General features: G+C 41.9%; 3 protein-coding genes across 17 annotated transcripts; 1 reads left to right on the top strand and 2 right to left on the bottom strand.

Moving 5' to 3' along the window:
• Positions 1-6822: 6822 nt before the first annotated feature.
• On the bottom strand, positions 6823-11191 carry LOC101935424 (ubiquinol-cytochrome c reductase complex assembly factor 6). The gene is made up of 3 exons (XM_005310712.5): positions 11050-11191; positions 10498-10648; positions 6823-7169 (listed from the first exon to the last, which is right to left on the bottom strand). The coding sequence occupies exons 2-3, from the start codon at positions 10603-10605 to the stop codon at positions 7074-7076; spliced, it is 204 nt and encodes a 67-aa protein (XP_005310769.1). The 5' UTR covers positions 10606-10648; positions 11050-11191; the 3' UTR covers positions 6823-7073.
• On the top strand, positions 11181-32878 carry TDG (thymine DNA glycosylase). 13 transcript variants are annotated; one of them, XM_065565156.1, is made up of 12 exons: positions 13160-13306; positions 16003-16092; positions 16452-16516; positions 17399-17547; positions 22229-22446; positions 22974-23043; positions 26653-26788; positions 26875-26957; positions 27041-27135; positions 28289-28460; positions 28795-28923; positions 30548-32878. In XM_065565156.1, exons 4-12 carry the CDS (start codon positions 17454-17456, stop codon positions 30679-30681), a joined length of 1131 nt encoding a protein of 376 aa, XP_065421228.1. In that variant the 5' UTR covers positions 13160-13306; positions 16003-16092; positions 16452-16516; positions 17399-17453; the 3' UTR covers positions 30682-32878. The 13 variants fall into 13 exon arrangements, with proteins under 13 accessions (XP_005310770.1, XP_065421235.1, XP_065421214.1 ...); XM_065565148.1 differs by lacking the exon at positions 16003-16092 and having other exon boundaries at positions 13151-13306; XM_065565139.1 differs by lacking the exon at positions 16452-16516 and having other exon boundaries at positions 13186-13306.
• Positions 32879-33430: 552 nt separating this feature from the next.
• Positions 33431-53556, bottom strand: GLT8D2 (glycosyltransferase 8 domain containing 2). Of its 3 annotated transcripts, none has more exons than XM_005310711.4 (10): positions 53214-53556; positions 50581-50625; positions 47004-47099; positions 45461-45629; positions 44074-44191; positions 41428-41512; positions 39047-39159; positions 38165-38331; positions 36472-36584; positions 33431-33658 (listed from the first exon to the last, which is right to left on the bottom strand). In XM_005310711.4, the coding sequence occupies exons 2-10, from the start codon at positions 50597-50599 to the stop codon at positions 33486-33488; spliced, it is 1053 nt and encodes a 350-aa protein (XP_005310768.1). In that variant the 5' UTR covers positions 50600-50625; positions 53214-53556; the 3' UTR covers positions 33431-33485. The 3 variants fall into 3 exon arrangements, with proteins under 3 accessions (XP_005310768.1, XP_065421242.1, XP_065421245.1); XM_065565170.1 differs by lacking the exon at positions 53214-53556 and adding an exon at positions 48537-48640; XM_065565173.1 differs by lacking the exons at positions 50581-50625; positions 53214-53556 and adding an exon at positions 49986-50063.
• Positions 53557-54236: the final 680 nt, after the last annotated feature.

The raw sequence follows: 54236 nt of genomic DNA, 5'->3' as shown, positions 1-54236 counted from the left end.
GCATGCCAAAGACGGCACGCGAGCCGATTTTTAATGGCACGCTGGAGCCTGCTGGGACTCCAGCGTGCCATTAAAAATCCTGTCCAGCCCAGCCCGCTCTCCTCTGCCCTCCGCTCCCCCCGCGGGGGCAGGGAGCAGAAGCATAGCCATGTGCACGGGGTGGGCAAATGACCCCACTCTCCTGGCATGGCAAGCCGCAGGGTCCGCGCTCCTGGACCGGAGCGCAGCAAGCTGCTGGCCCCTCCTACACCTCCTCTCCCCTGGAGCTCTGCCGCTGCGCGCACAGCGCTCTGGGGGTAGGGGCTGTGCGCTCCCACGGGGCAGCTTATCAGGCTCTGCGTGAAGCCTCATGGTAAGGGGTTCGGGGCCGGGGGGGTTGGATAAGGGGTGGGCGTGGGAGCAGTCAGGGGACAGGGTGGGTTGGATGGGGGCAGGCAGGGAGCAGGGAGGGAGGGTTGGATGGGGCATGGGAGTCCCGGGGTCTGTCAGGAGGCAGGGGGTGGATAGGGGTCAGGGCAGTCAGGGGACAGGGAGCAAGGAGGGTCCTGGGGGGGGGGGCAGTTAGGGTGGGGGGGGTCTCTGGAGGGGGTGGTCAGGGGACAAGGAGTTGGGGGGTTGGGAGTTCTTAGGGGGGGCAGTCACCCAGCCCTTTCCCCTGAGCCCTGACCCCCCCCCATACACACACTCTGCCCTGAGCCCCGCACACACCCCAGACCCCTGCCCTGAGCCTTGTACCTCTCTCATACACACACAGCCCTCTGCTTGACTCCTTCATCCCACCCCCCACAACCCTAGCCCTGACTCTGGCACCCCCACACATCCCCAGCCCCCCCTCTGCCCTGACATCTGCACCGCCCCACATCCCCAGCCCCCCCACACCCCCACCCCCACCCAGAGCACCAAACGGGAGCTCCTGCCCCCCCCCCCCCACATTCCCATCTGCACCCCTCGCATCAAATGGGAGCTGCCCAGGTAAGTGCCCCACACCCGAACCTCCTGCCCCAACCCTGAGCCCCCTCCCTCATTTTAGCTCCTGGCCCGACCCTTCACCCCCAGCCCTGTGCTCAGTGCACTGCCACCCTCAGCTCAGTGCAGAGAGAGGAAGAGAATGGCCAGAACCAGGGAGAAGGTAGGTACCCATTGTATGTGGGGAGGGTCGGGACCCCAGACTGGCAGCGGGCTGAGTGGATCCGGCAGCCAGGATCCTGGCTGGCAGGAGCCGGCGGATGGAACCCCTGAGTGGCAGTGAGCTGAGCCACTCAGTCCATTGCTGGTCTGGGGTTCTGGCTGCCGGACCTTTGCCAGCTGGGGTCCTGGCTGCAGGCCTCGCTCAGCCCGCTGCCGGCCTAGGTGAACAGAACCCCAGACCAGCAGCGGGCTGAGCGGGCCAGTGGCGTAAGATCAACGTTTTAATTTCATTTTAAATGAAGCTTCTTAAACATTTTGAAAACCTTGTTTATTTTACAATACAACACTAGTTTAGTTATATAATATATAGACTTATAGAGAGAGACCTTCTAAAAAACATTAAAATGTATTACCGGCACGCGAAACCTTAAATTAGATTGAATAAATGAAGACTCGGCACACCGCTTCTGAAAGGTTGCCAACCCCTGTTCTAGGTCATATGGCTGCCTGTACCTATGCAGGGGCATATGCAGAAATTTAAATTTGACTGCTTTTGGTGGGTCAAGAACTGTCAGCTCCCACCAGGGCCAGAGGAGCTCACTCTCCCTGCTGTGGCCCCAGAGCTAGAGGAGCTGTTAGCTCTAGCCTTGGGGCCGCGGCAGAGGAGTTCTATGCTCATGCCAATTGCTGTGGGCGTGCCCCTTCCTCCCCACCCCCGTGCCTATGTGATACCTTTTGTGAGACTTCACCTCTGTTGCCTCCAGGCATGGCTGCAGACAGTCTACATCCCAAGCAGGCACACCCTGGACAAAACAAGTTTTGCTCCCTCAGAGTGTCCTCATGTCCCTCACTTGGTGGGAAAACAAAGACTGTCTATGTAGGGATTCCCTTCATCCCTCTACCATCCACAAAGATACTTATGGATACTTCCTTACTGGCCTAGGGAGACCTGGGTGACTATATAGCTAAGCGTGCTTGGACTCCATCAGAATCCAAACTGCACGTCGATCTTGAGCTTCAAGCACTTTGTGAAGCCTGCAAGAGGTTTTTACCCTTTTATCCAGGGCACACGTCCAAATCATGTCAGACAACATCATTATAGTACATTATATAAATAAGCAGGAAGGAGCAAAGTCTTCCCTACTCCACATGGTGCGATCAGACTCTGGAACTGGTGCATCTGGCATCAGATCACCCTCTCAACAGTTCACCTACCAAGAGTAGTGAACACCTTAACAGACAGCCTGAGGAGGCATTTCCATCAGGATCACGAATGGGAGCTCCCCTCTTTAGTGGCACGGCATTATCTGACAGTGGGGTTTCCCATCCTGCGACCTCTTTGTAACCCAAATAAGGAATGCCCAGACAACTTCTCCTGAGCCGCCCAGCGGCACAACTACAAAGGGGGACTATGCATTCTGGTACTATGGTCAGATCCACTCAGGTATGCCTTTCCTTCCATTCCTCTATTATTTTGCATCCTCAGAAATGTCAGGCAGGACAAGGCGAAAGTAATCCTGGTAGTACCTTTGTGGCTGAGACAATTCTGGTTCACCACCACCCTGCAGATAGCCTCTCACCCATGCATACATCTACAACCACTCCTGCAGCTACTATCTCAGAACAGGGGCAGAACTAACCATCCCAACCTGGCCTCTATCTGGCAGCCTGGTTTTTGGATGATCAACAGATTTAGAGATCATGCTCTGAGCAGGTCCAATCCATCCTCAACAAACAGCAGGAGACCCTCTACAAGAAAGTACTGTGTAGTCAAATGGAAGTTGTTCTACCTCTGGTGTCAACAGCATAACCTCTCTATAGAAGAGTCTGGGATCCCTTTTATTCTGGACTATGTTCTTTCCTTGAAGACATCAGGCTAACCTGTCAGTTTGCTGCATGTGCATCTGGCAGCTATCAATGCCTTCCTTCTCCAATGGAGAACTCCTCCATCTTTACCCATCCCACAACAATGTGAAGTTCCTGAAAGGCATCATCAGAGCCTTTCCACCAGTATTACAACCTGCACTGTGCCAGGGACATGAACTTGGTACTCTCAGCACTTTTGAACCCACCATTCGAGCCCCTGGCCTTTTTTGTACCTCTCTGTGAAAACAGCTTTTCTAATAACTATCACCTCTGCTAGAGGAGTGGGTGAGTTCGAGGCCCTCCTGGCGGATCCTCCCTACACCGTGTTTCACAGGGATAAAGTGTCCTTGAGATTGCATCCTGAGTTCATCTCGAAGGTTCCCTCTGAATTTCACCTGAATCAGACTGTTCAATTGCCCATTTTCTATTTAAAACCTCATAATAAACAGGGAGGACAAGAAGCTCCACTTTTCGGATGTCCACAGAGCTTCTACTTGCAGAGGACTAAGCCCTTTAGGAAGTCTCTGTTCTCAGCAATGGAAACAAATAGTCTTGAAGGAAGAAGCTTTCCCCATAGACTCTTGAGATGGATTTCAGGGTCTATTCTCTTTTGTGAGATTATGAAGCCCCTTCCCTTCCAGCTTCAAGGCACACACTACTAGAGCACAAGCTGTCTTGGTGGCTTCCCTGCAGGGAGTTGCCCTCTTTGAATTTTGTAGCATGACAACTTGGGGTTTTATTTGCATCATTACTAGGCATTACGCCCATGTTTAAACTTCATCTGGAATGCCTCCTTTGGTTCAGTGATCTTGCAATCTAAGATGCAGCTTCCTCACACCTTTCTCCACAATGAGTACTACTTGGGAGTCACCCACTTTGAATATCCATAGGGACCAGCACTCAAAGAAATGGAGGTTACTTACCTTATAGCAACTGGAGATCTTAGAGATGTGTAGTCCCCATGGGTACATTCCATGACGTGTCCTCCTTCCCTGTTGTTCAGACCATCTCCCAATTCACAGTGGAGCAGGAACTGGAGAGGCAGTCAGTCCACAGCACCCCTTATACCCTCAGTTCAGTGGAGGCACAGGTACAGACCAACAAACACTGCTATTGAAAAAGCATCCAATCTCAAGAACAGGGACCACATGTACACCCACAGTGAATACCCCTGAGATCGACACATCTCAAAGAACTCTAGTTACTATATGGTAAATAACCTCTATTTTCCAGCCATTGGATCTCATGTCTTTTTCTGCTAGATTAAAGAACTCTCTGCTATTAAAAATCTCTTTCCCATATAGGAACCTGTAGCCTGATCAGGTTACCTCTTAGCCATCTTTTGAATGAACAAAATAGATGGAAATTCTTAAACCTCTTGGTATAGAAGGCATGTTTTCCAGACCTCAACTCATTCTTGTAGCTCTTTGCTGAACCACTTCTAATTTTTCAACTTTTTAATTTTTTTAGTGTGGACCTCAGAACTGAACACAGTATTCCAAATAATGGTCTCACTATGCTTTATACAGCAGAAATATCACCTTCCTACTCCTACTTGATGTTCCCATTTACATATCCAAGAATCCCACTCTACTCCCTCTGACAGATGTCAGAAAGATTAGGTATTAAAACTGAGGTCACCATGTGCAACTGGAGCGTTAACTGAACCCAATAAGAAGCTGCACAATCCTAAGTGTGACCGACACTCAGACCAACCATGTGGAAAGGATCCTCCCCATCCCAAGGTTAAGAAGATAAGAAGAAATTGAAAAGAAATCTCACCAAAATTGTATTTCCACTTCTATTTCTTTAATATAGTAACTGTAGGTTTTCTTGCTAAGTCTACGCATTCTAGTGAGACCTCAAGTAACCATATTTTAGATTGCAACTCCTTTATAAATCCAAGCAAATTAACCTAAGAGAAATTGAAAATAATACCTTTAAGCAATTGTTTTTAATAGTCTAAAATTGTCCCTTTTGAACCAATTCATTCAAACAAGAGTAACCAAACTCTTAAAGTGCCTTAAAAACAAGTGCATCCTTGAAAGTGTGATAAATGAGTTAGATACTAAAGAATTACGAATTGATGATCATAAGTAAACATAGTAAGAAACCTTGATAATTTGCATTATTCCTTGACATAACTGTTGAGCCTCATGTCTGATAATTGCTTGCAAGACTGTATTGTGTATGTGTAGTACACACCTACATTAGTTTGGTTACACATGAGTGGTCAACTGTTGATTGTATACTAATGTGGTTCTGGGTGGATTAATAAATTATAGATTAGATAAGAATAAGCAAGAGTCCTGATTTGAGAATACTATTCAAGTTAAAAGTTGACCTGAAAAGAAACCCAGCATTAATATTAGTCAGCTAACACTCCCAGGACTCAGTAAAAAGGGGTTATTCTATTACATTCCATTCTATATTGGCTATAACACTTATTCAATTGACAAACATAGTTTGTTAGATTTAAGCAAATTTATAAAAATTGATCTCCTTTCTGCCAAATTATGTAAGCGTGAAAGGAGGACTAGTATACATTGTGATTCCTTATTAGCGGCCATCAGGGCCTAGTATTACTACCAACTTTAGGACAGTGTACACCCATTGATTCATTTACCTCCTGAAGGAATAGAAGTCAGTAGCAATAAGGGATTTTGCAGGGGGTCACACAGGTTTCAGGCATGATCTCTATGCTTCATAGGAAGTGTCAGATGGGGTTAAGAAATCACATCCATGATACCGTTTGTTATAATTAAATATATATGACTTATTAGTGTAAATTTGGCTAGAAGTGATGCTTGTTCTGGACGTTCACAACAGTAAGATGTACAACTTTTGGGGAGGTTTCAGAGTAGCAGCCGTGTTAGTCTGTATCCGCAAAAAGAACAGGAGTACTTGTGGCACCTTAGAGACTAACAAATTTATTAGAGCATAAGTTTTCGTGGACTACAGCCCACTTCAGAAGTGGGCTGTAGTCCACGAAAGCTTATGCTCTAATAAATTTGTTAGTCTCTAACTTTTGGGGAAACCTTCATTAAAGTAAGTTTTTCATTCTGTCTTTTATACTTATCATTAAATCTTCGTAGTGCTTTTATTTCTACTCTCTTCCCTTCTTTAAATTTTGTGATAGATTTCTTAAAGCAGTCCATACTGAGATGTTCCAATGTTCAGCCAAAAAAAAAAAAACCACCTCTCCCCCTCAGAACTGGAAGTTCATCTGCTCGTTTTAAAAACAAAAACAAAAACCAAGCACACACACACTAGCAGGACACTCAAATCCACCGTTTCTGCCTTTCCCCTCCATACAAGAACAGCAGCTACACTGAATTATACATATACATAAACAGTATTATGAAAAAAGATGGATTTGCTGACAAAATTTCTGATGAGAAATCTAGCATAACTGCTTATAAAAGCAATAGTAAGCAAAGTTCTATTTAACCTCGTCTGCAGATATCATGTATATATGCACGTACAACTAGAGAAAATATTTAAAGCATGACACTGTAGTATTAAATGTCCACTTATATAAAATTAAACTTTTTTAAAAAAAGGCTAATCAATTCAATGTGGTGGTGCTACAGAGAACGTCAAGCCACTACCTCTAGTGATCTGTACTAAAGAAGATGACTTCTGAGTCTGCAGAGCATTCTGTAATTATAATAATTTTTATTACATTAATCCTAATAAAATCTTGTTAATTTTCAAATTCCTAATAACATTTATTTAGACTAAGAGCCAATATGAATTATACTTTCAATAGATTTTAAAAATTGTTACAGAGTAATCAGGACAAAAAAATTATATTCTTCTGAAAACAAAAGTACAAGGAGTTTTAATGAACAACTGGCTGGATTTCTGATAAACAGGATCCTCAATTATTTCTTACATACATGTTTTTTTGTTTTAAATAAATAGAAATATAGATTTACAGGACTACAGCATTTCATACATGGACTTTGGGTACAATTTTCAGAAGTGCATAAGTCCCAATGACTTTGGTTCACGTAGGAAAATGAGACTTATGCACTTCTGAAAATGCTACCCTTCATGACTTCAATATTCTGTGGTCATTGTTGTGAAGTATGAACTTCGCTTGGTTTTTGTTTTAGACCCAAGAGTTCCGTTTTCAGTTCTCCAGGCTTAGGCGGAATTTCAGGTATAGTCTATAAAATAAATAAAACAAAGAGATGTCAGTGCTCAAAATCTGTGACTGAGATATAGAAAATGGAGCTAAACAAAACAGAAAATTAGACATCCCCTGAGAGGCAGAAAAGAACACTACATTCAAGTTACAATTTTGTCTCCCTCTTTCTTGAGATAATTATAAACTGATCTCTAGCATCAACCAAATTTCTTTCTAATTCAACTTCAATTTCTTGCACCTTTGGACCAACTTGATCTTGGGGGAGGCGGGGAATACCTTTTCTAAGGAACCCTTCCCACAGTACTAAATTCCATTCCAGGGATGGAGAAGAGCCACTGAAACCTGGTTATTTTATAGGACATTATAAATGTGGCTGGCATTTTAGTTACTAGAGATCTAGAGTGAACTGTTTTTCCACCATCTCTCTTAAGACTATAGCTCAAACTGATGTATCCTTCCCTTAATCATGTATTGCTACATGGTTTCCAGATAAGCAGCTGTCTCACTTCAGTTAAGTCATCCACCTTTGTAACTGCCATTCCAGTTAACCTGGTCAGGGTGCATGTGCATAAGGACTCCCAAAGATACAATTTGAAAATGGTGGGAGAATATGGTAAGTGCTTGGCCACAGGAACAAGAGCCTCTTCTACTCTTCAGAAGAGGAAAGTAGCTGTATTATGTGGCCAGTATACATTTAATTTGCCAAAGGGAGCTTCAGATTTCATGCCAAACAGGGGTGATAGTGGAAATTCACAGCCCTCACACTGGTCTTGAAGATGAAACACCTACACTGGGGGTGAAAACAAACCTTCACATTATTTAACCTTTGCTGCTTTTAAAGCTATAAGCTTTTAGAGTCTTCATTAGTTTCAATAACTACAGATGAGCATTTTGTACAGCTATACATTTTGTTTTGTCATGATATGTCAAAGAAACCATTTCATAAAATTACTATATACTTCCTAATTACTAATCTACTGGTAGGAAAAGTATCACTCTAAAACTGTGGGAAGATTCTTCAAGTATCTTTTTTCTTTTTAAAGAATTCCTATTTTGAAACTGGTCTTTTGTTTCCTCTACTAGAAGGCAGAGCTACCCCACCACTTTTTGAAATAAAGTTACACAAGTTTAAACAACAAAAGCTCTACAGACAGAGTGGGATGGCTTATAGGTTGCAGAAGCTGTAGGGCAGGCGTCGGCAACATTCACGCGGCTCGCCAGGGTAAGCACCCTGGCAGGCTGGGCCAGTTTTATTTACCTGCTGACGCGGCAGGTTTGGCCGATCGCGGCACCCACTGGCCGCGGTTTGCTGTCCCGGGCCAATGGGGGCGGCGAGAAGCGGCGTGGGCGAGCGATGTGCTGGCCGCAGCTTCTCGCCACCCCCATTGGCCCAGGACGGCGAACCGCGGCCAGTGGGGGCCGCGACTGGCCGAACCTGCCGCGTCAGCAGGTAAATAAAACTGGCCCGGCCTGCCAGGGTGCTTACCCTGGCGAGCCACGTGCCAAACGTTGCGGACCCCTGCTGTAGGGCATTAGTTCAAGTTTAAACCAGGTCACCAGTTACCATCTGATGGCTGTTGGATTAAGACAATCGGTTCAAATGAAACCACCCGGTACCTAGTAATTGCAATGTGGACACATCTACTATCACAGCAACTGGTACTTTTGTCAGCAGCCTTATGAGAGAAGCCAAAGATCTAATAGGCATGGAAACAGATCTAATAGGCATGGAAACCCTCGAAGGATTGCCTCCAGATCAGGGAGAAGGCATACTGGTGGGACACTGTGGAGTACCCTGTGCTGATATTGCCATAATATCATAATATGCCAGAACATCACTCTCCAGCACTGCAGATTTTAAGTATTAAATTCAGTTTCTTTTTAATGTATTTGCTTTGAACAGCAAAATGTTGATTCTATTTCCTCTCATTTTGTGGGAAAGATGGAAGACTAAATAGAAAGAGTGTGTGATACTACAGTGTGAGCATAAATAGATCCATCTGAAAAGATAATACAGGCTCGGTTACCACTGCGTGAATAAGACAGCAACTGTTTACATGGGAGCCACATAAGATACTTTACGCTTTATGCAGCCACACTTTGCACAGCTATGGTAATAGTAGATTATGCTAGTGTAAAAACAAGGCAACAAAGCCATGTTAATTTCAGCTCCATTTTTTGAAGCAAAGGAATATTGTGGGAAGAGGGAATGTTTTCCTAGTGTAAAAGGGACAAAGGAAAAAAAAGGTTGTAAGAGTGAAGAGCTTGGAAAAATATAGAAGGTAAAAAGCAAGCTGTAAGAATCAGATGTCAAACAATTGCAATACTTTTTCCAACATTTGATTTGCATAGATTTTTCACCTCTTGAATTTCTAGGCAAAGCAAACTACAAATCTCTACCAAAACTGTAGCATTTCACCTGGTTTAGAATTGAATTCACAAAAATTTCACATGCTTTCCACCCAAATCGTAAGTAGATCCAACTTTGCCCAAAAGTTCACTTCTGAGCTTTAGGTCTTAATAAAACAAGTTTACTTTTTCCTGGTTCTGTGTCTAATGCCTTTAAAAATGAAGGTTTATTATACACACCTCTACCCCGATATAACACGACCCGATATAACACGAATTCGGATATAATGTGGAAAAGCAGTGCTCCCGGGGGGCGGGGCTGCGCGCTCCGGCAGATCAAAGCAAGTTCGATATAACTCGGTTTCACCTATAAGCGGTAAGATTTTTTGGCTCCTGAGGACAGCGTTATATTGGGGTAGAGGTGTACTTTCAGGTCCTGGAAAAACTACTACCTCTGCATGTGGTGTCATGTTACTACTACAATCTGCTTCCCAACCAAGCTGTGAAAGCAACTAACTGCTGACTCGGATTTAAGCAAAAAAAAAAAAAAAAAAAAAATCTTGTAGGTATTACTGACTTGGGATTCTAGCTCTTCTAGTCTAGAGTGGAAAAGAATCTTATAACCCCATAGAAAAGGTAACTTTACTCTGACAAAAATATGCTAAGAAGAGTGCCAGTTTTCATTGCACATATGCAGAATGTTTTACATTCTGGGTAAACTAGATAATTTCTTTTAATGTCTGATGCACATTGCTCTTCAAAACTGAGGAAAAATCCTGAGACATGACTTTCTAGCAGCTTCACATATTTGCCTCTTTTTCCTTATTATTGGACTGACAAACAAGCATATTAACATTTTGAAAAAGAAGTGTTTTGGTATTTTTGCCACAGTGACCTTAACAATGTCCACTGAACAGCATTCCTATAGGAGAAATTTCCAAACACATATTACTTAGCCGTTATAAATTAAATGAAAATCAAAACTTTAAATCACTTACGAGATCAGGTCTGTAATATCTATGCACAACTTCTGCACCTGCAAACATAGCCAATGTACTTGCACTGAGCATTTTCAAGTAGCGAGACCAAGATACCCCTGCAGGCATGATGAAGAGCAGACAGCACTTGAGATTTGAGTACTCCAATTGACTGAGTGAAGAATTAGGAGGGGAAAAGTTGCAATAATTAGTATGCCAACTAGCCCATTCTGAAATACAATTCGCCCTATTAGAATTTGTTAACAAGAAACCGCGTTTGGTTAAAACACATCCACCTTCGGTAGGAAATAGAGATGGGGAGGGGAGGCCTTTTGCGATGGAGCCTCACTTAAAAAGTTTAAAAGCAGATAAAGAAGAAACAGTGCTTTTAAAACGTTCAAATCTTTTCAACACACTACAGAGGTAACCGCTCCCTCCCGTGGACATCAGCCGGTAGGATTCTTTGTCCTTACCCCAAAGGCAACTCCACAAATTCTGGAGACAACCCCACTACCCAACCATGCTACACACACCATCCTTTCCCGGTGATTGAGGCATGGAAAATGCACCTACTTGCATGCAGCAAAACTCTACTACGCTGGTCTGACAGCACTTGTTCTCTGCCCAGGACACAACATTAGGAGGTCCCGGATGACAGGCTCTCCGCTCAGAACAGCACCAAGGCCACGGAGACAAGGTAGCCGGCCCGTCCTTCTGCAGGAGGAGCTGAGCAAATCTCATCAAATCATGTGACTCAGGGCATGCATGTCATCTCTCACGTGACTCTAGCAGCTGCTACGGAACTACGTCCATTGCCAGTCTGTCCTCGCTTCCCCGCAAATGGGAGATCCCCATAGGGAGCCGCTGCTGCAAGGCCCCTTTCCAAACTGGCTGGGGAGAGAGGATGCTGCGGTGATTAGGGAGGCACCCTCACTGGTCCCTTGTTTGGCTCCGTAAGTCTGTGTTCATTCATATCCCTGAGTGGTCTAACGCATCCCTCAGAGACTCTTTGCTCTATCCTTAATACACGACAGTGGCCTAAAGGCTTAGCCCACTGTAGCAACCCACCCCCCTGAGGTAAGATTAGCATTAACTGAGTGATTACATTAACAATAAAATACTGTAGTAACAGGATAGTAACTCCTAACACTAGTAATTGTAGTTATGTTAACAATCCAGGAACAGTATAGGAATTGCCAAGGTTCAAAACGTTTGGTGTTTTTCATTAGTTGTCCCAAATTCTTGGCGTTGTGTAATTATGAGAGAATCTCCGCTTTTGGTTTATTTATTTATTTTATTTTTTAAAGTTTCTAACCCTCGTGATTGTGGGGAGAAATGTGATAACTAAAGGCTCAAAGATAAGAAGACAAATATGTTTATGTCAGTCTCATATTTGGGGCCTGACTTGGGTTTTTTTATGCTTTGTGATAGGAGAACTGTAGTTCTATGGTAACACTAGTTGTTTTGTTACAACAGTATAGGCCCTAGTCCTGCAAACATTTACATGCCATCTTAACTTTATTTGTGTGAACCATGATCTAGCAAGGCACTTTTGCATGTGCTTATCTTTAAGCATAAATAGCCCTGTTGGATTCAATGGGCCTAGTCACATGCATACAGGAAAGCATAGGTACAGATGTTTGCATTATCAGTGCCACAGTAGCCATATGTCAGGAGGTAGCTGTGTTAGTCTGTATCCACAAAAACAAGGAGTCTGGTGGCACCTTAAAGACTAACAGACTTATTTGGGCATAAGCTTTCGTGGGTAAAAAATCAACTTCTTCAGATGCATGAAGAAGTGAGGGTTTACCCATGAAAGTTTATGCCCAAATAAATCTGTTAGTCTTTAAGTAGCCATATGGAAATATACTAGTCTTCTATCATAACTCTATAAGCCGCAGTGTTAAGAACTGTTACTGTGGAATAGTGGTATTTTCTTTTAAAGGTTTTGGCATGTCCTTTAACAGTTACTATAGACTGCTTATTGGATTTCTTCTCTTGCCTTGTGTGATTTTACTTTTGGGGCATGCACTTGCATTGATGTGCACAGAGCAACCAGTAGTATGGGCAGGTTAGATGGACTGTCTGGCAAACACTGATCACATTCTGTCTTTATTCTCCCAAATAAGAAGTACACAGGCGCTTTTTAACGTCTTATGGTCAGCGATGCCTTAACTGTGACCAAAGCCCAGCCTCTCATCCGAATCCTACTTCACTGTGGCTCCGTTTGAGAGCCCCATTTACTAGGCATGTCAATAGATTACGGATCCCCTCTCTCTAGCCCCAAGAATCTCAGAGCGTTTCGCATTCGAGTCTGTGAACATGTCTAGTGTGGACCCAGTCGCGAATGTAGCCCGGTGACCACCCCCGCCCCCCTTGTACTGCCAAGAGAAAAGGCCTGAAAGTGGGAGAGAGTCAGAGAAAACTGGAGCCATGACACAATCCCGGCGCATGTCAAGCGTTCTGGGTCTGTCTTGGTCTGTCATTTAACATGCTGAGGGGCGGGGGGAAATCAGTCATCCAACAGGTGGTACGTTCCGGTCCTTGGTCCCGTCTCCTTTCACCCCATTTCGCCTCTTCTGCCTTCTCCCCACCCCCGCAAGCCTCGTGGTCATGGCCCGGCGGGTGCCTGATCCGGATTGGCTGCCCTGCCCCACGTGACCGCTCGCTCGGCTGGCAGGTCGGCGGCGCTGTGTGTAAGAGGCGGAAGGGGCCGTGGGGGGTTCTGCGCGGGGAGGGGGCAGCGGACGGGCTCTGCTGCTGGCGCTCACGGCAGCCCGCTAGGCCGGACGCACCAGCGCCCGGGGATGGCAGCCGAGGAGCCGGGCAGGTACAGGGGGCGGCCGGGCCTAGGCCTGGCGCGGGGAGGCCTCTGCCGCTGCTCAGCCCCCCAAGCCGGCTGCCCGGCTCCCAACGGCCGGGCCCCGCGCATGGTGACGTAGGCGGGGGGCTGGGCAGCCGCAGGGATGGTGTCCAGCGGGCGCTCGGCTCGTCTGTCCGCGGGGGGTGAAGGGGGTAGAGCGGGAGGTGACTGTGTGTGTGTGTGGGGGGGGGGGGTATGGATACTAAGGGGGTATGGAGCAATGACCTGTGAGTGGGTTGGGGGGTGTGTGTCTGTCTGAATAGACGGCGTTTGGAGCAGGGACCTGTGGAGGTGGGGGATGTCTCTGTATAGACTACGGGTTTATGGAGCAGAGCAGGGACCTGTGTCTGTGAGTGGGAGTTTGTGCCCATATGTGGGGGATGTATTGAGCAGGGATTCTATGTTGGGCAGGTCTATGAGTATATATGGGGAGGCATATCTGGAGTAGGAGTCTCTGTGCGTGGGTTGCAGGAGTGTCACTGATGTCACTGGCCAGTGCTTGGTACAATATTGCTTAAAGATGCCAAACAGTGTGCGCTGTGGCTAATTGCCTCAGATCACCTAGGCACCGATACCATCTTGCAACCCAGAGTGCTTCACACATTCGGTATGTGTTAGATAAAATAATTTGATGGAAGATTAAGTAAATTCAAAGTGGGCAAAAGTCAGGTAATTCTAATTGTTGTACAGACGCTCCCTGAATTTTGCGTAATTCGGAAATGTATATCCGACCATTACGCCAACAAAACCCACCCCTATTTCTAGCTTATGGAACTTTTTCCGTAAGTGCGGATTTGCGTAACCCAGGGGGCATCTGTATGTAGTGTTGTTCTAGCTATGTTGGTCCCAGGATACAAGGTAGTAAGGTAATATCTTTTACTCAACCAACTTCTGTTGGTGAGAGAGACAAGCTTTCGAGTTCACACAGCTCTACTTCAGGTCAGAGTTCTGTATAAGCTCGAAAGCTTGTCTCTCTCTCCAGCAGAAATTGGTCCAATAACAGATGTTATCTCATCCACCTTGTATCAATTAATTCTAAGGCTTGGTCTACACTACAGAGTTAGGTCATTGTATGGCAGCTTACATCAAGCTAACTCTGTAAGTGTCTACACTGCAATGTCGCTCCCACTCAGTGGTTCCCAAACTGGGGTTTGTGAACTCCTGGGGGTTCATGAAATGTTACAGGGGGTTCTTGGGGGGGGGGGGGGGGATCCTTAGTGGCGGACAGAGCTATCCGTAGGGAGCACTGGGCCAGCAGCCCAGAACCTTGGGGACTTCCAAGAACTAAGCAGATCAAAGCAAGCATATCTATCACACTGAGGAGATTTAAACTTCAAGACTTCTTATACGAAATAGAAAGGGAGGTGGATATATTTTGCTGTTTTTAAAATTAAATAGGCTGCCAGCATTGTTCTTAAATCATTATGAAGAACAAGTTTAAGCTTTGTTGTAACGTACGTTGTTTGCCTGGACTGCTCAAGACCTGAATGCTTGTGTAAGAAGATCTCTTTAAGTTGGCTTCTTGCTATTTCACATCTGATACTCCTTGATGAAACATAGGAGCCAGAGGCGCCAGTGCAGGGGGGGGGTGTCGAGGGTCATGTGCTGCCCCCATGTCGGTGTGCCCCCCCATGGGTCCCTCCCCTTTTTTTCTGGCGGTGCCCCCCCACTTTTCCAGCGGTGCTCCCCAGTTCCTGGAGTGTGCAGGGGCTTTGCCCCTTACCCCTTTTTCCCACTGGCACCTCTGATAGGAGCCTTGTCTTATAACAGGCTTAATCAAAAGTGATACAAGCTACAAAAGTGAGAGCTTGGAAGAGTGTTGCTGTTTTCATAATGTACTAAAAATACTGTAATGATAAATAATAATAAATAGTGTGTAATAAGCATGTCATAAAAACAAATTTTATATTTCCAAGATCACTGCTTTTATAATTTATGCTGAGGTCTGGAAGAAAATCCCTGGAAATATTCATTTTTAGGATGGGGGTTCACAAGACTTGCCATTTTAGTGAAAGGGGTTCATGGATTGTTAAAGTTTGGGAACCACTGCTTCCACTGATGTGGGTCCCCCACTACACCGACCTAATAATTCCACCTCCGCGAGAGGTGTAGCACTTTGCTTGATGTAGTTATGGTGACATAGTGTCTGTGTAGGCGCTGCGTTATTTAAATTTCCTGTTAATTGTCAGCTCTGCACAGGACTCACCACTGTCAGTGCCCCCCACAGTTAAGTTGGTGGAAGCGCTCCTGGTGAGGATGCGCACCACAGTCATAGGGGGCATAGTATGGCCATGAACCACTGCAGTAACTACTGACTTAGGTCGACTTATTTTGGTAGCGTAGGCAAGGCCAAAGAAGTAAACAACACTTCCTTATCTACTTTCTCTATACCAGTCATGATTTTATAGACCTCCCCTTGGCCATCTGTTTTCCAAGCTGAAAAGTCTCAGTTTTATTAATCTCTCCTCATACGGAAGCCATTCCATACTCCTAATCATTTTTGTTGCTCTTTTCTGAACATTTTCCAGTTCCAATATATATTTTTTGAGATGGGGCAACCACACCTGCACACAGTATTCAAGATGTGGGCGTACCAGGGATTTATATAGAGGCAACATGTTATTTTCTGTCCTATTATCTATCCATTTCTTAATTATTCCCAGCATTCTGTTCGCTTTTTTGACTGCCGCTGCACATTGAGTGGATGTTTTCAGAGAACTATTCAGAGTGACTCCCAAGATCTTTCTTGAGTGGTAACAGCTAATTTAGATGCCATCATTTTATATGTATAGTTGGGATTATGCTTTTCAGTGTGCATTGCTTTGCATTTATCAACATTAAATTTCATCTGCCATTTTGTTGCCCAGTCACCCAGTTTTGAGAGATCCTTTTATAGCTCTTTACAGTCTGCCTGGATCTTAACTATCTTTAGTAATTTTGTATCATCTGCAAATTTTACCACCTCACAATTTACCCCTTTTTCCAGATCTTTTATGAATATGTTGAATAGGACTGGTCCCAGAACAGATCCCTGGGGGACACCACTATTTACCTCTCTTCACTCTGAAATTGACCATTTATACCTACCCTTTGTTTCCTATCTTTTAACCAGTTACCAATCCATGAGAGCACCTTCCCTCTTATCCCGTGGCAGCTTCCTTTGCGTAAGAGCCTTTGGTGAGGGACCTCGTCAGAGGCTTTCTGAAAATCTAGATACACTATATCCACTGGATCCCCTTGGTCCACGTGCTTGTTGACCCCCTCAAAGAATTCTAGTAGATTAGTGAGGCATGATTTCCCTTTACTAAAACCATGTTGACTCTTCCTCAACAAAGTATGACTTTTACCAAAAATACCCCTAAATCTCTACTTCTGGGGACCCGCTGCCTGGGGGGCTCTGCTCCAGTGCTGGGGGGTTGATTCTTCCCCTTCCCCCTCCCCCCCCGCCAGCTGCTGCTCCCGGGGATCGCTCTCCAGACAGCTGCTGCTCAAGTGGTCCCCAAGGCACCCCAGAGCCAGATGCCGAGGGCCACCCGAGCAGCAGCCAGTGCGGCTGGCCCCGGAGACTGACGGAGTAGCTGGCCCTGGGTCGCTCCAGCAGTGGCCAGTGCGACTGGCTGTGGGGTACCTGAGCAGCTGGCCCAGTCGCTGCGGGAGTCATGGAAAGTCACAGAATCTGTGACCTCCGTGAAAGAATTGCTACCTTTAGTTATAATTGAGTTATAGAAAAGTGGGAGAAAATAAGGCGTCTATTTAATGTGACTGGAATATTCTGATTCTTGTATGCTTAATATTAAATTAATTAAAAGGGAGATGGGGTGTTAAGCAATGTTTGATTGCTATGTGATCAGAAGCATTGGCCATTTAATGGAATTGGATATTCTACATGTTGCTGTAATAGACTGTAACTGGAGAATATAACATGCAGTGTATGCCAACCCTGGTTAAGAATGCCATGCTTTTATTTTGATTAAGTAATGTACTGAACAGGTTATAAACTTAAGACAGTTCTGAGAGATTAATGTTATATGGCTAACAATTAATTATTTTTTTTTAAAGATATTATTCTCCTCTTCAGCAAGCTCAAGCATTTTATACATTTCCATTCCATCAAATGATGACTGCAGCTCCTAACATGGAAATTATGAATGAACAGCAGACTGTAGAGGGTATTCCAGATCCAAGCTTTACTCAAGAACCTATTCAAGGTAGTGTGACCAAATTAATATAAATTATATATTTTATAAAATTAAAATCTTGATTAACAAGGCTGAAAATGAAATTGATACTTAATAGTTGATTTTCAAGGATGATTTGTCTTAATAATTTGCTTCTCTAATCTCCTGATTTTGCTCTTTTTGGCACATTTTGAACAAGTGTTCAGAAACTTGTGTTTTGTAACATGCTGCATGTGTATAGGAAAATACAAAGCAAACCCTGGTTGTAGTTTTGGCATTGCTGAGGCTTGCCAAATTCTGATCTTTCATGATGAGTGATAATTTTCATAGGTGAGTAAACTACGATTAGTTGATTTTTGTGTTGTGTTTTTTCTAAATTAGTCATCATGGTAAAAGGCCGGCAGCTAGACTTTTTGCTTCAGCTAGTAAATGTTCATAGCAATTTTGTAAAATTAGCATAGTAGGCTCTTGTTTTACTGCAAGTCTTTGTTAGGGTTACATATTTAATTACTGTGTTTTTGTGGTGCATTATAATCATCTGAATTTGTAATTACTATTTTAAAAACTAACTTTAACCCACCTACAAGCATGAGAAGGCTAGAAACCACTTCTTGAGATACATTTCAGTTCTGTGCTCTGGGCATTTCTAGGTAGCCTAGGGTTACCATATTTTAAGTGTCCAAAAAGAGGACACTCCACGGGCCCCGGCCCCGCCCCAACTCCGCCCCCTCCCCTGGACGCTTCACCCCCTGCCCCTCCCTCTCCCCTGCTTCCCGCGAACATTTGATTCGCGGGAAGCCTGAAGCAGCAGGCAAGCTGGGGCGGGGGGGCCTCCGACCCCGGCCTCCGACCCCGGCCCCCGAGCACCGCCGGCCTCCGACCCCGGCCGAACACAGCCGGCCCCGGGCCCCGCACTGCCAGCTCCAGCTCCGGCCCCGGCCGAGCACCCCAGCCCCGCACTGCCGGCCCCGGGCCCGATCCCCGGCCAAACACCGCCGGCTCCGGGCCCCGCACTGCCGGCTCCGGGCCCGGCCGCTGGGCGAGCGCACCCCAGCCCAGCACCCCTGTCCGGCGGGCCCCGCACCGCCGGCTCCGGCCCCGGCCGAGCACCGCCGGTCCCTCCCTCCCTATTTTCCCGGACATGTCCGGCTTTTTGGGATTTCCTCCCGGACAGGAATTTGAGGCCCAAAAAGCCGGACATGTCTGGGAAAATCCGGACGTATGGTAACACTAAGGTAGCCCCTATTATCTTCTTTCTTTAAACTTCATATACACCTCTACCCCAATATAACGCTGTCCTCGGGAGCCAAAAAATCTTACCACGTTATAGGTGAAACCGCGTTATATCAAACTTGCTTTGATCCACCGGAGTGCGCAGCCCCGCCCCCCCGGAGCACTGCTTTACCGCGTTATATTTGAATTCATGTTATATCGGGTCGCGTTATATCGGGGTAGAGGTGTATATCTTCTATTTATTAGTTTTGGTGATAAGTATGCCAGAATGGGAGCCTGTGTAATAGTGTCACATTGCTTACTACTTGTAATATCTGTCATACTTGAATAATGCTAACATAATGCAAGAATGTTAAATCTGGGATGATGGCATCCCAGGCCTAATTGTGTGCCACATCTACATAAATATTTACTTTCACAATAGTTGCTGTAACCCTTGGCAAGATGAAATTGTATAGTGAATTTTCATCTTCTAGTTCAAGCAGTAAATGCTCTGGTCACTCTAACAGAGACACTATTATTCACTACAGTTAGTGCACAACTATAGTATTGTATTTAGTACAGTTAGGCATCTCTTGCATGGGGAGAGTTACATGTTGTGATGAGGAAACAGTGTCTTTTAATTACACTTCCATTTTGCTTTAGGTATTCCAATAGTGTTCTGTTATTGAGCTATTCCAGGTCTTGCTGTGAACACTGAGAACTAGGTGAAGTATCCACAGGCTCATTAGCAGGGCTTGAAAAACTAACTAGACACCTACTAACAAGAGGACTAAACCTACTCTCCCGAGATAGATATGAAAGACCAGGGTGGTGTGACTCCTCCAGTGAGAAGCCCATCAACTCCCAGCCTTGAGAAGGGAGAGGTTTTTGGGATTTCCTGTTAGGATGCTGTCCTTGGACCCTTCTTGGGAGCTCCATCTGTAGTGATAGTCTGGGTAGTAGGTGTCTGATAAATTTGAAATTCAACCCTGTTTTACCTGCTGGGATTGAGGAAGACATTGCTCTTCTCCCTTGAGAGTCTGGCTACTGGGAGTAGGGGTGGGTCTCTTCTATTCTGTGACTACTGGCAAAGGAGAGGAAGAGAGAAGGAAATTGGTTGTTCTGCTGCTCCCACAGACTTCAATTTTTTGGGTCCTACTTCCTTGTGAATAACTCGGTGCCTGACTGCTGTTGCTTATAGCTTTCCTAAATAGCAGCAACAAGAATGTGAAATTAACATGATTCTTGACAGTTTCACTGCTGCCCACTGCAGTTCTGCTTCAGATGCACCAGGGATGTCTGCAGACTCAGGAAGGCAGTGTGTCTCCATTATATTTTTCTCATCTCAAAGATTATCCTCATGCTGAAAGTTTGCAAAATTTAAGCTATTTTATTTTATTTTTTAAATTCGTTGATGGGGTTAGACTTACCACTTGCCACTGTTAAATGGGTATTTGAATTTTTCAAGCCCTGTTCATTAGAGTCACCATGTCAGGATGTCAAGTATCAGAGTGGCAGCTTAAAGACTAACAGATTGTTCAGAGAAGTGGAGTTTTTTACCCACGAAAGCTTATGCCCAACTAAATTTGTTAGTCTTTAAGGTGCCACCGGACTCCTCGATGTTAGGATGGTGGACAGAAAGTCATCACTAGGATCACATGTCATGACCAAGGTAGTGTCCGAACTGATAGTAAATATAGAAATTCTAGGCTATATGTTTATAAAGATTTTTCTCAACTGCATGAATTACTTTCTGTTCATATATATCCTAGATAACAAATTCCCCTCGGGTCTCACTTTGTCAAATGGAAAGGATAATGGTGCACTCAAGTTTAAAGTTATGCCTCACTGGGGGATGTCTGTTAAAGGAAATCTAAATAAAATTGCACAATATGCTGTAGGGCTGGTTTTGTGGTAGAGGCAAGCTTATATCTTTCTTTATTTATATTCCCTCTTTCTTTTGATATACCGTTCACCCAGCACCCTGAAGTATGTTAGGTGCTGAGAAACTGTGCTCTCCAGTCATCCGTGTGTGTGTGTGTGTGTGTGTGTGTGTGTGTGTGTGTGTATATATATCTATATATCTATATATCTATATATATCTATATATATCTATATCTATATCCTCCACCCACAAAACAAAAGAAAAGCTTCTGAAATTTTCTTACCTCTTGAAGTGTTTCCAAGGGACTGGTGTATATGAATATTAGCCTAAATTATCTGTGTGGCTACTGCTATCTTGATTTGTATTCTGTAGCCACAACATTGTAGTTTCTTCCACCGTGAGAACTGAAGTCGTGGTAGTTTGGTCAGGGTTGATTTTTTTTTTTTTTTTTCCAATTTATATTGACTTTTGTCCCAAAAATAAGGGGAGGGAGACAAAAAGGAAAGGAAGGGGGGCATGGAGGGGAAAGGAGAGCAACATCTCAGTTTCCATCTGCTTGAAATTACTAAAGATTTTTAGAAAGTCAGACGAAATATTTTCAAATTTATTTGAGATCCCTCTTCTCTGAAATATTACCTGCTCTTTAGCTGCTGGTCAGCAAAGTAGTTGTGCCAAGCTTTCCCGTGGAGGCTGTCTGCTCTGCTATCTAAGCAATGTGAGCTGGTGGCCTTTTTTGTTTTTTAAATAAATTTTACTATGCATTCATAGTGGCTACTCTGGTTATATGTGCATGTAGTTTTTGCTCTGCATGTATTTTCAACATGGAAGAACTTTTAAAGGTTTTGTTTGTTTTCTGAACAAGTCTCAAATAGTGGGATAAGATAGGGGCAGCTAAGCATATAAGAAAATATGAGAAACTCCCAGTATTTACTGTGGCTATCAAGCGGGTAACTCTTCAAGTCAGTTATAATTTATAGCTGAACTATGATGTGTGTCTATATAGGGTTATCCGTAAAACTTAAATTCTCTAGTAAAGTCCCAGATGGCCAAATAATTAGCAATAGGCGTAGTTAATAAGGCGGTATGGTAGGAAACTTGTATGTGGACTTTTCTTGAGAACATCTTACATTTTCTATAAAGTAACCATTTTTGTGTGTGATATTCATTAAGCCAGAACCATGGTTTTGATTTAGGGGATCCTGTCAAGTGATATTCCCAATGAGAAAAAGTAGCACTCCATTGGACAATGAGTCTAATTTTCATCACTAGCAAATGAAACCAAATGCTCCCCTTTTATGAGTCCAGCAACTGTCAAAGCAAAATATGCCAGTACTGTCTGTCTGTCAGCATGAACCTAAACAACTTCACTTTCTGACATGGGCTAGTGCTGTTCACAGATTGAACCTGGAATACAGAGTTTCAGCTGAAGGCTGTTTTATGTAAGGATTATTTTGCATAAATATTATGAAGATGAGAACAGTTTTTAGTAGACAAGTTAAAATTTGAGCAGCATATTTTGGTATTAATGTTTGAGCTCAATATTATTAAAAACAGTTCTTCTACACTTTTAGAAAAGCCATGCAAAAAGGAATCTATTACTTTGTGTTTCAGAAGTTACAAAGGGAAGGAAGAGAAAAACCAAATCAACAGAGCCAAAAAAACCGGCTGCTAAAGCAGCTAAATCAACTAAATCAAAAGGCAAACAAGAGAAGATCACAGATACATTCAAAGTCAAAAGAAAAGTGGATCGTTTTAATGGTGTGTCTGAAGCTGAACTTTTGACCAAGACTCTTCCTGATATTTTGACCTTCAATCTGGATATTGTAATTGTAAGTCATACATTTTAAGTAACATTTTGAAGTCTGTAACTCATGAATTATGATTTACTTTACTGTTTATCTAGCATTTTCATGCTGAGGTTTCACAGGATAAAGTAACATTCAAGTTGTTGTTTGTGTACAGTAGCTTCGCACTCTCTCAAGGATTATAGTAACAGCGTTCTGGTTTATGAAAAAATCTTAAATTTAAATATGAGGAAAGGCAGAAACTGTTCATACTATTATTGAGTGTTCTTTCCTTATTGTTTTTCCCCCTAAGTGCTACACCTAACTGTTGTAAAATATATGTTGTGGTAATGCTATAACATTATACCTATAAATTGAGATCTTGTCTTAAATTTTTTAAATCTTGAAATCATTGAAAATTGTTAATTGAGCTGTGATTAATAGGTTTGACAAATGCATTATTATGCAAGATTTGCAAGAAATTAGATCAGTTTAAACGTATTCCCTTTTCCCTTCATTATTTTAATAGTTATGTTTTTGAAGCTACAATTTACTAATGCTTTGTTCTGTAGATTGGCATAAACCCGGGTTTAATGGCAGCCTACAAAGGGCATCATTACCCTGGACCTGGAAACCACTTTTGTAAGTTTATTGTTCTTTTCTTTTTATTGGGATTTGCAGAATTCTGTCATAATGTGACAATTTAAATGAGGCTGTTTGTATTTTCAATTTTTTAAACACTCAGCATTGTCTGTAATTTAATGACAGGCACATACTACAGTGTTCTATCATATAAAGCCACACAAACAAAAGAAAGATGGATCATCAATGATTCCTCTGGTCTTGTTTATAAATGCGGGTTCAGAATTATGTAAACATAGTTACAGGATTATATAATTGGAAAAAACCGTTTTGTTTAATCTTAGTTTATTACAGCATATAATTAAATCAAATTACAAGTATTTGAGTTTTCATGGCTTTTTTTTAATGTCAGCAGTCACCAACTTTCAGAATAAAAACAGGAGAAAAAAAAAAAAAACATCTTTCCCAAATATAATTTTCTGAATGCCCTTCCAATTCTGTATTTACCTCTTTATTAACAAACCACCTAGATGTCTGAATAAAACACAAACCCATATTCCCCCTCCCCTTCCAATTTACCAAACTGGTAGTTTCTAACATTAATGGTACACCATATTTGAAGTTTAAAAAAAAAAATACTGCCATATCTTTACAACTGCCTCATATTTATTTTAATAATTCTGGACACTTTCATTTTTCATCTGAATGTTGCTATTGGGGTAGAAGGGAGAAGTACAGAATTTGACTTAATTTGTGATTCACTGTAAACAAACTAGGGCTTATCTACCACTTCCTGTTGTAGGTAGGTGCATAGCTTGTTTTCAGGGTTCTTTATAAAAGACTGTCTGTCCTTGATCTGTGTGAGCACCTGTTGATGTTAACAGGAGTGATAAATCCAGATTAAAGGCTGTGTATGAGACACAAGTCTGGTGCCTACATCTTGTACTGGGGTTTTGTGTTAGTGGATTTTTCATTTATTTTCCTCTGAAATGAGTGTCACGCTGTCTAGAGTGGCTCACAACTTTGAGTGCCTACCTCAGGGCAGACACCCCAAACTGGCCTACTGTTCTATAATTAGACTTCACCAAGCCAGTAACAAATGTGAACTCCTGGATTGTTACAACAATCTTAACAGAGTCACAGACAGTACCCTTAGACTCTCCAGTCTATTTTGCCACCTAGACAAACTGGACTTAGTGGAAAATGGTCACTTACATAAAAAAAAATCACACCACATTCAAGTTGCTTCCAGTCCCATGAGACCAGTCACTTATCCCTGATCAATTGGTACCCTACATCTTACACCAAAGACAGTGCCTATAGCCAGTCCTGTAATAAACTGTCTAAACGCTTATTAACTAAGAAAAAAGAAATATGTGGTGTTTACAGGTTAAAGCAAGTAAACATACATACAAATGAGTTTGCATCTAAATCTTAAGAGTGACAGAATTATAGTGATCTATCTATTCCAATTGTCTTTCAGGGCAGACCGTGGAGGGTCTCTGGGGATGTCTGGCTTCAATTTAGAGTCTCTGGGCCCTTCAGAGTTCAAAAAGATGCAGTTTCTTCTTGACAGGGATTTGTATTCCTTTCCCCCAGAGTACAAGATGATGGGACGAGTTTAGGTGGAGGGGGAGCAATAAACAGTCTTTTGTCCTCTGATGTTCCACAGCGGTTTGTCAGTATCTATGGGCCTTCTTTGGTTGGGCAGGAGACAACACCTCCTGTGACAATCTAGTATTTCACACTTGATAATGTTTTTCTCCTGACTGGAGAGATTTACCGTTTCAGAGCAAACACTTACATACTACCTTATAACATGGGCTATAGATACTATAAGTGAGATTAATGCATGCGGCAACATACAAGCATTTCATAGCGTTTAAACACTAAATACATTCTTATAAGACTAATATCTGTTTTGAGCAAAACCAACATACAGGTGACCTCATCTGGTCCCCAACTATGAGGTTGTCAGTTCTTAGCTAATGCGTGCAGCCTGGACAAGAGCTGGCATCTAATCTGCCAGCATCACAATGAGCATTTGACTTAATGTATATTTTATCATGAATCAGTCCAAATGTGTGCATGCTGATAAAACCATTATGTAGTATGAAGATGCTTGTTTACAGTGAGACAAACTAAACTTCTTATTTTAAACTTTTCATGCTACATCAAAAATTGGTGAGCGGCAGAAATAGTACTGAAATATGTAAAATAAGAACTTAAGTATAAAAAAAGTAAGTGTGCTTACTTTATGCTGAAGAGCTCCATGGCAGTGTACAGCACATAACATGACTCAAATACAATAAAATGTTAATCTACTTATTAAAATTCAAACAATCCATGGCCAATACAAATAGACAAGTGATGGCAGGATAAGTTAGTAAATTAGACTAACAATAGGCATGCCGAAAAATATAACGGAAAAAACAACAACTCTGAAATGGTGGTAATTGGTGTGGGTTTTTAAGTAGGGGGAGAATAATAGATGAACATCAAGAGAAGTGGCTTTCATAGTAAAAATATGATTGGTTGCTGACTGAAGACATGATATCGTGATCTGTAAAAGTCAGGGGATGTGTTGAACATGCGTAGCAGTTCAGAAGAGCCTTGAGGAGATCTCGTATCTAGCCAGGGCTTGCACCATTTTGGGTTCCTAACATGAACAGTGTCAACTTGCTTAATATCAGAACAGCCTAGATTTTTTTTTTGAAGACTTTCATTATAAAGTTAACTAACCTTTCAACTTTGTTTGCTTGAACAATATTGCTTTCTTTTCCTGCTCTTTGTTTTGAACCTCTGGTAGTCTGTAGTGGTGTGTTTGGTTTTTTGTTGTTGTTGCTTTTTGTTTTTGGAGCCTCTTTTTGTTTGTTTTATAGCCCTTGCAGGAAAGGAAAAAATTGCTGAAAATGTGTTCTCTCCAGCACCACAATGAATTCTCCATACCTAGGATAATGCTTCTAATGCTAACTTTGTGGTCCTGGGCTTCACAAGAGGAACCAAACAGAATAATGTGGAAATAGATATCGATCATAGTTGTTCCATTTTTACTTCAGTCATAAAATTAAAGCTCCAAATTTAACTTTTAGGAACAAAGTCCTGTTTATGGAAACAAGGAATTGGGTGGTGGCATTACATTTTTCAGCAGGGATTTTCTATCTTGAAGCAGTATAGAAACAATGCTCACTATATCAGAGGGGTAGCCGTGTTAGTCTGAATCTGTAAAAAAGCAACAGAGGGTCCTGTGGCACCTTTGAGACTAACAGAAGTATTGGGAGCATAAGCTTTCGTGGGTAAGAACCTCACTTCTTCAGATGCAAGACTTGCATCTGAAGAAGTGAGGTTCTTACCCACGAAAGCTTATGCTCCCAATACTTCTGTTAGTCTCAAAGGTGCCACAGGACCCTCTAATGCTCACTATAAGCAGTCTTAAAATAAATAAATGTAGACAAGGCAATCATCTTCTGAAATACATGATGTTTGCTTAACATGGAGTATTTCTTCAGCATTCCAATACTATATACGGGGCAGTCCCTTTTTTAAATAGCTTTCGTGTTTTTCTTCATTTTAGTATCTCCTTAGAAATAAATATTTCATTATAGTATTTTGGCACCTTGAAGTATTTCGGAATGCATATGAGTAAACTTGTATCTTCTCTCTTCACAGGGAAGTGTCTCTTTTTGTCTGGGCTGAGTGAGGAACAATTGAACCATATGGATGACCACACTTTACCACAAAAATATGGTATTGGATTTACAAACATGGTGGAAAGAACAACACCAGGTAGCAAAGACCTCTCCAGGTAGGAAAATGCAGGATAGTACCATATTTAAACAATGAGTAGTAGCCAAGGTCTTAGTCTTGAATGCAATTGTTTTTCTCATTTAGCAAAGAGTTTCGAGAAGGAGGACGAATTCTGATGCAGAAACTGCAAAAGTATAAACCTCGCATAGCAGTTTTTAATGGAAAATGTGAGAATCTTAGTTTTGAATCATTCTCTCTTTCCAGCAGCCTTCTATGTGGCATATAATGATCTATTTTCATTTCATTTTAGGTATTTATGACATTTTTAGTAAAGAAGTTTTTGGAGTAAAAGTTAAAAAATTGGAATTTGGATTACAGCCTCACAAAGTCCCAGACACAGAAACTGTAAGTTCTTGCAAAGTTATTTCAACACCAATGAAACCCACTTACCACCAGTGGTGATTTTTGCCCAAAATGTGTGGGGAAGTGAAGGGGTCTTATTTAAACAGAAGAGAATAGGATTGGGTAAATATAATCCTTTCCTCAGCCAGACTTTTGTAGGGGTTTATAGGTTTGCTTTTAGAAATGGTGTATTATTGTCAGCAGGATAGTTACATGCTGAAAGGAGGGGGAGGAGGCAGGGAAGGGACAGAGCGGGGACTTGGGGGAAGGGGTGGGAAGAGGCGGGCCTGGGGCTTAGGGGAGGGGGTGGAGTGGGAGCAGGGCCTGGGGCGGAGGGGAGGGTCGAGCACCCCCCCCCTCCCCTCCCGGCTAGAGGGGAAGTCAGTGCCTATGGACTCAAGGATGACCATGACACTAGTCCAAGCATGAGGGAGGGAACACGTCATCAGGCACTGTGCTATTAGAGCTAATAACAAAATTGCTGTATCTGGGCATGCAAGGTGATCGGTACTTTTAAATGCAGTCTTCTAAAGGTTACTTGCAGTTGCACTCTGTTGAATTTTGATGTTTCAATAAAATTCTTTGAGGAAGAGTGTGTTAGTGATGGACTGTAAGTAATGAGTGGACCATAAAGTACTAGCATGGATGGACTATACATAGACTTGATCCACAAACTGTTCTTAAAATACCCCTTTGATGGACACCTTGAATTTTAATATTGTATCTGTTTTAAGGTAAATAACCCCATATAACATGTTGGTTGTGTTCTAATTAATAAATATTGCAATAAATACATAAACTTACTAATACTATATTAGTCATAAATAAGTATTGTACTTTACTGGACAAGTCACTTAATTTTTCTGAGTTAGTTTTAAATCTTAGTTTTTCTAGGACAGATCCTCAGGTGGTGTAAATTGTCATAGCTCTGTCAGCTGATGATCTTACCTCTCTGTCTGAGGTAAGATCCTCAGCAGGTAAGCGAAAACAAGGAAGTAAGTATTACTCCATCTCCTGAGGATGAATTAATGTTTGTACAAAGGCTTACAAATATAAATGTGGTTAAGTGCTTACTTATTCTTGAGTTTTTACATATTGTGTACTTACTGACCTCTAATTTAGCATTGCTTCCTTTTTGTTGTCTCTCTTGTTAAAGCTCTGCTATGTTATGCCATCATCCAGTGCAAGATGTGCTCAGTTTCCACGTGCACAGGATAAAGTTCATTATTACATAAAGCTTAAAGATTTAAGGGATCAACTGAAAGGCATTACGCCAAACACAGAGGTGCAGGAGGTGCAGTATACGTTTGACTTACAGCTTGCACAAGGTATAGTGCTTTTTTGGTAATCTTTTCTTAAAATTTATGTGGTAGCCATATCATGAGGTTTGATATGAGATAGATAATAATATATAGAACCAGCAGTTATCAGGGTATAAGGAAATAAAGTATTATATGAAAGATGTAATTATAGTCCCTCTAATTTACAACAGACTGTGTAGAACTAAGCATGTTACTTATGTCATCTTTTCTTAAAATCTTAATTACCCATTATCTCATGGAAGGTGGGATAAGAACTTGCATGTATACAGTGTTGTGTGATGTAATGTTCATGGTTTACTATTATCCTGAAGATTAACATATTTGAGGCCTTTTTCTCTAGAGGATGCTAAAAAGATGGCAGTTAAAGAAGAAAAATATGATCCAGGTTACGAAGCAGCATATGGTGGTGCTTATAGTGAGAAAACCCCCTATGAGCATGAACAGTGTAACTTCGCTTCAAATGGAACAGGTAAAAAGTGATACTTGTGGCTTTTAATCCCCAAGTTTTTACATGTGAAAATATACTAGGATTATTTTTCTGCATTTCTACTGTTTCAGGCAATTTTTGTTTAAATGCTGTTGTAATTCAAAACTTTAAACTGTTAAATTTATAATTTCGTCTATATCATTTTATCTGGATATTAGGGCCCCTTTTCTGTTTGGGGAAAAGAGGGGAGACTTTTTTTTTCTTTTTTCCTGGACATTCACTTGCATTTAAATAAAATATTTTCTGCAACTTCAGCAACTTTCCCAAGATCAGATTTTAGGGATTCTTAAACAAATCTGTTGGGTAAAAATAACTGTAATCATTTACAAGTCATATATGGAAACAGCCTAGAAGAGCATCATTATTACCATTTTTTGCCATAAATTTACATAGTGCTTTTCATTACAAAAGAAATAGTCATTACCTCTGAATTTATAATCTAAGAATAGCAAGACCTGACAAGTGATTAAAAAAGAGAGAAATAAGATTATCCTGGTCATCTTGCTACTGGTGACGGAGGATGTATTCAAATGTATTTTTCCTGTATCAGGATGGTTTGTGGTTCCCATATAACTTCATAAATTGATTTGAAGGCTAGTGTCAATGCAGTTTTTTGTATTAATACACTGTTAAGACTGAGGAATAAAATAAAATTAAAAAAAAACACCAAAACCACAGACTGCATATCGTGTATCCCATTTAATGATGTGTAGGAAACCTTAACTTTTGGTATTCCAACTTTTGAGAGCATTGTCTTAACCTTACATCAAAACTAGGGTTTTGCACTTAACTTTTTCTTGGATTTCTAATTTTAAAGAGACATTGGGTGTGGGGGAGAAAAAAAGAAACAGAGTTTATGTATGCTGTGGAGCCTGAATGTGTCCTGACCTGGGTCAGAGCTGCTATCTTGCAGAGCTTTCACAAATACACAATTTCAGCCCCAAGTGAGTTTGAGAAAACTATTAGCAACAGAAAAAACACAAGGGGAGAATAGAATGAGAGTTGGAACTCTGACTGTAGCAGAATAGCCATAATTAGGAATTCTGGTTTTCACTTCAAACCAAAAATGGAGGAAGTGCCATTGGTCATAACTGAAGAACAGGTTTAAATTCTATATAGGGGAACTAATGAATAATTACCAACTTCTGATAAAGGTCTTTAAATTTCATGTCCTAATCTTGCGCTCTGATGTAGATTGCTGCCTATATTGCTTCCTGTTCATTTCATTTCTTATTCTCATATAATAGCTGGAACACAATGGGGTTTGGTGTGGGGTTATGAAGACTAGGTAGGCAGGATACAAACAAAATTGAGGATTTTTAAATGCGTTTTCGGTGTGTTCATTGCTAGTGAAACAACTGATTTCTGCTCAAACTTAGTCACAATTCAAATAAACATAAGTCATTTTTTAGGAAGTTAACATGGACTAGAGAGTGATCAAAAGTAAATATTGAAAAGGAGTTGCTAATTGAAAAATGTGTGTGTGTGGGGGGGGGAAATGCTTGGAAAATTCTTTCATCAAAATGAACTTTTCTGAAACTTTCCTACAGCTATGATGCCAGCTAAACTAGTAATACTTTTGTTTTTTTTTTTTTTTTTTTTCTAGAAGCGAACAATCTAGGCTACAGTGGGGGGTCATCCTTTGGTGACATTCCTAATGGACAGTGGATGATGCAGTCCTTCACAGACCAGATTCCAGAATTCAGTAACAGTGGGGCACAAGAAGAAAGCAGTGTGTAAAAGCTGCCTCTTTGGCAGCTGTGCATAAATGCTGCAGTTTTAATGCAGTTCTCAAGAATGGTACCTCAGTTCTCTAACTGAAGCATTTTAATAGTATTTTACCTGTTATTTTATTATAGTCCAAACAAATTGTGTGGTAGATTTAATCCTATGAAGTAGGTAATTTTTAAGGAAATGTCCAACATTTTAAAAGAAAAAAAAATAAAGGTAGCCCTTTTTGTATATGAGTTTTATATTTAACTTACAACATTTCTTGCAGTTTATGACAAACTGCTTTCTCGTATGTGAAGACTGATTTCTTTTGGGGTTACTTTAATTCTGTAATTTGTAGTGCAGTAGTCTGTGGAATTATACTTTTTACTGATTCCTTCATATGGAGGGATATTTCATAACCCTTTTATATGCAGAGAGAGGAAAATGGGAACATGAAAGCCACTTGCTGATTAAGATTACCACTGTTGCTTGAGAGAGTGTAGCCTTGCTCTCACAGGGAATAGGGCTTTTTAAAGTCAACGTAGTTACATGAATTGTGCATTTTCAAGGCCTGCCTTCTGTTCTCTGCCACGAGTGAGAGTTTCCCACTTTGCTTTCCAAGCTCCATCTCCATTCAGCTCATTTGCCATTTGGCACCTGGAGCTCTAAGAGACTTGAGACCTCATCTCCCCCACCTTGTAAAGGGGGGAGGAGAATACGGTTTGTTGAGCAGGGACAGGGCTTGAAGGCTCCTGGTTAGTTGTCTTGAAATAAGACTGCCTAATATCAACTTCGCCTTCTAAGAAATAAGGTGGAGCCTGTTGGGCTCTGTGGAGCTGAAGTACCCTACCTCTCCTCCACGGCTGGTCTCTGACTTCCCACTTGGTTTACACTGAACAGTTCCTTATAGTGCAGCAATAGCACTAAATGGGGGGAGAGAGAATACCTCAGTACTGGCCAGATTAGAGAGCATCCTTGCAGAAAATGGGGAGGGCCGTACTCCCTGTAAAATCTAAGAGCAGACACTTATTTGCACATGTCACCAAAAGGGAAAACTAGCATGGGGTTGGAACAGGACTGAGCATAATTCTTAAGATGTTCAGTTCCTTTCCAAAATGGGAAGGAATTGAGAACTATCTCTAAGAGCTTAGGAGGATTTCTCCTCCTTGCTCCCCCAAAAAATAATTATGGTATGAAGTTAAAGCCATAGACAGCTGCTATGTGAATATAAAGTAAACTCTGGAAAATACAGTCTTCTAAAGTACTTAAATAGTTTGTGTTTCTAGACAAACTTTGACTAATGTGGCCAATGTAATATTCAGGGAGTGAAATGAGTTTTCCATGCTTGGGTATAAAATATCACTGTCTTTCTCTCTTTTGAATAGAAAGGGGAAGATATGGCTTGACGTAAAAGCAATAAGCTGATCAAAACATTTAATGTTTTGGTGATCTTATGAGAGTAGGTGCTTTGTATACTTGAAATATGCACAAACTGTATCTTCTTAATCCAAACTGGTCAGATATTACACTACCAGAAACTTTATCCTTTCTTCCACACTTTGGCAGTTGCCATCATGGATTGAGTGGATCCAGGTAATGTAGAACCTAAGCCTGCTAACAACTTTGGATCTCACACACCCGGGAAGCACACTGCCAGCTTAGTGGGAGGCAGGCATGATGTTTACAGTTCTCTTCCCCAGTTGTGTGTCTTAGTCCTAAGAGAACTTTTTAAATCAAGACAAAATGTGCATTGTGGTTCTGATCATGTTTGTTAGCCTCAGTGTAAAGCTGTTCATTATATGGTCAAAGATATATGGAAATTGTTCATTTGTTATTTAAAATGTACTGTATCATGTATCACTGTTTACATGGACATGTTCCTGCAGGTGCTCAAAAGTGCCTTGCATCAGGGATTTGTAACAATTCAATTTATTTTTCAACAAAAGTATGTGAAGCATGTAACTACTATTGCTGAGTAGATAGTGCAATAGTACATAACTTCTGTAAAGGTGGTTTTTTAATTTGAAGGGAAAGTTCTGTTCTTTGACAGAGGCGCCTACTAGATTATGTAGGTATAAAGTAGAGTTAAATGTACAATGACCATTTAATTAAATATGGCAAGTAACGTGTGCATTCTCTCAAATTGGTGCTGTAACATGGAGGCTTTAAACCCATCTTGAAAATCTAAAGATGTTTCACAATAAAATCAGGAACTGTATTGGAATATCTTATTGTGTTAGTGTGATATTTTGCCCTCTTACTAGTGATGAGATCTGATTATGATGCATGTAAACACCTGCTGAATGGTTTCACTGTAGTGTTTTGAAAATTAGACCTATTGAAATGTTTCATTCATTTTGGTTTAATACTACTTAAAAAAACAGGACTAGAAAAGCTAAAACATCTTGTACTCAACACTAAGTACTGCTGGTATAGATTCAGCAAGCAACTGGAACCTTCTTTAGAGGATACAAGACATTGCATTGAAACCCATTCTGTTTAGTCCTGATTTTCATCTTTGTAAACATCTTAAAATGTTTTTAATCAAGTAAACTAATATCTCACAGTATTACTAGAAACTCAAGCTAATCTGAAATTTGTATGTATTACCCCCTATACCAGCACAAGTTTATTTTTAGGGCAAAGCTTAAATACTTAGGGTCAGTTTTGTAAAATCAGTTACACATACAGTTTTACACAATAGTTATCATATATTACACAGAAGATAAACTGTATTGCAAAGTATGATATAGAAATAGAATAATCCATTACAATCTTGCTGGAAACTGATTTATTTTTAAAGGCATAAACATTTTAGACGTCTTTCAGTATCAGCTATTGGGACGAATCATTTTAAACTTCCCTGATGGGTCAGGGATAAACCAGTTTTCCCATAGGTCATTATGAACACTAGGGTAATCCCAAGGTTTATACCTTCCATTCCAATGAAGTAATTTAGCTTCTTGAAGAAAATGCTCTGAATACCTGGCATCGGGACTCCACCCTGTGGGGTTTTAAACAGAAATAAATCTCTAGCTTTTGTAAAAGATCGGTATTGGAAGATACTGTGCAATTAAATGAAATACAACTTTTAATAAAACTGATTTAAAGAAAAAAATATGCTAATTAGTATACTTTTTACTGGTACTAAACATGATAGGCTATTTTGTAAAAGAGTGTTGATAAACTTAATTCACATTGGTCCTTATACTTAGTTCTATTTAACACATTTTGGATAACCGCACTACCCTATTCTAATATCCTAGCATAGATGGAGTCCTAAGGAACCTCAGGTGCCTATTCTAGTCCACTACCTTGTATTATGCACAACTGAACCATCAGCCTTCTGTCCAGGTGAATGTTGACTGTCCCCTGAAGCTAATTGCACAACCTACCCTAGCAGCTTCTGTTCTCTCTCTCTCTCTCTCTAGGAAAAATTTGCCTTATTCGAAATCTCTTGCAGCTGTATTCAAGCCTCTTACTTTTTCTGTTCTTGATTAGTGACACTCTAGGCTTGTCTGTATTGTACTTAAGAAAAATTATGAATTTTTTTTAGTTTTTCTTTACACTAAATATGCCCAGTTTCTAGCCTTTCTTCCAACTATTTTTTTTTTTTTAATTTTTCATTACTGTAGTCTATCACCACTGACCTGTCTGATTTCCAGTATTGGTCCGTCACAAATGATTAGGACCCTACCAAATTCACAGCCATGAAAAAATGTGTCACGGACCATGAAATCTGGTTTTGTATGGGGTAAAAACACACAATATACAGATTTCACAGGGGAGACCAGTGTTTCTCAAACTGGAGGTCCTGACCCAAAAGGGAATTGCAAGAGGGTCACAAGGTTATTTTAGGGGGATCGTGGTATTGCCACCCTTACTTTTGCACTGCCTTCAGAGCTGGGTAGCTGGAGAGTGACAGCTGGTGGCCAGAAAGCAGTGGCTGTTGGCCTGGCACTCAGCTCTGAAGGCAGCACCTCGCCAGCAGCAGTGCAGAAGTAAGGGTAGCAGTACTGCAAACCCCCCCCCCCCCCCCACACACACACACAATAACCTTGCAACCCCCACCACAACTTTGTGTCAGGACCCCTATAATTACAACACAATGGACCGTGAATTTGGTAGGGCCCTACAAATGATGTACTGTACATGCTGCTTTACAAACAGCAAGAGGCAGTCCCCTACCCCATAGTGCTCACACTCAACTATGTTTGTGCCTCTTTAAAGAATGGTGCCCAAATCCTGCATTGTTCTAAATAAATCTTTGATGATGGTGGAGTGGAGGGTTATAGACAAGTGTTACTCCTACTAGTACATCTCGGTATAATATTTGCCCTTGTAGTTAGGGGGCAGGGCCTCCCTCAGAGATAGGTGGTGGTGCCTCCCAGTCAGCCCCCTGGTGGGGGAAGCCAGGAATGCCATGTCTGCCCTGCTGGAAACGGGCAAGACAGGAAGTACAAAAGATGGGCTCTGCAGCTCAGTTGAGCTGGAGCTACCAAGGGAGACAGACACTTACAACCCGCTGCTGGAACGGGAGCCCACAGAAGGCCGCTGCTGTCCCAAAGACTCACCAGAGCTGCTAGGCACACCACTGCTGGCTGTGTATCCCGGGGAGACAGCGGACAATCCTGGGATTCAGGTACACCCCAAAGGGAGGGTAGGAAGTAGCCCAGGGACAGCCGACTCTAGTCCAGCTGCGTCGCTGTCTGAGCCCAGGTCAGCGTGTTGCGACTGGATTCCCCGCTGACTCAATGGCAGAAAACTCCACCACTGTTAGGAGCCTGGTCTGGGACATAGTAGAGTTGGGTGGGCTGTGTCCCACTACCCCCTGCCACCACGCCATAGGCCAAGAGGCCTGGGTTAGCCAACCATCCACCAGAGCAGAATAAGACAGCAAGGGGGCATGGCCTCCTTCTGAGATTGACAGGGAGAGACAGCCATGCACTCTTACACCTTTCTTCTGGAAGGAGGAATTTATCATAAATCAATTAGTAATCTTAACTGCTAAATATTTCTCTGATTCCAGTATTCCCATCCTATTTTTTTCATTCCTAGGTGAACTACCAGTCTCAAAAATACATCTTTAGTGAGATTTTGGAAAGTTAAACTAAAGACCCTTCTCTTAAAAATAACCCTTAATAGACTGGTTTTGCACCTTACTGTGGGTAGATCCCATCTGATCCAAACATGAAGTTTCCTATGTTCTCTGGCTGTCTTCATGCTCAGTGTGCACCAGAGTTTTGGACCAGGCCAGAGCCAGTTTCAGCCACCCCTTCAGTGAGGTCTCATTTTCCAGTATGGAATACTTTCTTTTTATACATTTGTATCATAGTATATAGGCCAATATGATCTAGCTAGCTCTGTGTAAAATAGCTATCCCGCCTTTAACCCCAGCCCAAGGGCTGTTATCAGTGATTTAGCCTGCAACTGCTTCTCAGCCCCTGGTTTTGTAGAGTTTAAAACCAGAAAGACTCATCAGATCACCTAGCCTGACCTCCTGCATGTCATTGGTTGTTACATTTCACCCCATATTGAGCCCAATAACTTGGGTGGTTAAAGCATATCTTCCAGGAATGTGGTTAATTTGAAGACGGGGAGGGAGGAGCAGCTTCAAGTAAACAGCTGTAGTAGGACAAGGAAAGTGATAAAGGGCTAATTTTGAATCTGGAAGGAAGGGGAATGAGTGTAGAGCAGCGACGTGGGATCTGAGGCATAAGGTAATGTACTGAGGATGAGCAAAATCATCCATAGGGTCCTTAAATCTTATCTGTATTTTGTTCCAGCCCAGAGTGTTTTGAAATGAAACATACTTACCAAGATGTCGGACATGCCACAAGGGATTAATAGTAGAATATTTTCCATGGAATACAATGAGCATTGGAGAGGTGGCCACACCTCCCCCAAGGGTGCTGCTGTAGAGGTTTTCTCTGTGAAAAGGCAAAAAAGAGTCCTGAAATGAAAAGGAACTTTACTACAAAACCAGAAGGCAAAAGCAATAAATACTAATGCTCTGGCTAATTTACTATTAAAATCTGCTTTGTGTAGACAAACACTACTTCTTTACCTAATTTTAAATATGCACCTTTTTACTGGCATTCCAACACTTATAGGTTTTTTTTTCTTCTAATTGTGGACAATGTTTGGTGCTGTACAAGAAATCTTGCCAAAGTCTACCACTCTTACTCATGCTGAGTAGTACTTTACTCTGTAAGTGGTCCCAGCAAAATCAATGAGACGCCTCATGGTGGCAGAAAAGAAATCATTGGGATTCCTCTCAGAATGAGGGGCTACTCAGTCGGAGCGTGGCAGAACCTGACCTAAAATGAAGCGAACCTCTGTTCGGAAGTGCCTAAAGTCTAAAGGACTGGCACAGAATTTACAGATGCAAAAGGTAGTCCACATGAGACCGGGAAGAGTTGTTTTTATTGTGGGCTCAAACTCCAGGTACAGAGAATGTGTGTGCACTTTAAAACGTAAAACCCCTTTGTTATATCTTTGCAGCAATTTACTGTAGTGTTCATGGGTACTCTTCTAAGCATTAAAAAGGAATAAAATCAAGTGCTAGGCCAAATGAGGGAACTGGGGAAGGCTGCTGTCTGCATTCCTCTTCCGTTCATATGCAATGCAGTTGTAGCTGTTGGTCCTGGGATATTATTCTTCCTCCCCTAGTTCTGTGTGCTTTCTTCCCTGGCTCTCATTTGCTTTCCCAGGGTAGCAGAAAACTGAGAAGTGACCAACAGTATGATCCATTTTCATTTCAGCTCTGCTTTACTGCAGTTTGACTTACCCTGTGCAGAGTACAGCGGATGAATTCAAGTTACCAACATATGCTGACAATGGATTGATACCACAAATACTTTGTGAATAGACTCATGTCATTGACCATACATTGTTTTTTAAAGACAATGCCATAAAGTCCCCGACCCCCATGACTGCTCATAGAAAAGTTGCCACTTTTACAGCTTCTTGGGGTTGGGTCTTTTTCTGATTTTCAGCGGTTTATGTAAATTATGGCTTATCTTTTTAGGAAGAAAAATGGGCTTTTTGTTGGTGTTTAAGAAATGGTTCTTGGGTTATGTAAAAAAAGTGCCCCCTTTCCAGTATTGCTGACATTGCAGCTTATAGGGCCCCAAGCGAGAGCAGAGAGTTTCTTTCCACCCTGATCCCACTGCAAGAAGGAGAGATCAGCTCTGCCCATAAACAGCCTGATCCTGAATGGGGCTGATCACCCACAATGAAAACTGCATGTGCTCAGCACCTCTCAGGATTAGGCCTGGCTTGCTGAGTCAGCGCAAGACTGCAGAGTCCCAAGTGGTCACTTTCTGTTGTTCGTGACTACAGCTGGATTAGAACAGGTGGAAATTGTGCAACAAACAGCTATTTTGCATTACGATCTGTGAAGGGAAGCAGATCTTAAGTAATGGACCTTTGAAAAATGAACAGAAAATTCAACTTTAAACAGCACATTCAGTCAGGATAAAGTGAAGACTTCGATATCTGTACATACTCTACATTTCTTTGCATCCATTTTTCTAATTGCTTTGTAATCCGCTGGTGCTTCCATTCTGTCATATTAGCCACAATTACACCAGGATTAAAGGAGCAGGTACTGGGGCTGATGCCAAGATCTCTAATTGTTTGCTTCCGGTAGTCCAGATATCCCATGTATGTGTTCTAGAAAGAAGGAAAATTATATATAGATGTCTACTGTAAATCTAATTTATGTCTAGATATGTTTAGATGCAGCTGTATCTACCTCATGAACATGCAGAATACATAGGCATTGAACAATAAGCTCTGAGAACTGGATTTCTAGATTATTATTACCTGCCTTGACTTCAGTGTGAGGCACAAGGCTAAAGGACAGGATATTCTAATCATTATATGTTAGCGATATTTCCATGGGAGTCCTACAGGGCTTTGTCTTTTGGCCCACTCCTCTTCACCTTACTGTAGGTGATCTAGCGTAAAACCAGTGTGGTTATCGTAAGGCTACTGGACTTTAATGGCAGTTGCAGATGCTCCGTACCACTCCGGATTTGGTTTTCAAACAATATATTTTGAGCAGCCCACAAAGTTCAACGCTCACTCCCTCTCAGTTATCAGAAAGTCTAATATCAATCCTATCAATACTCTTTTCTAAATATGTTGCACAAGTGCCCTACCGAAACAAGAAGAGTTTAGTAAAATACAAAACATACTGCAAAAGAATCAGGAGACAGCACATCTTGAGATGATTACAGGAAACAATTCCCCTTACTAAACTATGTACCTAAATCCTAATACTATACTTTACCCTGAGAAAACTTTCGTTTGGGGATGAAGAAAATCATGTTAAATCTGTACGTAAAAATCCATCAACAATCTGAATTTAAAACTAACATCTTACCTGCATTCCTACACTTCTCACCATTTCATGAGTAGAAGGCAAATCACAGTCGTCTGAAAAAGCTGCAGCATGGCCTGGAGCTAGCTTTGTGTCGTACAGTTCCTGGATGTCACCTGAGAATATAGAATTGGGAGTTTGAGAATGGGTTTGTTTCGTTGCCATGGATCTGTCTTTCAGACTGTTTAGGACAATCTCTGTTCTCCGTTACACTAGTACAACCCTACCAATTTCAAGGGATGGCCTGGACGTAAGGAAGGCAGAATTTTGCTCTATGGACATTGGTTTCAAACATGGGTCCCATAACTGGAAGTCAAAATCCTATGTTTGCATGTATTCATCTATACTTTATGTGCCTATATGCTGATTTGAAGGTCCAAACATGAGACATGAGCTGTAGCCTGGTTGCATAGATGTGCATGTCTGTACCTTGCCTCTGGATGGGGGACTGTGTCCCCTTCCCCTTACATCCCACTTTGGTCCCCTGCACAATGCCCTTTTACCTGGGTTTTTGTTCAGGGGAGCAGATTTTCTCCTTAGGGCATTATTTCGCTATATCTTATTAAGATACTAGGCCTCGCTGTTTGAAAAGTGGGCTCATAATATTCATAGGCTAACAACAGCAGCTAAAATGTTCACAGTGCTCCTGGCTATATTAATGATGAAATAATTCTGTTTTCATTTGCTAGGAAACCCAAATAAAGCAATATTAGCATGAGGTAATACAAATCCTGGAAATGAGCAGGAACTACATCATCTTGTAGGGGCAACTCACCAATTTGTTTGAAAACCTGAAATAGGATTCATGTCCCACAATGGTACAGTGTTTGAATTAAAGGGACACTGTTAACCTATTTATGGTTCAAAATTGACCTACCTTAAAATTGTTATGATCTGGGAAGGAATTTCCTCTAGATTCTAAACAGCTTCTGTTTTGTGAGATGTAAAACAAAACAACAAGAAAATCAAAAGCAGTGTTTTTGGTGTGACACACCAAAATTCAGTGTGTGCACCTCTTGTTGCTTTGCAGAAAGCGCCTAGCTAACAAATACTATTTCCATAGAGCTAAATCCTGAAATCCATGTTCAGTGTTTCCTCTGCAAAACTCCTATTCATTTCAAAGGGAGATTTGACTAGGCAAAGACTTCAGAATTTGTTCCATGGTGTTTAATATTCCTGCTAACATCACTGATGATAAAAAAAAGGCAGCGATTTTGACTCCATTGGAAAGGTGTATGTAAGTGAGGGGGAAATCTATTTTTTGTGGAAGAAATTGCATTATCAAGCTTATTGAAAGTGAAGGGAAGGCAAAGAAAACAAATCCAACTTTAAAAAGTGGTCAACAGTACCCTTTTAAGTATTGCTGCTCTGAAATCTACATCTGAAGGCAAGAAAAACTGCAGAAAAGCTGTTGAAAACTAAATGAACCAAACTCTTTGCTGTTGTAATTCCACTGACTTCAAAGGTGTTACTCCAGGGATTAACTTGACCCAATGTCCTTGGACACCCTACTGCATAAGGGTTTCATAAGGCTTAATTAATTAACATTTGCAAAGTGCTTCTGAGATCCTTGGATGAAAGGTGCTATCAAAATAACAGGGATGTGGAAGAATGCTGAAGGGGAAAAAACGATAAAGCAAGAGAAGACATCAACACTAGCAGGAAGAAAGAACAGAGAAAGTGGCAAAGAAAGGAATGAACAGACTGAGAAATCCATCTGAAAAGATAACTGTGCCTCTACTTAGCTTTTGCTGTATGGGCATGGAGGGATTTTCCAGCATTTGAATTGTTTTCTGATTTGTCTTTATTAACCATAAGATATTAATATCAATAAGCCTGATTCTGTGAGGTGCTGAGTGCCCTTAGCTCCCATAGATATAAATAGGAATTGAGGGTGCTCAGAACAACAGGATCTAGGGTCTTTTACAACCTGATTTGAGTAAATTCTTCTCTCTCAAGAATAAGCAGTTATTTGGGGTAAGGATGCTAGCATTTGTGGGGATTCAAGGTCAGCTTCACATTGACCAAACAAAATAGGAAACAAGTCCTGTTTAGAGAGGAGTATTGCTGCCTGTTCTCGTGAAACCACGCTTATTGGAATTGCCTTGGACACTCATGCACAGCAACTGATCAGATGCAATAAACACTGAACGTCACCCACACACCTACGATCAGGATCAAACATCCAAAAGTAGAAATTGTCCCTTTGATTTTCCTTTGTTAAATACTATGTAAGGGTGAGTGTGAAACTGTCATAAGTGTAGTGCTCCAGGCCACATCCTCAATTTTAAATAGAGCTCATCTTTCCTGGTGAGCAATAAAGCAGTTGAACTTCCTGCTGCAAACTTCTGCTACGTTCCAAAAATTTTTGGATGACAGCTTACCTTGCACAATCACATCATCATCCAAATATATGACTTTCTCATGTTTGTGGATAAGCAGGGGGAGATAATATCGAACGAAGTTCAGCTGTTAAAAAAAACAATCAAAATGACAGACTGTAAGTGGCACAGTGGCTTAATGCAGTCATCTTGAATGTCTTTTTCAGGATTCAAACGTGACTTAGTCCTCTCATCACTGTACATTGTCCAACTACCATTTACTGATTGCCACAATTTTAAACTTGCCTCCATATTTTCTTTAAGACAATGTCATGCTGGCCCCACTGAAGTCAATGGGAAATTCCTCCCAATGACTTCAGAGGGGCCAGGCTTTCTCCCAAAAACTTTGTAAATATTAACTGTAGATTCTCTGTCAAATGTTGGGATTATTCTAAAGCACATGGGGTCCATATTCCTCCTTGGTATAACTCAGATGAAGTCAATGCTGACACAACATGCATGCATCTGACCCACAATGCCACAAGATAATGTTAGAGAAGTCCCAGGAGATCACCTTTCTCCCGGAATTAGACTCAGTCTGCTTGGGTGTTTACATTCAGAGATTTATCCTGCCACTTTAACTTTAAAAATGTAATAGGCCCGGTGGTCAGTATTTATTCACAATGGCCCAGATCGAGGGTTGCCAACTTTCTAATGACACAAAACCAAACGCCCCTACCCCACTTCTTCTCTGAGGCCCCGCTCATGCCCCATGACTTCTTTGAGGTCCCAACCCCGCTCGCTCCATCCCCCCTCCGTCCGTCGCTCACTCTTCCCCACCCTCACTCACTTTCACTGGGCTGGAGCAGGAGGTTGTGGTGTGGGAGGTGGTGATGACTGCGGCTGGGGGGTGCAGGCTCTGGGGTGGGGCCGGGGATGAGGGGTTTGGGGTGCAGGACAGGGCTCCAGGCTGGGCTGAGGGGTTCAGAGTGCGGGAGGGAGTGTGGACTCTGGCTGGGGGTTGGGCCGGGGATGAGGGGCTTGGCGCAGGAAGGGGCTCTGGGCTGGAGCAAGGGGTTGGGGTGCGGGGTGTGTGTGTGGGAGGGGGTGAGGGCTCCGGCTGGGGGTGCAGGCACTGGGATGGGGCCGGGGATGAGGGATCTGGGTGCAGGAGGGGACTCTGGGCTGGGGGCAGGGGGTTGGGATGCAGGGGTGGTCCCGGCAGCGCTTACCATGGCTCCAAGGAAGCCTGCCTTAGCCCCGGGCCCCTGGTGTGCCACCAACCAGAGTTTTAACGCCCTGGTCGGTGATGCCGATCAGAGCCACCAGGGTCCCTTTTTGACCGGGTGTTCTGGTCGAAAACCAGACACCTGGCAATGCTACCCAGATCTTCCACTGCAGTGCAGCTTTTCACAGCACTCTCAGTACAAAGCCTTCCTAAAGGCAGCATAGCTAGGCACAGGAGAATCACCCCAGCATAAGGGACACCTCCAGTGGCATAGGCTTGGCATAGCAAATCCTACGCTACACACAGTTCCTTCTGCAGGAGCAGGGGGCATTGCAGAGGGAAAGAGCGTAGCGAGGGTTGCCAATTTTGTCTGGATGTATTCCTGGAGGTTTCTTCACACGACATAATCTTTAATTGAAAATGAATCTTTAATTCCTGGAGACTCCAGGACAATCCTGGAGGCTTGGCAACCCTAGAAAGGGGACACGTTTGCAGCGTCCTTGCATTTTAGCAGTCTTTCACATCAGTCAATAGCAGTTGTAGGCAGCCGGTGTAATTTAGAGTAGCCTTCAGGCTCTAAATTACGCTGGGAGGGCAGAACACAGTCAGCTCAGGGTTGCAGCTGAGTTTAAGTTCTTAAAGTTATAATAATAAACCCCAGGGTTAAGCTCTTAAACAGATAACATCCCATGCAGGAAGATGGGCAAATTAGCGGGGACATTGCTGCAACGATCTCCTCTCTATGAGTGATGTCTCAACATTTAGTCGTTGGTTCCTTTTCTGAGGCCTTGGCTACACTTGGCAATTCACAGCGCTGCCGCTCCGAGGGGAGTAGCTTGCAGTGCTGTGAGCGAGCGAGCGTGCAGCGCTGATTACACTGGCGCTTTACAGCGCTGCACTCGCTGCGCTCGGGGGGGGGGCGTTTTCACACCCCTGAGCGCAGCAAGTTGCAGCGCTGTACAGCGCCAGTGTGGCCAAGGCCTGAGTGATGTGTAAGAAAAAAATGTAATCTGTTAGGAGTTACAGTCTTGGCGGGCAAGGCAGTAACACTAATTATTCTGATTACATCTCTACAGAAGTGTTATTTTTATGGCTCTCTAAAGTACTAGTTAAGTTTGGTCTCTCCACTGGCTAGCCCAACTATATGGCCTGGCCTAGATTTAACCAGGTCAGACCAGGGTTTAATCAAGTCAGGTCATCCACCTGGAAGGATCTCCTACAACATATAAAGGGAGTTGTACCTCAGGAGACAGAGCAAAAGAGCAACAATGTGGAGTAGAAGCACTTGCCACAGGAGGTGTGTGCTAGTCTAATAAGAAAACCATCCAACGTTATTACCAATTGGTATGGCTCCTCTAATACCCCAGTGGTTCTGTACAAAGGAGCAGAGCACAGAGGAGATTTGAAGTCTTCAATGTGCATTAAAATCTTGGAGACTATGACAGCTCTGTTTTGGTGATATATGGTATTTGCTTACTCACAGGCTGGAGTAACTCAGGGCGTGATGCATCTGGTCTTATTTTTCCTTTTAGTACCATAGGGTTGAACTCCACAGTTTTATACTTTATTTCTTTCAGTTTGGAATTTTCAATCCATTTTCTGAGATGAAAGAGAAATGATAAAAGTGTGTTACAGAAAACCCCAGAGACCATCAGTATGAAACGTCAAAGTGCTTAATGGCACATGCCCTGGCTATATTTAAGACTACTGGTTTTAAAACAAAACACAAAAAACTTTCAATGAAAAAAATACATTTTTTAATAATTTTTTTCGTAACTTTTTATTCCATTTTTTGACCAGCTCTATAGGAGATTCTCTTCTTGAGCCTCATTTTGACAGGTATTTGCACCTTTTAATGATCTTACCAGACCTGGGTTCGAATCCCTGCTCCACTACAGACTTCCTGTGTCATCCTGAGCAAGTCACTTATTCTATGTGGCCCAGTTCCTCCAAGGTACTTAGAATCCTACCTTCCATTGATTTCAAAGGAAGTTAGAAGCCCAAATACTTTTGAGGCTCTGGATCTCAGTTACTTATGTGTAAAATGGTGTTAACTGTGCTTCTCTACCTCACAGATATGTTGGGAGCACAAATACATTAAAGATTGTAAAGAAACGAAAGTAATGAAGGCTATATAAATATGCTAAAGAGAGAGACTCCTGAATGAGTTTGTTTCTTCATTGAGATGGCCCCTACATTGATGGACTCATTCCTCCTTGGTCTGCTCCTGGGTTCAACTCACCCCACTTTAAACAATATCTACAATTTTGTATGACCATGGTTGAACCCCATATTTATAACCTTTACCTCTCCTTTTTTCTGTGTTAGCCCCACTCTATCTGTTCTTCTCCTCTGAAGTTGAAGGCACAGCCCTGAATTATGGAGCAGTGCAAAGCCACGGTTTCCCAGAGGCAGCTTCAGGAAGGATTGTGCAGGAGAAACACACACACTGTACCATCTTGCAGCATGGCCTCCCTTCCGCCGCTGGTTGGTGCGGGGCTGTGGCCATCACCTGGCTTAGATTAGTCCCCTTCTGGGGTGGCTGGTGCCCCTAGCAGGCAGCAATCCCCGTACCCAGGGGACTGCAGGATCTGTGACTGTGATGGCCTTTGCACAGGGGGGGAGGAATGACTCCCTGGGCCCTCCCCCAATCCCTGTGCACCAATGCAAAGCCCAGTAACAATCTGGCCCTAACTAGGGTGACCAGACAGCAAGTGTGAAAAATCAGGACAGGAGGTCGGGGGGTAATAGGAGCCTATATAAGAAAAAAACCCCAAAATCGGGACTGTCCCTATAAAATCGGGACATCTGGTCACCCTAGGCCCTAACTAAGCAGCAGAATGAATAATTTTTGGTAAATACTATTACCTGATATGTGGAATTGTGTTCTTTAGGCCAACTATGTAGAACAAAACATTAGCATCGGTGTTGCTGTAGATGCTACTGATTGCTGCTACCGCTGCACCCATTCTACCCGCAGCAGCACATATCACCACTGGAATTTCTTCTTCCATTTCCTCAGGACTCTCCAAATCAACTGTATATAGCAAAAACCCAAATTAATGTACAGAATTCAGCACCATTTTATAACAGACCTAGTCTCTGAATTGTATAAACCAGAAACAGAGCAAAAGTGTTGCAATGTTCAGGAAGCTGCTAAGGGGTGAAGAGCTGGGGAACACGATTAACAGTACTGACACTAGTGCACATACATACCAAAATAAATACTAGGACTAAGTCTTCACTAGAAGTGCTTTATTGATGTAGAAATATACTACACCATCAAAGCTCTCCTTGTGTGGATGCAGCTGTGCTTTGTACACTATAATCACCTCCCACCAGTTAAACAAGCTATACTTCTAAAAACATGGTTTTCCCAATATAACTGTGTCCACACTAGGGGCTTCTGCCAACACACCTATGTTGCTCAAGAACAGTGTTTCTCAAACTGGGGTCGCCGCTTGTGTAGGGAAAGCCCCTGGCGGGCCGAGCTGGTTTCTTTACCTGCCCCGTCCGCATGTCTGTCCGATCGCGGCTCTCACTGGCCGTGGTTCGCTGCTCCGGGCCAATGGGAGCTGCTGGGAGTGGCGCAGGGGCGGCCCGCCAGGGGCTTTCCCTACACAAGCGGCGACCCCAGTTTGAGAAACACTGCTCAAGAATCACACCTTTTCACACCCTGACTTATGCCAGCAGAAGTCTGTAGTTTAGACCTGGACTACGATATGAAGTCTTTCACCCCTAACGTCTGATCTGCACTTAAAAGTTTACTGGTGTAACTATGTCATTTAGGAGTGGGATTTTATAAATCAACATAGTTATACTGGTAAAATCCCTAGTGTGAAAGCAGTTATGCCATATAAAAGTGGCTTATACTGGTACAGTTTATTCCCTACATTTTACACCAGTATAATTGCACCCAGTACAGTTAAAGCAGAAAAACTTTCTGGTGTAGACAAGTCCTTAGTCAGTGGTTGGCTGGCTCAGGTTGGCTATTACCTGCTGCCTCTGTTTGATGGCCTGTTGGAAATGAACTAGTGGTCTCAGTCTATTCCCAAGCAGGCAGATTCCCATCATTAAAACACATCCTCATGGTTGTTACCAATTGACTTCTCTGTTAGGCTCTGCAAAAAATTGAGAATGTGACCCAGCTCCCATTGATGTCAACGGAAGAATTCTCATTGGCCTCAAGGAGAGTTGGATCAGGCCCTGAATCACAATGGAGATTCTTAGCCACTACTGACCTGGTATTATTCAAATCAGCTGATCTAGAAATTAAAAGTTCTGTGTCCTACATTACATCAAAATAACACAAGTGATTCTGTTATAAATTCCTATTTATCCTACAGCAGGAACAGAAACCAGTGCTCAGTTACCATGAAATCTGAACAGAATAAAATAATGAGCTACTTACTTGTTTCATTATTTAATGTAGATGGCACCTTGTGAACTTTATTATACAGAATGACACAGATGGTCAAAAGAAGTAGGAATAATAAGATCTGATTAACTGAAATAAAGAGGACAACTGGTTAAAAGTTAATATAAAAACTAATGCTAATTGCTCAAATACCTGTATTTTTATTTTACCAGCTACATATTTGCCATTTACTGTATTCCTGTATTTGTTTTGAAAATCTCATCTCACTTGCTATTTGACCGAATTAAAAACAGAAACTGCTTGTAAGATTTATTTAGAAATTCGCACTATAGCCCGTGTCCAGTATAATCAGAAATCTGTGGTCAGCTCTTTCCAGATGTTTTGGTTTTCAAGGATGTTCTGCTTGCAAGTATTTCCAAAATAGGAAAACTGTTAAATCATTAAGCCTATTATTCAAGGGCTGCTTACCCTAGGAAAATTACCTGTTGAAAATGGTTGGCAGCCATAGGTTCTATCCCCATTTTCTCCTTAACTGCTTTTGTATTTGAGACAAATCCATTTTCATCATAGTTACAGACAGCAAGATACAGGCTTGGTGGGGATTGGTCTTATGCACACTTTCTATAGTGATGCTGCAAACTGTTTCCATCCCCAAAGTGGGGTATTATATACTTCATACCATTATGAGCATCCTCTATCCCACACAGAATAGTGGTTCAGCCACCTTTGTGATACTGACCTCACAGTTCTTCTACCCCTCAAAAAATGCTTTTTATGGCCCAAACATGGGTGGAACTAGGTGGGCAGAGGGAGCAGCAGGCAGGCGGGGGACAGGGTGCTGTCCATCATCCCCAGCTAGGGTGACCAGATAGCAAGTGTAAAAAATCAGGACAGGGGGTGGGGGACTTTAGGTGCCTATATAAGAAAAAGCCCCCAAAATCGGGACTTTGGTCACCCTATCCCCAGCGGACATTGCTTGGAAAAGGTAATGCAGCCTGGGGTATATGTGGTAATAAGCACTACATTCAGTAATAACTCTTTGAAGAATTAGGTCCTAAGCTAAGGAGGAATTGACCACACAGGGAGGGGGATGAAAGTGGAAGGATGAGGAAGAGAATATGATTCTGAGGTCACTTGGAAGTCTAATACACATATCTAGAGGGTAATGAAGAAGTGCACGGTTTTTCTTTATTTGTATAATTGAATGTACTGATTTTAAAATGTGTAAGAGACGTATAAAAAGACGTAAAGTGATTTTGGAACTTTTTTTCTGGCTACCCTGTGGTCCTCCAATTGCCAAAGGATTTCAGAATTAACCCTACCTGTCCCTTTCCTTTACCCAAAACCCCTTTGGGTAGACCTTCAAACAGTGAAGCATTTTAGATCATTTCAATGAAATAGTTCAGCTATTCAAGGTCTATTTAAGGATAACTCTAAAAGCATTACAAAAATAAACTCGGCATGCCACAGAAACTGCATGTTCCAAAATATTTGCAAAGGTATAAATATTTTGATTCAAGTACTTTACTTAGCAAAATCAAAGCATGTGAAAAGCAAATGCCTTACTGTATATTTGGATTTTTCAGCTTCTACCAGAGTCTGCCTTGGACTGAATGCTTAAGCAGTCTAACATAAATCACCCCTGACTGAGTAGGATGTTACTGGAAACACTAAGGGTAAATAAGCATCATCATCATCATCATCATCATCATCAAGGAACTTGCCGAATGTCATCTTCAATTCTATTTTGTTAGTTATGTAGCATCATAAATGTTCTCAGAATGGGCAAAATATACAAAAAACATAGAACACAGAATTCCGCCCTCAGTTACACCTGAACAAATCTTTTGAGCAAGATCGTCAGCTGGGTTAAATTAGCATAGATCAAGAATGTCAGTGGAGCTATGTTTGTTTACACCAGCTGAGGATCTCACCCATTGACTTCAGTGGGGTTGCATGGAGCTAGTGAGGGCATAATCTGGCTCACTTTAGCCTGATCCTGAGAGGTATTGAGAACCCTGAATCCCATTGGGCCAAATCCTAACTGTGGTGCTGAGAAGGCATAAAATCCACCAGAGCTCTGCAGGAAAGCTAAACTCAGCACCCAAAGGCATTAATCATGTCTTGAGTGTGGAGCCCTCCTTCTCAATAGTGGCCACGGAGCAGCTCCATACCCAAAAAGATCCATCCATTCCCCCAGAGGCAGAATTCCAAGACTCCATCCCCTCTGCTATATTGATAAGTGATGTCAAGTGGGAGGCAGTGCCTCTCAAGATGTTCCTGCATGGGAGATGGAGAGCAGATACTCCCCAGCTGACTGACAACAAGGGAAGCAATCGGCCTATGGAACCGACTGATAGCATCACAACAGAGCTGTTAGCCAAGAAAGCGAAGGACTCATCCACATTGAGGGTCTCTGTGTTCCAAGAAAACTGGAATTTGGGAGCTAGCATAGCCCCTTCAAACTCCCAACCATCCACTTTTTGGAAGGGTCAGAGTGAGCCCCAGTCCCTGGATTGCTCTTACATAGTGCTTCATATGGTTTAATATTGCCTCAACACTGCAGAGGCTTCCATGGCTCCTCCATGAGGAAGACAGAAGGATCAGGATCTGCAAACGGGTATAGGAGGAGGAAGTGCTTACATGCAAGAGCTTCTATAACTCCAACGGACCTAACTGTGAACCTGATGAGAAGCCATTCTACAGCCTCACTGTTCTCAGTGTCAATCAGGCCAACACAGAGTGGCACCTCTCAAGATTTTCTCCATTGATTCAAATTCAGAAGTGATGTGCAAGATGATGCAAGTTACACATCGATGAGCAGATATAAGAAAGTCTATATTTGTATAATTTCCACACTGAAGACTGGAAGAGAGGCAGGTAACAGGAAAACACATAAAAGGAAAATGTAAGAAAGATGTATGTTAAACTAGCCTCTTCCACACAGTTTAATTTACTCCCTCTTGGATCTATTACCAGACACTCAGTATATAAATTACAATAATTTAGACTCACCCACTTTTACTAACTTCTAATTTACACCACATTACATTGTGGTGTTTAGATGCTGCATGTAATTATTGGAACTGGGAGCACTGGCTGTTGGGAGTCTGAAAGGACAGGAAACAGGAAGGAGGGGGGAGGAGTTGAGGGGGCTGGGAGAGTTACAGGGTGTGCAGCTACAGCTTGGTAAAGAGACTTCCACTGTAAATAAAGTTCTGTTAAAGTTTGTTAATACCTGGCGTGGTGGATACAACACACATGTCATTTCTGAATCTGGCCTATTAACTTCAATGGAATTTGCAGTTGCTAAGCATGTGTCAGGATTAGATGCTGTCATTATAGCCTTTAATACAGCAAAGTACATGAGTATTTCCATTGACTTCAATGGGGTTAAGCACACGCTTAAGTGCTTTGCTGAGCAGGGAAGGGGTTACTTATCATAAACTTAAAGTTAGGAATGGTTTAAGTGCTTTGCAGAATTGGAGTAATACATTAGCATGCAACCCTCCTATGCAATCTCCTGTAAAATTTTTACATGATCTTTATCTAGCTGTTTAAAAAAATATGTGAATCAATTTGATATTGAAATGCTCTGAATCTTTCTTACTTTTCCTTAACAGAGCCATATGTTCCTTTGGTTAAGAACTGCAATCTGTAGTTAAAAAAAAAGAGAGAGAGAAAGAGAGAAGTTATAAACACAGTGATGAATATTTCTTTAGTATTTTATGGGCCCAATTTTGCACCATTAGGTTTTGCCTTTGACTTGAATGGAAGCAGGATTGGATCCTAACTTTGCAAAGCTTTTCATGAAAACATTTTACATTTGCAATGTTTTGGGCAACAATTTATGACCTTATATAAACCAGAATTTAAAAAGCAAAAATGTTTTAAATACATGAACCAGTTTCAAAGCTATATAACCATAGCAAAACAATTAATGTTTCGATAAACTCAGTACAGTCACTTATATCAGCAATACTTACATTTTATAACACAGATTTTTCTTAATGTAAAACAGAAAATAAAACATATGCAAATATACAATGTGTTTACAAAATGCATCTGTAGGTATTTTAATCCATTGAAATTATCCTTGAATCCCCATACAGCAGAACAACAAATGTAAACACCATAATGCCATTTCTAGATCTTGTTATAATCAAACACACAGCAACATAGATATTGCCATACTAAATAAGACAAAGGAGCTATCTAGCCTAGAATCCTGTCTCTGTCTTGGGCTGTGTCTGCACTGACAATTGTAGGGAACTCTGCCCCCACTGTTATAACATCAGTGTAATTTCACTGGTGGCAGCAACCAGGGGACAGCATAATTCAACAGGTTGTAGCAACAAGGGGAGAGCATTGGTGAAGACTGGCCACGAGCATTTTAACCACATCATCTATAGTGCTGGAGCAACTAGAAGTTTCCTTAAAACTGTCATTGTAGTCAAGCGCTGAAAGTGGCCAGGATCAGATGCCTCTGAGGAAAGTATTAAATTCCCTTAATGGACATTTATGGGAAAATCCCACATTTCCTTGTATTTTAGAAGCCAAATTACTTTTTCCTTTGTACTTTAAGCGGTAGGAGTTTAGAAAACTTTAATAGTAAAAAGCAGATTATGATTTATTTTTAAATTTATGGGTCCAAATTCAGACCTGTCACAACTCCCACTGATTTTAATGATGGGCTCATCATACAGATGTTATATTGCATCATTTAAAAAAAATAATATTACTTATTTTTTTTCTTCCCTGGACATAGGCCTTTAAATAAATCCTTTGTAAACAGTTCTTTTTAAAAATAAAATACCACACCAGGCACACATTTGGAAACAAAAAGGATGATTAGTTGTGTACAGGGAGCACAAGGCCTTTCTCCTGCCCCTAATAAGAGCTGCCTTTGATGCTAGCCAGCCCACATTCCTCAGGCTCCCAAGCACTGCTCGCCTTCTGGCCCCTCTACTACACCTATGGAGGGTCAGTCCTAATCTGGAGCAATATGTTTAAGGGGAATTTCTTTTTACATTCCAATCGCCTGAGGCCTGTAAACCTAGGAAAGCAAACTGAAACTTCAGGAAACAAGTTATTGAAGACATGAGATAAGATATCAAAAATTAAAACAAACAAGAACTACGCAACACCACAGGCAAAAAAGAAAACAATGTACGTGTGTGACATTTCTCCCTCTAGCACTGTAGCTGTTCCTGGCATCTCAACCCCCTTTTTCCATATTTTCATGCCTGGAGATACAGATATTATGTTTATTATTTTTAAATATAATTCATTTTGATTCATTGAGAAGGGAGAGGAGGCTAGAGTGGTATGAATTCTTGAAAGCTGAGTCACAAAATACAGTTATGTCTTATTGGTTAATTCTGAGTTTACGGAAAGATCTCGAGTCAGTCTCCAATTTTGATTGACAAGTTAAATTCTAAACAGAACACATAAACGGAACAGTCTGTATGCATGTAAATATTGCGACTGGTTTGAAAAAGACAGATTAAAAAACATAGCGTAAGGGAATAGTTATCTTAGGGCTAAATTCTTATCAGATCTGCACTGTTTATCTTGACTCCAATATTCTGCTCTCTCCATATGCACAGAACCCCCTTGATTTACATATGTAAGTAGATCAGGTGATCAGTCAAGAGAAGAGCTTTGCCTTTAGAAATCTCCTCTCCTGTGCACAGAACACAAATATTGTTTCCTTTCTAGTCTGGAAATTTGAATCAGTAATTTTTGTAAGTGGACAAAATTCTCACTCCTGGGGTGAAATCCTGGCCTCAGTGAAATCAATGGCAGTTTTGTCATTGATTTCAATAGGATCTTACAGAATTTGTCCCAAACTGTCAATGTAATTTGCAGTCACTGCGATGTGCAGCTGGCCTGTCAGAACCCTACACTAGCTCCAGACATAATTAAAACAGTCCAAATCGCTCCAAGTTTTTAATCTTTAAAATCCAACCCTGGAAAGACTCATATATAACAAAACTTTTAGTTCAATATTTGAAAAGATTCTTAATATTTGCATTTTGTAGCTTTTCAAGAAAGAAAGGAACTCGACTTGTTACTCTGCAAACATTTACCCCTAGTTTTCCTAAACGCGGATTACTGGAATCTGACGTCTCTAGACACAATTGCCAGATCATATAACAAAATGAGGGGCGGCAGCAGGGAAAGCTGCATATGAAACAGTGACATTACTGTTTAGATATTTCCTGTTTAATTAGTCTTTACCTTTCAAACGCAGCACAGCACTCACGGCTTCTTTCTCCAGAAGAATTGCAGGGCGACAACACTTGGTTCCTAGCTCACCCAAAACTGCAAGCGCTCATGCCAAAACTGCCTTGCCCATGACTCCCCTTGGAAATCCTAGGTACATGAGCCTTAAAGGGCCAAAGTAATGCTTTTAAATTGGGAATCCTTTTTCAAATCCTTCAAGTGTACTTTGGAGCGGTGCTGGTTTTTCTTTCCTTTTTCTGCCTCTGAGAAGCTGCTCAGAATCCAGACATTGCACTGGCGTAGTGAAAGAGCCCCATAAACCACTTCCAGATGTGCTGAATGATGCAGCCCCAGATCTGGCAAACTCCCCTCAGATCCTCATCCGGTAGATTGCAAATAAATCCCATAGGAAACAAAAGTCCAGATGGGGGAAAACGCAACTACCTCCAGAAGCAACTTCAACAATCACGTGGTCTCGAGTAACATTTTTATTTAATTGTTATTTTTGGTAATGATGAAGAGTAACTATTGGTAAGCAAGAATCAAGTAAGAAGAATGGGCACAAATCCAATGTATTAACATACTACATGACTACTGTGAACACTAATATGACATCAATAAGTATATTAATTCTTAGAAAATACTCACAATTAAGGACAGCATGACATGTGTCTTTAACAATCGCTGTGGATTAAAGATTATTAGGCTGGCTTTTTTCTTAGCATCCTTATTGGCAGGTTAGTTTATTTTTCTTTTTAAATGTAACTAATCTCAATAACAGCAAAGCCTGAACATTTGTGGTGAAATCTCTCTCATCCCCCTCCCCCCCGCATGAAATTAATGGCAAAACTCTTATTGACTTCAACCAGGCCAGGTTTTTACCCTTGGAATTCTGCTGGAATCTTTAGTACTGATACTTTGCCACTGGACTACTGTAACAGAAACAATTTATTTTTATTTTTTGGATTACAGATTTTTTTCTATTGTTTTATCATAGTTTCCATTACAGTCAAGCTCAAGATGTAAAAATGTAATGTG

This window comes from Chrysemys picta, chromosome 1 (genome assembly GCF_011386835.1).
Source record: "Chrysemys picta bellii isolate R12L10 chromosome 1, ASM1138683v2, whole genome shotgun sequence".
NCBI lineage: Eukaryota > Metazoa > Chordata > Testudines > Emydidae > Chrysemys > Chrysemys picta.
This window is presented reverse-complemented; position numbering and strand designations above follow the sequence as displayed.

Coding starts and splice junctions, on each gene's coding strand:
- TDG (XM_065565129.1), top strand. CDS start 12,968: ATGCTGAGGGGCGGGGGGAAATCAGTCATCCAACAGGTGGTACGTTCC. Junction 13,303..17,398: donor GATGGCAGCCGAGGAGCCGG/GCAGGTACAGGG, acceptor TTTTTTTTAAAG/ATATTATTCTCCTCTTCAGC. Junction 26,789..26,874: donor GGTAGCAAAGACCTCTCCAG/GTAGGAAAATGC, acceptor TTTCTCATTTAG/CAAAGAGTTTCGAGAAGGAG.
- LOC101935424 (XM_005310712.5), bottom strand. CDS start 10,605: ATGCCTGCAGGGGTATCTTGGTCTCGCTACTTGAAAATGCTCAGTGCA. Junction 7,170..10,497: donor GATATTACAGACCTGATCTC/GTAAGTGATTTA, acceptor TTTATTTTATAG/ACTATACCTGAAATTCCGCC.
- GLT8D2 (XM_005310711.4), bottom strand. Junction 44,192..45,460: donor AACACAATTCCACATATCAG/GTAATAGTATTT, acceptor CTTTCATCTCAG/AAAATGGATTGAAAATTCCA. Junction 41,513..44,073: donor GCCCTGAGTTACTCCAGCCT/GTGAGTAAGCAA, acceptor TTTTTTTAACAG/CTGAACTTCGTTCGATATTA.